Source organism: Scyliorhinus canicula, chromosome 23 (genome assembly GCF_902713615.1).
Source record: "Scyliorhinus canicula chromosome 23, sScyCan1.1, whole genome shotgun sequence".
In the NCBI taxonomy this organism is placed as follows: domain Eukaryota; kingdom Metazoa; phylum Chordata; class Chondrichthyes; order Carcharhiniformes; family Scyliorhinidae; genus Scyliorhinus; species Scyliorhinus canicula.
The window spans coordinates 17,887,815-17,959,462 of NC_052168.1; the positions used below are offsets into that span (position 1 = coordinate 17,887,815).

A 71,648-nucleotide genomic window follows, 5' to 3' on the forward strand; every position below is an offset into this window, starting at 1 on the left:
GGAACTCATGGGCTTCCATATCACTAAGATTGAGACCATCTGTTTAGCTGCTTCTGCCATGTTTCTCTCTACAGTACTAGCCCACCTTCATTTAAAGATAGCCCCTGACCGAGCTCTTAACTCGCATGTTTCTTTCCTATCTCCCCTCATGCCATCTCCAAGCTCATCTTATCCATGGGACCTGCCGCCTGTTCCTACTAAACTACTGACCACCCAACATCTCTTCATGGTTCCCACGCTAGTTGACATTGTTAGTCCTTCTCTCTCTTCAAATACAGTTCCTTTCTCCTTTAAAACCACCGTCAACGCCCCTCATCTCAAATAAAAACAAACTTTCTTCATCCTTAAAAATTACCATCCGATCTACATGCCTCCCTAGATCTGTGAAAGTGCTGTTGCCTCCCAAATCTGTTCCCATCTTTCCCAGAACTCCGGGCGCGATTCTCCGCCCCCCACGATGGGTCGGACATTTTTCCCGCCCTCCCGCTATTCTCCCCCCCACCCCCCCCGCCCAACTCCCGACACGAATCGCTGCCGCCGTTTTTTTACGGCCGGCAGCGATTCACAGCTGATAGATGGGCCGAAGTCCCAGCTCTTTACGCTGTTTTTACGAACGGCAAACACACCTGGTCTGGCCATTCGTAAAAACGGCGGGAACAACTCGCTTTTTATAACCATGGCACCGATTGGCACGGCAGTACCACGGCCGTGCCAAGGGTGCCATGGGCCCGCGATCGGTGGGCACCGATCGCGGGCAGCGGGCCTGATGCCCGTGCACTATTTCTCCTTCCGCCGCCCCGCAGTATCCATTCGCGGGGCGGCTGAGGGGCATCCCGGCCCGCGCATGCACGGGTTTGGCGCAAATACGCGATGACGTCATCCGCGCATGCGTGGGTTGGAGTCTTCCAATCCGCGCATGCGCGGCTGACGTCATATGACGCGTTAGCCGGCGCTAACTCCGGCAAGCGGGCTTAACGAAATTCGTTAAGCCCGTGATGCCGGAGCTTACGGCGTCGGGCTGCTAGCCCTGACCGGGGACCAGAATCGGTTCCCGGTCGGGAAGGGGCGCGCTGGCGTCAAACCCGGGCGTCAAACCCAAACTCTGCCTTACGATTTCTCCCGTTTTGGGAGAATCGCGCCCTCTATGTTTGAATCGTATGTTGGCCCCTGCCACAGTATCAAAAAAATCACTTCTTATAAAAGTCACAAATGACACCCTAAGTGAGTGTGACAAAGATAAACCTTCCCCCTTCGTCCTTCTCTACCTGCCTGCAGCCTTTGACACGGTTGACCTCATCATTCTCCTCCAACACCTCTCTGCTGTCATCCAGATGCTTGGGACTGCTTTCACTGCTTTGATTCTTATCTGATCGTAGCCAGAGAATAATTTGCAATGACTCCTCTTCCTGTTCCTCCACCAATTTCTCTGGCACCACCTCCCCCGCACAAAGATGCCCTTTGACCACTCCTATTTAAGATCAGAAGACATAAGAGCAGAATTAGGCCACTCGGCCTATCGAGTCTGCTCCGCCATTCAATCATGGCTGATCTTTTTCTCATCCCCATTCTCCTGCCTGCTCCCCACAACCCCTGATCCCCTTATTATTTCTCATCTCATTTCAAAGCACAGCATTAGTTTTCACATGTACACTGACAACACCCAGCTCTGCCTCACCACTACCTCTCTCCACTCCATCACCGTTGCTCAATCCTTGTCAGACAAGGAGTTCTGGATACGTAGAAATTTCCTTTGAATTAAACATCGGGAAGGCCAAACCAATTGTCTTCAGGCCCTGCTACAAACTCCACTTCCTGGCTACCGAATCCATCCCCCTTCATGGGAACTGGAAAATTAACCAGATTGTTTTCAACTTGTGGTAGTCACCACTAGCAGTATTATATGTATTACAGTAAGACACGTATAGTAGAGGTACATGGGTAAATCCCTGCCTGCTGGCTGCGCCCAGTAGGCGGCGTATAAATGTGCGTGCTCGCCGGTTGCTGCAGCCATCATGGTGGCAGCTACAGGAGGCACAACATCTTTGCTCAATAAAGCCTCGATTATTCCACTACTCTCATCTTTGTGGTAATTGATAGTACATCACAACCTTTGTATCATATTTGACCTCAAGGTGGGATGTAGGTTGAGAGCCAGTAGATTTAAAACCAAGATGTGTAGTGATCTCTGTAGGTGCATGCACACAAAGGGGTTAATGGGTAGATAGCAGCACCACATGATCACTAGAGGGCTGGACCAACAGGCGTATAAAGGGTAGCCACACGGGATCTCGGCCTCGGTCTTGGTCTCATGGGTGTGATGTGAACAGGGTAACATCAGAATCACATAGATAGTTAGTGGAGTTACGCTGAACTACAATTGTTAAATCTTGTTAACCAATTCCTAGTTCCCATGTTAAGGTAAAGAACTCATGCATTAATAGTTATAGTTAAGGGGTTGGCGGCATGCCAACCGGCACCGAAGGGCCTCCGCCGGCCGGCGCGAGTTGGCGCACGCGCGGGAGCACCAGCGTGTGCTGGCATCATCCCCGCGCATGCGCAGAGGGCTTCGTTTCCGCACCGGCAATGGCGGACCGCTACAGCCGCCGGTGTGGAAGAATAGAGTGCCCACACGGCACAGGCCGCCCACGGATCGGTGGGCCCCGATCGCGGGCCAGGCCACCGTGGGGGCACCTCCCAGGGCCAGATCCCCCCGCACCCCCCCCAAGAACCCCGGAGGCCGCCCGCGCCGCCAGGTCCCGCCACTCCAATTTACGCCAGCGGGACTGGCAAAGAACGGGCAGGACTTCGGCCCATCGGGGGCCGGAGAATTCGGGCGGCCCCGGGGCCCATTGAGTCGCGCCGGTCCCCGCCATTCTCCGAGGCAGGCGGCGCGATTCACACCGGGCCGATTTTTGGGGGGCCGGAGAATTCGGAGGAGTAGCGGGGGCGGGATTCACGCCCACCCCCAGCGATTCTCCGACCCAGCGGGTGGGGGTTGGAGGATCCTGCCCGAAGACTCTGAACAGTGTGTAAATGGCCTCCACAGTCTGCAAATTGTGTAAATACCTATGTCTCCCTTACCACCTTAAGAAATAGGAGCAGGAATAGGCTATTCGGCCCATCAGGTCTGCTCTATCATGCAATACGACCAGGATTGATCTGATTGTGGCCTTAACTTCTTGCCTTCCTCCCACGGCCCTCCATTATTCTTGATCCCTTGTAGATCAAAAACCCTTCTAGCTCAGATTTGGAAATATTCAGTATCCCAACCTCCACTGTTCTCTGGAGAACAGAATTCCAAAGATTAATGACACCATGAGAGAATAAATTCCTCCTCATCCCCATTTTAAATGGGAGACACCTTCGGCGGAATTCTCCGTTCCTGAGACTAAGTGTTGACGCCGAGGCAGGATTTGTGGACTTCGGTGCCAGAGGGGCCCGGCCAACCACACCCACATGTTCTAGGCTTCACCCTCGCCCCCACAACCTTGGACATTGCCTCGCCGAAGGTAGTCCAGAACCCAGCAAGTTTGGGACAAGTTTGGGTATCGGAGCAGCCAGAGTAACACAGGGGGAACGCCCTTGCTTTCGCTTCCCTAATCGCACGCCGGAGAATCATGCTCCACTGGCGAGCAGCAGCACCACCCACAGTTGCAGACTGGCTTGTTGACCTCTCTGAATTTCTCCACCTGGATAAGGTTAAGTATGCCATCCGAGGGTCCGAGGAAGACTTCCTAGATACTTGGGGGAAGTTTGTCGGCCTGTTCCAAAATCTGTTTGAGGCCAGCAACGAGGAGTAAGTTAAGAATAAAAAAACAAAGATAGATGAGGAACCAAAGGACTGCGCAACCTTGGGGGGTGGAGGGCGGGCCAGAACGGAGGGGGGGAGAGGGAGGGCTGGGGGGAAGACGGAAGGAAGGTGGGGAAACCACAAGAGAAGAGGAAGGAGAGGGGGGAGGGTATTCCCTGAAAATAAAAGCAAAACACAGCTGAAGCCAAATGGGAGGGTAGGGGGATGACGGGTGAGAGGGGGGAGGAGGGAGGGCAGGGGGAATGATGGAAGGGGGGAGGGAGGGCAGGGGGAATTACGGAAGGGGGGGAGGGAGGGCATGGGGGATGACAGAAGAGAGGGGGGAGGGAGGGCAGGGGGAATGACGGAAGGGGGGAGGGAGGGCAGGGGGAATTACGGAAGGGGGAGGGAGGGCATGGGGGATGACAGAAGAGAGGGCGGAAGGAGGGCAGGAGGAATGACGGAAGAGAGGGGGGAGGGCAGGGTGGATGACAGAAGAGAGGGGGGGGAGGGCAGGGGGGAATGATGGAAGAGAGGGGGGTAGGGAGTGCAGGGGGGTGATATAAGGGGGGGATGATGTAAGAGAGGGGCATGATGTAAGAGAGGGGGGAGGGAGGGCGGGGGAATGACTGAAGAGAGGGGGGAGGGAGGGCAGGGGGAATGACGGAAGAGAGGGGGAGGGCAGGGGGGAATGACGGAAGAGAGGGGGGAGGGAGGGCAGGGGGGTGATGTAAGGGGGGGAGGGAGGGTTGGGTGGTGATGTAAGAGAGGGGGAGGGAGGGCAGGGGGGATGACGGAAGGGAGGGTGGAGGAGGGAGGGCGGGGGGATGATGTAAGGGGGGGAGGGAGGGTAGGGGGTGATGTAAGAGAGGGGGAGGGAGGGCAGGGGGGATGACGGAAGGGAGGGTGGAGGAGGGAGGGCGGGGGGTGATGTAAGAGAGGGGGAGGGAGGGCAGGGGGGATGACGGAAGGGAGGGTGGAGGAGGGAGGGCGGGAGGATGATGTAAGAGGGGGGGAGGAGGGAGAGCAGGGGGGATGATGGAAGAGTGGGGGGGAGGAGGGAGGGCAGGGGAGATGTGGAAGAGAGGGGGGGGGAGGGAGGGCTGGCGGGATAACGGAAGGAATGTGGGGAAACCACAAAAGAAGAGGGAGGGGGAGGTTCCCTGAAAATAAAAGCATAACACAGCTGAAACCAGAATGGCTGGGGGGGGGGGGGGGGGGGGGGGGGGGGAGGGACCAGATCCAGAGGGTGGCAAATATCTATCGGGTCAATTAAATGAAAGACAAATTAAACCTTTGTACAATCAAGTAAACTAACGCGGGTAAGAAAAATGTGATGTGTGTATACAATTGTTTATAAATATGATAAATGCCAATAAAAAGATTTTTTTTAAAAAGGATTTGAGGACTTGATTTGCTGGATTCACAATTAACACTCAGGAGGCCGACAAGCTGCAACTGCATATACATACTTCACTCCCCATGCACACCATCCCAGCCATGAAGGTGGCACTGATTTTTCTGGAGAGCGCCCAGCCCATTCATGAGTTGGCTGGGGCCAGAGGGCACCTAGGCGGTGGGTTGGGGAACACCTATACGACCCATGGCACTAAGCTCATAGTGAGCAACCAGTGACATGCGCAGCCTTATGGCTACCTTGCAAACTGCAGCAATGGTGTTCCGTGTCCATCCACCCCGACCCCACAGCCCACCTCCTGGCCACCCCCGTTACTCCCCCCAGCCCTAGCAGAGGCCCCCCACCCAGTGGCACAATGGTCAGCACACTATGGCGATGTTGGACACTTTCCATACCCCCTCTCTCACCCTCAGTAATCACAGTGCCTGTTACACAATTTGGTAAAAGCACAAGTGAACATCGCTGTCGGGAATTCACCCCAGTAGAGGCGGAGAATCGAGGAAGCCCCGGAGAATACCAGGTCAGGCCCGCTAATGATATGCCAAAGGCGTTTACTGTGCGTGCGGAGTGGAACACATTGACGCCGCTGTCGAGGCAATGGAGAATTACGATTTGGTGTGAAAATACGGCCCACCACGATTTTGGCGTCAAAACCGATTCTCCGCCCAATCGTGTTTTACGATTCCGGTGTTGGCCGACGTAGAATCCCGCCCCTTATATTTAACCTTGTGTTCCTTAGTTCTAGATTCCCCCACCAGGGAAATCATCCTCACAGCATCTACCCTGTCAAGTCCCCTTAGAATTTTAAGTTTCACAAAGATTACCTCACATTCTTCAACCTTTCCCCATAAGACGACCCCTTCAACTAGAGTTTAGCACAACTCCCACAGCTCCAAGGTGCAAGAAGTGTCTAAACGCAACAGATCGTTTGGCGTGAACAATGTGTAGAGGCCCCAGAGCTTCACCGTCTAAGCCGTATGTAAATAGCAAGACCCACCTCTGGCCCAAGGAAGCCTCTAATACTGCCCACACTTGGCATAGGGAATTCCAAGGAAAGTACATCAAGGTAAGTTGAAATTGACGAATGGTATATGGGGCTGAGGAGGCTAGCACACGAGGAGAAGTGAGAACAGCAGAAGGTAAGTGTAAATGCAAGATTACTTGACTTGCTTTTTTGGTTTAGCACTGTATCTCAAAACGTTAACTTATTTTCCACATAAGTTTTAATACTCTTCATGGAAAGTCACGTCACTCCAATATTTCTTTCTTGGGCATCACTGGCTGAGCCTGCACTTGCACTTTCTAGGCCATTTTGGAGGGCATTTAAGAGTCAACCACATTGTTGTGGGTCTGGAGTCATATAATAGGTGAAACCAGGGAAGGAAAGTATTTACTGAATATCTAATCCGCAGCCCCATCTGGATACAAGGTTAATTTGTTATACGTTGCCATGGGGAAGAGGCAGAGGATGCCATTTTTAAAATCAGGCTACAGGCTTCCCTACAATAAATGAATATCACAGTTTAGAGATTTTCTGTGGTCAGCAGAGAGAAAAGGTTGCTTGACTTTGCAAGCTACTACAGCAGAAGGGAAACAATCTCTAGTGGAAGGGACAGATCCGGCAGCCACCCATTGGTTTCTGGAGAGTTTGCCTGACATAGCCTGGGGGAAGAAGAATCATCAGAACATGCTTTACTACTGGTGCTGGATTTAAGAAACTCTATGAAAATTGAGATAAGTGAGACAGTCACTCAAAGTTACTTCTGAGCAAAATGAGGATACAAAAACCTATTGAAAGCTGGGAGCAACTGTGGATTGTGTTGTAAAGACTGTAATTCCACGGAGGGTGTGGTATGCGATAAGTATAAAAGGGTATCATTCCTTCCTGTAGTTTAATGTCTAAATTGTCTACAAGAAGAAAATAGCGTTTAGTCAACAGTGTTTTTGTGTCATTTGTTGCAGTTAATGTTTTTAAATGTGAAATCTTGACATGTCTTTCAGTTAGTAACTGGAAATTTGAACCTCTTTGAAAGTCATTGCTCTCTATGGTGATCCTAACACAGGACATGGTGACTAAGATGATGACCGTGGCATAAAGACCAAGACACAGTGAAAAAGGTACAATTACTAGAATATGACGATCATATCACAAGATCATTGGACAGACTGTGATATACAGACTGACGCTGACATACAAACTGATGAGAGATAAGCAAACACAGACTGAGACAGTCAGATTAATAATAGAGGGACACAGTCTGATCTAGAGATATACAAATACAAAAACACACATAGAGGGAAACAATTAAGTCAGAAAGAGGGGAGGGGAACCAGTGGGGGTATGGAGGGTAGGGCATACAAAGGGCAGGGCCACATAAATATCCATAGGTCAATCAAACTGAGAGTAAGTCCGTGAACATGAGCATGGGCTGAATCAGCATGCAGAATTCTTGCGTCATAAACTGGGGGCCCAGAACAGACAGAAATATCGTCTGTGCCACTCTCAGTTTTTCACTCAATAACCCATTGTCTCAGTCAACAAGAAACAGCACCATTATTCGAAGCCCGGACTTTCATCTCTGACCTTTTCTGCAGAACCAGCTGTTGAGATTCTAGTAGTAATTGCTCCTTGCTTCCTCTGTGTTTCTGCCACCCCCTGCCCACGGTCTGGGCCCATCATCAATGAGCCGCTATTCTCCAAAGTTTCCATAAAGTACGCAGCAGCAGCACATTCAATCCTTAACCCTCCAAATATCCAACAGTATCCAACAGTAACGGTACCGAATCAAGGAATGCTCTGACACTTCCACAATTAACTATCGGAACATCAATGATGGGATGGTCACCAGTTAGATCAATGATCACTGATTAAATAGGTACTGGCTGAATCAATGGATCCAGGCTGGATTAACAGTCACTGGTTCGATCAATGGAACCTCATTAAATAGACAATAGTTACTGGTTGGATGGATGGTCACTGGTTGACCACTGGCTGTTTTATTGTTTCTTGGGTGGTTCAGTGATCCTTTGGTAGGATGCATGGTCCCTGGTTAGATCAATGGTTACAGGTTTGATGGAATAATACTTGTTGATGTACAGTCACTGGTTTGACAGATGGTCACTGGTTAGGTCACTGACACTGATTTGACGGGAAAGTCACTGATCGGATGAAACAGAGTAGGGTTGTGGGTGAAATCCTATTTGGTTATTAATATTTTGTGTTGCCTTCTGACATGGAACACAAGCAGCTAGCACCCTCAAGATTGGGAAAGGTCTTCTTTCTGAAGTGTGACGATAAAACGAGTAGAATAATTTTTCAAATAGTCGTTTGGCAGTACGGGACTTGAGCATGGCTGAAGAAAGACATTTTGTCGAAGCTTTTTTTCTTGCACTCATCAGGACAATTAAAAGAATACAAGTGTCAGGGGAAACAACAAATTTGTACTGGATGAGAAGAGAGTGCCGATTGGTTGGCAAGTGGACTCTGATTGGCAGAGACGTTGCCAAGGAGAAATTTATATTTCTTTTAAGAATAATTTTATTTGAATCTCATAACTGTGTAGGATTTTTCCAGACACCGTGCTGCTTTAAGCTCTGTTGAAGTCAATTTGTCCCTGAGTTTGACAGATGAGGTAATGGTGGAGCTGGGGATTGAGGCAGGCTTGCTTTTCACACTATTGCTAAATATCTCAAATACCTGATAGGCCAGGTGGACCATAAAGCTGCCCATAGTTCTCAGGGAAAGAAGCCTCTAACCACCAATTGCTCTGCACTTTGTTATACTCCCAATTTAAATTACTCGAATAAATAAGTTTCATGCCCTGGGAACAGTCTGTAGGTCACCCTCGCAACAAAATCTGGGAGAGGCTGAAAATTGGCACCCTTTATTTTATCTGTCTGAATTAGATGTCAAGTTCATTTGAAAGGGCGATATGTTAATGAGCTGTCCCCGTGCCAGACCAGACTACATGTTTAGCTGATTATGTCATTGGCACCAAGGCAAGATAAGTAATAAAGTCTGAGCAGTCCTGATTAAATATGCAGCCCTGTGCCTACAGATTAGGAACAGCGCCTATTTCACCAGTGAATGCCACCGTCTGAGTCTAAGCCTCAAACTTACACTTGAACAAAGTGGGCAGCACATCGCTGTGGATATCGTATCTCTCCGGCTACTGCATCAGTGTCCTAGAGTCATTACAAAACAAAACTCTTACAGCAGTCACCTCTCCAGTTACTGCATCAGTGTCCTCGAGTCATTACAGCACAGAAGGAAATTATTTGGCCCATTGAGTGCATTTCAGATCTCAGTAAAGCTATCCAATCTGTCTCAATGTCCCTCTATCCCCTTAGCCCTGTAAGTTTATTTTCCTCAAGTGCCCAATCCTTTTGAAAATATTCATCTTCTTTACTTCCAACACTCTCTTGGCAACGGGTTCTGGGCCAGGACCACTCGCTGCGTTAAAACAATTCTTCCTCACAGCCACCCTACACTATCCAAAGCAATCATAATCTAGTACATCTCTGTTAGTTGTTTGATCGTTATCTTAGCCTTTCTATGTCCTGTTGCAGGCTACTGGTATTATCCGCACAGTCTACCTCATCTTGGTTTCGCATCATTGCCAAATTTTTAATTTTTACTCTGTATCCCAATATCCAAGTCATTTATATATAGAATCACAGAATTTACAGTGCAGAAAGAGGCCATTCGGCCCATCGAGTCTGCACCGGCCCTTGGAAAGGGCACCCTACTTAAGCCCACGCCTCCACCCTATACCCGTAACCTAGTAACCCCACCCAACCTTTTTGTACACTAAGGGCAATTTAGCGCAGCCAATCCACCTAACCTGCACATCTTTGGACTGTGGGATGAAACCGGAGCACCCGGAGGAAACCCACTCAGACACGAGGAGAGCGTGCAAACTCCGCACAGTCACCCGAGGCCGGAATTGAACGCGGGACCCTGGATGGATTTATACTTCCGGAGAAGGTCTTACACAAGGTAGCTCCTGTCAGAGTCCTTGGGCAGGATTTTCCGTCCAGCAATGCCAGAATCGCGAAGAATCGGCTACATGTCAGCTGAAAATGGAGGCTGTGTCGGGCGCCATACAAAATGCCATGATCTGGTGCCTCTACAGCGGCATGAAGAGGTTCTCCGCCGCATGCCAGCGTGGTCATGCAAATTGTACAGTAAACGGCGTTAGCATATCATTGACATGCCCGACCTGGCAAATCCGGGCCCCCCCCACGATGCTCATTCTCCGACAGGAGGAATTACCATCAGCGAGGTTTACTTGCGTATTTAAAATCGTGAAACAGGCGGCGTGGCGGCTGAGGGAGAGAAGTGGGGTAAAGGTCAGAGACTCAGGTGGTAGAAATGGGAGGAAGAATTAGGGACGGAAGTAGGGTGGGGACTCTAGAGCGAAGCACTGAGCAGGGCCAACTCCATGTGCAAGGCTAAGCCTCATGTAGTTTAAAGTGGTGCAGAGAGGACACCTGACAAGAACCCGAATGAGCAGGTTCTTCCCGGAAGAGGAGGACAAGTGTGAAAGGTGCCAGAGAGGCCCGGCCAACCACGCCCACATGTTCTGGGCATGCCCTAGACTTGTCGGGTTATGGATAGCCTTCTTCAAGGCAATATCCAAGGTTATGGGGGTGATGGTGGAGCCCATGCCTGAGAGTGGCAGTCTTTGGGGTATCGGACCAGTCAGACCGTCATATGGGGAAGAGGGCCGCGCTCTTGCATTTGCTTCCCTAATCACCCGCTGGAGAATCCTGCTCGTCTGGCGATCAGCAACACCACCCACAGCTGCAGACCGGCTGGCAGACCTGTCGGAATTTCTCCATCTGGAGAAGATCAAATATATAATTCGAAGGTCGGACGATGGCTTTCACAAAGCGTGGAGGCCATACATCAGCCTGTTCCAGGATCTGTTTAAAGCAAACCTTTCCGGGCAGCACGGTAGCACAAGTGGATAGCACTGTGGCTTCACAGCGCCAGGGTCCCAGGTTCGATTCCCCGCTGGGTCACTGTCTGTGCGGCGTCTGCACGTTCTCCCCGTGTCTGCGCGGGTTTCATCCGGGTGCTCCAGTTTCCTCCCACAGCCCAAAGATGTGCAGGTTAGGTGAATTGGCCATGATAAACTGCCCTTAATGTCCAAAAAGAAGGGGTTATTGGGTTGCCGGGATAGGATGGAGGTGAGAGTTTTGGGTGGGTTGGTGTGGACTCGATGGGCCGGATGGCCTCCTGTTCTATGTTCAAACAACGGATAGAATGGGGGGAGGGGAGGGGAGGGGAGGGGGGGGTGTGCGTGGGGATGCATGGGAACCACCAGGGCCACAGAAAGCAGAGTGGAACAGGGGGGTGGTTAACGGGGGTGGGGAGAGACCCAAGTAAATGTCAGGAGGGAATCAGGGAGGAACCGACGAGGGGGCCAGAGGCCCCCCCACAATGCTATCAGAGCAAAACAGACAACAAACACACCATCTACGGAGAAGGAAAGGGCCTAAGATAGGACACTGGGTGTGGTGAATGTATAATGCTTAATTCACACTATATAGAATTGTGCCCTTGTGGGCTCTGTCTGTGAGCCGTTGCGCGGCTCTGCCCACAGGGGGAGATGAGGAGCTTGTGCAGGGTTCCAACCTTGGCTCCGCCCATGGCCCCTCCCACTGCTGGAAGTATGAAGTGCTGCGGTCTTGTGAGTCTGCCGTCAGTTCTTCTGGTCGCAGGCAGGCTCAGTTGTAAGTCTATTAAAGCCACAGTTTACTTCCTCTCGTGTCTCTAGTGAATTGATGGTCACATCACTGGGACAGTAGGAAAGGGGAGGGGGGGACAAAGCAGAGGGGAGGGGGGAGGTAGGAGGGGAGGAAGTGGAGAGGGGGTGCCGAAATGGAACAGCGTGTAAATTGTTTCATTCATCTCTTGTACAGTGTAAAACAATTTTATTTTAATCTTCGCTCTGACTCTCAGCTCAGATCAGACAGGTTTTGTTAAAGGCTGGCAATTGTCATTTAACGTGCGGCAATTGCTAAATGTGGTGCTTTCCCCGTCTGAGGGGGCGGATTCTGAGGTAATCGTCGCTATAGATGTCGAGAAGGCATTCGATAGGGTAGGATGGGGGTATATTTTTGCAGTCTTGGAGAAGTATGAGTGGAAGCCCAAGTTTATGTCTTGGATACAACTGTTGTCCAAGGCACCAACAGCTAGTGTCAATAATATGAGTTCAGGGCATTTTCAATTAAATAAGGGAATGAGAGAGGAGTGCCAAGTCCCCCGTCTTGTTTGCTTCGGTGATAGAGCCTTTGGCCATCACCTTGAGGGCTTCAGATAAGTGGAGTATAGCAAGGGGAAAAGTGGAGTGTAGAATGTCCCTGTGAAAAAATGAAAAATGAAAACCGCTTATTGTGAAAATGAAAATGAAAATCGCTTATTGTCACGAGTAGGCTTCAATGAAGTTACTGTGAAAAGCCCCTAGTCGCCACAGTCCGGCGCCTGTCCGGGGAGGCTGGTACGGGAATCGAACCGTGCTGCTGGCCTGCTTGGTCTGCTTTAAAAGCCAGCGATTTAGCCTTGTGAGCTAAACCAGCCCCAGCCCCAATTGTCACGAGTAGGCTTCAATTAAGTTACTGTAAAAAGCCCCTAGTCGCCACATTCCGGCGCCTGTCCGGGGAGGCTGGTCCCTGTACGCTGGTGATCTCTTTATGTGGCAGACCCGATCCCCACCATGGGCGATATAATGGAGCTGCTGATGCGCTTTGGCTCTTTTTCTGGGTACAAGCTAAACTTGGAAAAAAGTGAGCGCTTTTGTGCTGATTCTCCAGGGAGGGGAGTTAATTTAGGGGTGTTACCTCTTCATATAGCTGGTTCCAGATCTCTGGGGCTTCAAGCAACCGGGGATTGGGTCCGTCTCTGTAAACTGAACTATACGAGCTTAGTAGGCAGGGTCAGGACTGATCTGCAAAGGTGGGATAATCTACCCCTGTCCTTGTGGGGTAGGACTCAGTCAGTCAAGATGAACATTTTGCCAAGATCTTTGTTTTTGTTCCAGTGTTTGCCCGTCTTTCTCCCAAAATACTTTTTTGGGGAGACGAAAAGTGATGATGTCCCTTATATGGGCTGGCAAGACTGCGAGGATTTGGAAGACAAAGGAAGACACTTGGAAGACAGTTGGGGGACGTGGTGTTGCAGAACATGGGGCGGGTTTCTCTCAGCCCAGAGCCAGTCCGGAGAATCCCCGCGTCCGGCGCGAATCGCATCACGCCGGCACGTGATTCTCCGCAGAGCGGAGAATTTGCACCGGCGTGGTTGGCGCAGTGCCGGTCGGGGGCTCCTCAACGTGCCCCCGCCGATTCTCAGCCCATGATGGCCCGAGCAGCAGTCGTTGAAAAAGCCGATACCCGTCAGCACCGTCCACACCTGCTCTCAGCCGGCGGGAACTCAGCGTGGAAGGGTCAGGGGGGGTGGCCTGTGGGGGGGATGGGGGGTCCGACCCCGGGGGGGCCTCCGATGTGGCCTGGCCTGTGATCAGAGCCCACCCATCGGCAGGCCGGCCTCTCTGGCTGGGGGCCTCCTTTCTTCCGCACCGGCCTGTAATCCTGGGCCATGTTGCGTAGGGGTCGGCGCGTTGAAGGAAGCCACTGCTCATGCGCGCGTTGGCGCCGGTGCCACTGCTCATGCGCGCGTTGGCGCCGGTGCCACTGCACATGCGCGGATCCTGCCGCACCCAGTTGACGCCGGGATCAGTAGCTGGAGCGGCGTGAACCACTCCAGTACCGTGCTGGCCCCCTGTAGGGGGCAGAGTTGCTGATCCTGAGGCCGTGTTGGCGCCGTCGTGAAAAGCGACGACGTTTCCGACGGCGTCAACACTTAGCCTCAGGATCACAGAAGCCCACCCATGATATTTTATTACTGGGCAGTAATTGCAGAGAACATGTTGGGTTGATGTGGTGATCCGGGAGCTCCGTGGGTGCAGATAGAATCAAAGTCATGTAGAGGGTTTGGTCTGAGGGCATTACCGACGGCCTCGCTGCCATTCTCACTGGCAAAGTGTGCGGCATATCCAGTGGTTGTAGAACATAGAATTTACAGTGCAGAAGGAGGCCATTTGGCCCATCGAGTCTGCACCAGCCCTTGGAAAGAGCACCCCACTTAAGCCCCACACCTCCACCCTAGCCCCGTAACCACACCTAACCTTTTTGGACACTAAGAGCAATTTAGCATGGCCAATCCACCTAACCTGCACATCTTTGGACTCTGGGGGGGAACCGGAGCACCCGGAGGAAACCCACGCACACACAGGGAGAACGTGCAGACTTTGCACAGACAGTGACCCAAGCCGGGAATCGAACCTGGAACCCTGGCACTGTGAAGCAACCGTGCTAACCACTGTGCTACCCTTTGAAGATATGGAGACAACTTCGCTAACATTTCCAAGGGCCAGTACAGACTCGATGGGCCGAATGGCCTCCTTATGTACTGTAAATTCTATGAAAATCTATGAAACCATTTTAAATTGGGGTCAGTATTGAAGCTTGCCCCGATTTGTGCAAATCATCTGTTCACACCGACGAGATCGGATACCACGTTTGGGAGGTGGGAGGCGAAGGTGTTGGAGAGAATGGGTGGTCTGTACCTGGAGGGGCGGTTTGCCAGTTTAGAGGAACTGTCGGAGAAGCTTGTGCTCTCGCAACCTGACTTATACAGATATTTACAAGTTCCCAACTTTGCAAAACAGATTGTCCTGACACTCCCCATGGCGCCAAAGATGCTCCTGGGTGACCGGGTCACGCTCAGTGCCTCGGCGATGTCCATCTACATCTGGGACACGTCCCTCAGCAACTGGGACACGCTCAGTGCCTCGGCGATCTCCATCTACATCTGGGACACGTCCCTCAGCAACTGGGACATGCTCAGTGCCTCGGCGATCTCCATCTACATCTGGGACACGTCCCTCAGCGACTGGGACATGCTCAGTGCCTCGGCGATGTCCATCTACATCTGGGACATGTCCCTCAGCAACTGGGACATGCTCAGTGCCTCGGCGATGTCCATCTACATCTGGGACATGTCCCTCAGCGACTGGAACATGCTCAGTGATTTGGACATGCTCAGTGCTTCCTTGATGCAGCTGAAGGCCTGGCGAGCCTCAGCTGACAGGGGAAATCGTGTGGCCTTAAAGAGTGGGCGGGCTTTCTCCGCATAGTGAGTGACACACTGGGCGTAGTATGAGAAGAACCCCAAGCACCGTTTGAGGGCCTTGGGGCAATGAGGGAGGGGGAGTTCTAAGAGGGGGCGCATACGGTCCGGGTCTGGGCCCAGGACTCCGTTCTCCACGACGTAGCCGAGGATGGCCAGTCTGTTTGTGCGGAAAACGCATTTCTCCTTGTTGTACGTGAGGTTTAATTTCTGTGCCGTTTGGAGAAAACGGTGGAGGTTGGCGTCGTGGTCCTGCTGGTCATAGCCGCAGATGGTAACATTGTCCAGATACGGAAACGTGGCCCGCAGCCCGTACTGGTCTACCATTTGGTCCATTGCTCGTTGGAACACCGAAACCCCATTAGTAATGCCGAAGGGAACCCGGAGGAAATGGAAGAGGTGGCCATCGGCCTCGAACGCCGTGTAGTGGCGGTCCTCCGGGCGGATTGGGAGCTGGTGGCATGCAGACTTCAGATCCACTGTGGAAAATAGCCGATATTGGGCGATCTGGGTAACCATGTCTGCAATTCTGGGGAGGGGATAAGCGTCTAGGAGCGTAAAGCGATTGATGGTCTGACTATAGTCGACGACCTTGCGAAATGTTTCCCCGGTCTTGACGACCACCACATGAGCTCTCCAGGGACTATTACTGGCCTCTATGATCCCCTCACTGAGCAGCCTTCGGACCTCCGATCGGATAAAGACCCTATCCTGTAGGCTGTATTGCCTGCTGTGAGTAGCTACTGGTTTGCAATCTGGAGTGAGATTGGAGAAGAGAGGAGGGGGGGAGATGCGCAGCATGGCTAGGCTGCAGATAGTGAGTGGGGGCAGGGGCCTGCCGAAGCTGAGGGTGAGGCTCTTGTGGTTGCACTGGAAATCCAGGCCTAATAAGAGTGGCGTGCAGAGGTCGGGCAGGACATAAAGTTTAAATTTCGAATAACTAGCGCCTCGAATTATGAGCGTAGCGATGGTGCGTCCTTGGATTTGGACTGAGAGGGAGCCCGAAGCGAGGGCGATAGTTTGGCTCACAAGAAAAATAGGAAGCGAACAGCGTCTTACCAGCTCTGGGTGTATGAAGCTCTCGGTGCTCCCAGAGTCAAAGAGGCATGGCGTGCTGTACCTGTTGATCTGGACCTCCGCCATCGAACTTCGTAGGTGCTTGGGGCGGGATTGATCTAAGGTGACCGCGTTGAGTTGCGGGCCGCGTGATGGGTGCCCGGGGAAGTCGTAGTCTTCCGAGTGGGCGTCCGGTCGAGTAGATGCCGGTACGTTCTGGCGAGCTTGATGCAGGATCGCTGCGCTGAGTTGCGGGCCGCGTGATGAGTGCCCGGGGAAGTCGTAGTCTTCTGATGAGCTATCTGAGCATGGAGATGCAGATGGGGCCCGTGGATCGCACGTGGTGAGCAGCGAGGATGATGGCGTCCAAGATGGCGGCCCCCATGAGTCGCACGTGGCCGGCCGCATGGTGGGGGTTTGTCAAGATGGCAACCTCCATGGATCGCACGTGGCGGGAGGGGGCGGAGTCTGGGCGTAGGCCGCAGCGATTCAGGCCCCGCGGGCCCACTGGTGTTGGGAGCGATTTGTTCTCTCTACTGGGAAGTTAGAAACTGGGGCCCTTTTCGCGAGGCACACTCTGGCATAGTGGCCTTTCTTCCCACAGCAGCTGCAGGTCGCAGATCGGGCTGGGCAGTGCTGCCACGGGTGCTGGCTTTGTCCACAGAAATGGCAGGCTGGGGCAGCTGAGTAGCTGGCTGGGGCAGCAGAGTGACTGGCTGGGGCTGCAGAGTAACTGGCTTTGGCAACGCGGTAGCTGGGGGGCCGTGCAGCACAGGCCTGGGGGAGTTGTTGGTCGTGGGCCCACGATGGGGTCGCGGGGTCCGCGGGAAACAAGGTGAGGCTGCGGAAGGAGACTTCCATAGTGGTAGCAGCCTCCACAGTAGTGTCTAAGTCTTGGGCCCCCTTTTCCAGCAGCCTTTGGCGCACATAGTTTGATCTAAGGCCCGCTACAAAAACATCCCGCACAGCAAGCTCCCTATGTTCGGCCGCGGTAACGGCCTGGTAGTTACAGTCATTGGAAAGATTGTTAAGTTCCCGTGCAAATTCAGCTAGTGTTTCTGTCGGCCGCTGACGGCGAGTCGTAAATACGTGGTGTGCATAAACCTCGTTGATGGGCCTAACGTACATTTTGTCCAATATCGCCAGCGCTGCGATAAGAACCGGCCGGGTTTAGCTGCGTGGAGATTCTGTGGCTTACCTTCGCATGCAGTAGGCTGAGCTTTTGTTTCTCCGTTGTTCAAGCGGTGCTGGCTTCTGCCAGGTAGGCCTTAAAACATCTCAGCCAGTGGGAGAAAATTTCTTTAGCGTCTGCATCCTGCGGGTCGAGTTCTAGGCATCCGGGCTTGAGGGCTGCTTCCATGATTTACTTCGACTGTTTCGTAAGTATATTAAATTGATGGAACCATCAATTCTACGGACACGTGCTTGTAGGATTAGAATAGCGGTTTTAATATACTTACAACAGAGCCAGCCTGTTCGCCGTTGAACTTTCAATGAACTGCTGGCTGGCTCTGTGGCACGGATCTTTATACAGCAGCTCCAGGGGGAAGGAGTTCTGGGCGGAGCCAAGGGAGGAGCCCAGTACAAACTCTCGAGTACTCCCAGAGCTACTCCCCCTGTTGGTCAGGTAGTGAAACTGCACTTACAATATTGGTACATATATACAATGGGAACAGAGTGACATTGGTAACTTATAATACCGCGTGAATCTCATTCACCACATCCCTCTTGCTATCGGCGAGACGCTAAGGGGCAAGTCAGGCGAATCAGACGGTTCGACAGCCAGTAATGGCGAGATGTATATAGGGCTCACTTTCAGCATTAAGTGCCGTTAAATACGGACCGTGATCGCGCCAACGCTGCCTTCGAGAAACACACAGCCAAACGTGCCCAAAATGCCACTCAGCAATGTTCCCGCTGAATTGCGCCCTCTGACCCAACTTACTATTCCTAATTCTCCTGCTATTTCTCTCAGTATTCTGTGCACCTTGGAATTCCTCTCTGATATTTCCTCCTTGTTGCCATACCACTGGCAAGTTGGTTTAAACCGTCCGCAATAGCATGAGCAAATCACCCGTAAGAAACTCAGTCCCGACTCTATTTAGGTGCAACCCTTCGAGCTGTACAGATCCCATCTCCTCCAGGCCAGATCCCAATGTCCCAAGAAACTAAACTTCTCCCTCCTGCACCATCTTTCCAGCTAAGCGACATGGGTGCCATCTATTGTCCTCTGGAACTGAGGCACCCCAGCGATGGCAGAGAATTCTGCAGCCCAGGCATCCTGGTGGGCATGGTCCAGGTTGACGGTGATAAAGTTTGATGCCCGGCCATACAGGGCATCTGTGACCTCCCAGATGCACCAGTGGGCTGTAGCTTGAGAAATGTCGCACAGATATCTGCTCGAGCCCTGGAGTGAGCAGGTTGCATAAAAGTTGAGGGTTGCGGAGATCTTCAAGGCCACCGGGAACAGGTGCCCTCCTCCTCCTCCATGGGATGCTAAGTCCGCGAGGATGTGGCACAGGTGCTGCACTGGCTCTTTGCTGAGACGGAGTCGCCTGTGGCAAATGCTGTCCGTCATCTCATCGAAAGACTGACGCCTGTACACCTCGGCCTGATGGACGGCCAGGTCTTCAGGCTGTCCTATTGCCCCCTGAACATAGGGTGCCGGCTCCAGCCAGTGTCATTGCTGTTTCTGCCTTCTCTGGTATCTGCCTGCCTCGGCTGCCACCAACAACGCAAAGGCAGCTGCTGCAGGACCGACACCACCATCCAGTTTGAGCTGTAAGTAATTGGAGAAGGAGAGAGAGACCAACAATCAGTTAGGGCTCCATCCCGGGAACCTTAAATCGCACAAGTTCCCTCCCCCCCACTCTTACAGTGACTGTCCCACCTTCTCTCAGACTACTATCCAGCGAGCCAGATGTGTTGGCAAAACTTGCTCTGCACACTCACTTCCTGCCACATCAGGAGCCCCGAGTCCCCAGACCACTGCCGGGAACATTAGGGAGACATTGCTCAGGTGCCCTCCATGATCCACGCACTTTCTCTTCGGTCACGAGAGGATTCCCAGTGCTGAAGCCCAGCTCTTTAGAGCTTGGTTGTTGGCAGCTGCCCCTATGGTGCTGGCGTTCCTGGTTTCAGGCAATGTTTCCTTGAGATGCTATGCGCGAATCATCCTCTGAGGCATGGCATGTGTACCCTGGGATAGGCACTTGAGAGTTGAGAATAATTTGTTTATTAAACTGTTCAACAGTAACAAACATTTGAAAATCAACTATGTAACATTCCGCACATCAGATTAGCCATTAAACAACAAGGAAACATCTCTGGTCCACATTGGTACCAATACAAAGCTATATCAGCTTATTTTCACAAAGAAACAAACACACGGCATTGCCCCTTGCAGGTTCCTCAAAAGAAACGGAGGATAAGCCTGAGAATATGTTATCATGTCCAGAACTGTGTCGTAGAAATGATCTGTCCATCAATGTGTTACTTGTTCCACATATCAGTGCCATTCTCTGTCCAGAAGTCATAGCTGTGCAGGCCCTCCCACATGGCCCAATTTCCCCGGTACCAAATCCACATATTCCACGGGCGCTCAAGGTGCAGTTGAACATCCTTGACTTCCCGTGTGTTTAGCCCGCAGTGACATGCCAGTTACATGCAGCACTCACCACACCAGCAACAAAAGCATCAGCAATCTGCGAAAGCATTTCTTCAACGGCGTCATCAGGTGGCCCATTTGGATCAATGTCGCGCGCCAGGTCCTGCAGCGTCTTCTTGCTTCAATTTGCCCTTGAGCCTTCTGGGCTCCTTTGTCCCCCTGAGACAGGTTTCCAGGACCCAGGTAGCTTAGAAAAAATTGTCCTTCTTTCCAGCTCCAGAAAAGGAAGGAAACAGAAACAGCAGCCTCCAGGTGTTTGCAGCCACAAGTAGGAGCAAGCAGCAAACACAATCTGCAGCTGTGACGTGCTCTCACAACTAACAAGGCTAATTCGCATTTACAATAGCTTTCAGCTATGAAGCTAGAGACTGCCCACAGGAAAGGAGAGTTAATTGACTTTCAGCATTGAAGCCACAGCAGGCTCTGTCCTGGAAATGTTTGATGGGACAGACAGGCTGCAGCTTGTCCCTGTTGTGGGTCTCCACAATATTTAAAGATGGCTTGCAGACCTCACAGAAGCAAAGCCCCTTACCCCGGTGCCCTTGAGCTGCATGCTGGAAATGGAAATGGCTACTCACCACCTCACTTCCCCTCAGCAGCCATTGCGCCAGCTTCATGTTTTTAAACAGGAATACTAAACAACGCCATGTGATTTCTCGCTGGGGAGTTGGGTAATTCCCGGAGGCCACAACATTCGACTTCAATCTCGCTAATGAGATTGAAATGAATGCGAATGAGGGTTAATGAATGATATTCTTGCCATCTTTGGGCAATACCCAGGAATCGGCATCGGGAGCAGGCCAGGAGAATTGCAAACTAGTTCATCGACAGCGCAAATCGCAATTTTTGTCTTTCCCGCTATTTACCCGGTGCACCCAGATCCGCCGTGAGGGCGGTGGTTGAATCGCACCCAGAGAAAAGGAGAAAGTAATTGATGGAACCATCAATTCACCAGACACGTGTTTCCGATATGAATATAGGCTTTAATCGACTTACTACAGAGCCAGCCTGTTACCCGTTGATGAACTCTCAGTGAACTGCAGGCTGACTCTAGACAAGGGTATTTATACAGCAGCACTAGGGGGAGGAGTCGTGGACAGAGCCAAGGGTGGAGCCCTGTACAAGCTCCTGAGCATTCCCAGAGCTACTCCCCCTAGTGGTCGAATAATGCTACTGCGCTTACAAAGACATAGTGTGAATTATCATATTACATTCACCACATTCACCCCCTGCATAAAAATCAAGTCCGGCGGGGGTGGTGGTCTACAATATCAGTCTGTCCAGTGGTCGAATTGTCCGCTGTGATCTGCGGAGCACCGGGGTTGCAGCCTCTTGCGGTGGCTGGATGGGTGTTGTGTGCTGGGGTACGATGGCGGAATCCAGGGAGGGTTGTATCCAAGCTTCATACTCTCCTGGTTCGACCGGGGACTGGGGTCGCTGGGGGCTGGCCGGCGCGGGTGCGCTGAACTGGTGGAGCGGGCTCGCGGGCTCGGGAGCGCAAGGGGGCGGCAGCATGGGGTGTAGGGTGAGAGGTCCTTCTGTGGGGGTAGAGGGTGCGAGACCCCGGAGGGATACCGTGTCCTGACGGCCGTCAGGGAACTCGACGAATGCGTACTGGGGGTTGGAGTGGAGCAGGCGCACCTTTTCAACAAGGGGGTCGGTTTTGTGCGCCCTGAAGTGTTTCCTCAGAAGTACGGGGCCCGGTGTCCTCAGCCATGCCGGACGTGAGACCCCCGTGGTAGTGCCCCTGGAAAAAATGAAGTGCCTCTCGTGAGGGGTCTGATTGGTCACTGTGCACAAAAGGGACCTAATAGCGTGAAGCACATCTGAAATGAAATGAAAATCGCTTATTGTCACGAGTAGGCTTCAATGAAGTTACTGTGAAAAGCCCCTAGTCGCCACATTCCGGCACCTGTCCGGGAGGCTGGTACGGGAATCGAACCGTGCTGCTGGCCTGCTTGGTCTGCTTTAAAAGCCAGCGATTTAGCTGAGTGAGCTAAACCAACCCCGTCTGGGAGGACTTCCAGCCACTGGGAGATTTGGAGCTTTCTAGACCGGAGGGTCAGTAGGACAGTCTTTCAGACCGTCGCGTTCTCCCTCGCCACCTGCCTGTTCCCCCTGGGGTTGTAGCTGGTAGTCCTGCTCGAGGCGATGCCCTTGTCAAGCAGGTACTGACGCAGCTCGTCGCTTATGAAGGACGAACCCCGGTCGCTGTGTACGTAGCTGGGGAATCCAAACAGGGTGAAGATGCTATGCAGGGCCCTAATGACTGTGTGGGAGGTCATGTCGGGGCACGGGATAGCGAATGGGAAACGGGAGAACTCTTCTACGATGTTTAAAAAGTAAACGTTCTTGTTAGTTGAGGGGAGTGGTCCTTTGAAATCAATCGCGAGGCGTTCAAAGGGCCTAGAAGCCTTGACCAGGTGGGCCCTGTCTGGTCTATAGAAGTGCGGTTTGCACTCTGCACAGATCGGGCAGTCCCTGGTGACCGCTTTTACCTCCTCGTTGGAGAAAGGCAGGTTTCGGGCCCTGATGTAGTGGGCGAGCCGGGTGACCCCCGGGTGGCAGAGGTCATTGTGGATGACTTTCAATCGGTCAATCTGCGCGCTGGCGCATGTCCCGCGGGATAGGGCATCCGGAGGCTCGTTGAGCTTCCCGGGTCGATACTTAATGTCGTAATTGTAGGTGGAGAGTTCGATCCTCCACCTTAGAATTTTGTCCTTTTTAATTTTGCCCTTTTGCGAGTTGTCGAACATGAAGGCAACCGATCTTTGGTCGGTGATGAGGGTGAACCTCCTACCTGCGAGGTAGTGCCTCCAGTGACGAACAGCCTCCACAATGGCTTGTGCTTCTTTCTCGACTGAGGAGTGTCGGAGTTCTGAAGCGGAGAGGGTACGGGAGAAAAATGTGACTGGTCTCCCTGCCTGATTTAAGGTGGCTGCAAGAGGTACCTCTGAGGCGTCGCTCTCTACCTGAAATGAAGTGGATTCACCCACCGCCCGCATGACCGCTTTGGCGATGTCCTCCTTGATGCCGTCGAAGGCCTGGCGTGCCTCGGCTGACAGGGGAAATTGTGTGGCCCTAAAGAGTGGGCGGGCTTTGTCCGCATATTGAGGGACCCACTGGGCGTAGTAGGAAAGAAACCCAAGCACCGTTTGAGGGCCTTGGGGCAATGGGGGAGGGGGAGTTCTAAGAGGGGGTCCGCATACGGTCCGGGTTTGGGCCCAGGACTCCGTTTTCCACGACATAGCCGAGGATGGCTAGTCTGGTTGTGCGGAAAACGCATTTCTCCTTGTTATACGTGAGATTCCGTTTCTGTGCCGTCTGGAGAAAACGGTGGAGGTTGGCGTCGTGGTCCTGCTGGTCATAGCCGCAGATGATGACATTGTCCAAGTACGGAAACGTGGCCCGCAGCCCATACTGGTCCACCATTCGGTCCATTGCTCGTTGGAACACCGAGACCCCATTCGTGACGCCGAAAGGGACCCGGAGGAAATGGAAGAGGCGGCCATCAGCCTCGAATGCCGTGTAGTGGTGGTCCTCCGGGTGGATTGGGAGCTGGTGGTATGCAGACTTAAGATCCACCGTGGAAAAGTGCCGGTACTGTGCGATCTGGTTTACCATGTCTGCAATCCTGGGGAGGGGATACGCGTCGAGGATCGTAAATCTATTTATGGTCTGACTATAGTCGACAACCATGCGGAATTTTTCCCCGGTCTTAACGACCACCACCTGAGCTCTCCAGGGACTATTGCTGGCCTCTATAACCCCCTCACTGAGTAGCCTTCGGACCTCTGCTCTGATAAATACCCTATCCTGCAGGCTATACCGCCTGCTACGAGTGGCTACGGGTTTACAGTCCTTTGTGAGATTGGCGAAGAGAGGAGGGGGGGGGGATTTGCAGCGTAGCGAGGCTGCAGGTAGTGAGTGGGGGCAGGGGCCCGCCGAAGCTGAGGGTGAGGCTCTTGAGGTTACATTGAAAGTCTATGCCTAATAATAGTGGCGCGCAGAGGTCAGGCAAAACGTAGAGTTTGAATTTTGAGTAGCTAGTGCCTCGGATTGTGTGTCGCGGCGGTGCGCCCCTGGATCTGGACCGAGTGGGAGTCTGAAGCGAGCGAGATAGTTTGCTGCATGGGGAAAATGGGGAGCAAACAGCGTCTTACCAGGTCTGGATGTATGAAGCTCTCAGTGCTCCCGAAGTCGAAGAGGCATGGCGTTTTGTACCCGTTGATTTGGACCTCTGCCATCGAATTTCGCAGATGCTTCGGGTGTGATTGGTCCAGAGTGACTGCGCTGAGTTGCGGGTAGTCGGCGGCTCGATCAGCTGTGCTGGAGTGGCCCCATGATGACTGTCCTCTGAGTTCTGCGCTGAGTTGCAGGTAGTCGGCGGCTCGATCAGCTGTGCTGGAGTGGCCCTGTGATGACTGCCCTCTGAGTTCATAGTCGTATTCTTCTGATGAGTTGTCCGAGTGTGGAGATGCAGGTCGGGCCCGTGGATCGCACGTGGCAGGCGGCGAGGAAAATGGCATCCAAGATGGCGGCCCCCATGAGTCGCATGTGGCCGGCCGCGTGGTGGAGGTTTGCCAAGATGGCAGCCCCCATGGATCGCACGTGGCTAGAGGGGGCTGAGTCGGGGCATAGGCCGCAGCACTTCAGGCCCCGCGGGCCTGCGGGTGAGGGGAGCGATTACTTCGTGCCGCTGGGGAGTTGGAAGCTGGGGCCCTTTTAGCGATGCACACTCTTGTGTAATGGAACCATCAATTCACCAGACACGTGTTTCCAATATGAATATAGGCTTTAATCGACTTACTACAGAGCCAGCCTGTTACCCGTTGATGAACTCTCAGTGAACTGCAGGTTGACTTTGGACAAGGGTATTTATACAGCAGCACTAGGGGGAGGAGTCATGGGCGGAGCCAAGGGTGGAGCCCTGTACAAGCTCCTGAGCATTCCCAGAGCTACTCCCCCTAGTGGTCAGATAACGCTACTGCGCTTACAAAGACATAGTGTGAATTATCATATTACATTCCCCACAGTAATAACATATAAATCAGGGTTACTGTGGATTTATGTGAATGCATGGAGTTTGGTAAATGGTGGGCCAATTAGGACTGAGATGCGGAGAAATTTCTTCACTCAGAGTGAACTGGGAATTCTCGAATCCAGAGAGCTTTAACTACACAATCATAGAATCATAGAATTTACACTGCAGAAGGAGGCCATTTGGCCCATCGAGTCTGCACCGGTCCTTGGAAAGAGCACCCCACTGAAGCCCATGCCTCCACCCTATTCCCGTAACCCCATAACCCAGTAACCCCACCCAACCTTTGAATTTAGTTTTATGTAAATTTAGAGTACCCACTTCATTTTTTCCAATTAAGGGGCAATTTAGCGTGGCCAATCCACCCACGCTGCACATCTTTGGGTTGTGGGGGCGAAACCCAGGCAAACACAGGGAAAATGTGCAAACTCCACATGGACAACGACACAGTGCTGGGATCGAACCTGGCACCTCGCGCCGTGAGGCAGCAATGCTAACCACTGCGCCACCGCCCCCTCAACCTTTTTATATATATATATATATTATATATAGATAGATTTTGGGAACTAAGTTTAGCAAGGGATATGTGGTTAAGGAGAGAAATTTAAGGTAGAAGTTCAGCCATGGCAGTATTGAATGGCAGAGCAGGCTTGAGATGAACTACTGCTAATCCTGTATCTTACCTTCTTATGTATCAAACAGCCCTGTAACACAGTTAGTAACTATAATCTGTACCAACATCCCGACAACACAGTGTGTTGTAAACTGTACTAAATGCACCCATAACACTGTCTATAGTTGGAACCTGCCGTGTTGCTTGCAGCTGCAAATAGGAGAGCAAATATCTCACAAGTTGCAGTGGAACAGCATATCTGCCCCTCCAGAGTCCAGCACTGACACCATCTCTGAACAGCCCTGGGGTCTGATGTTACTTGTTACATGATCCAATAAGTGAGGTAATTGGAGTGAGATGAATGGAGTCTGTGAATTTGTTTATACTGTTCTTTATAGAACCCACTCTTTACAAACAAACAAGATTTGGGAACGCTCTAAATGTGACGTCATCAAAGCCAGCTGGAAATTCACAGAAGATGGAGGAACAGGAAGGGAATGGGTAAACAGGTGTCTGAATCTCCAACGTGTCTCTTTTACTTCCAAGCTTCCTCTGGAAGTTCTGAAGTTTCTTATCATCGGGGAACAGGACAAACAGCTTCCTGAACACCCGCCTCCGCTTTCAAAGTCTGCACAGGTGTTTGCCTGTGGAACATCTGCAGAACTAGTCTGTTCAGCTCAAAGACATGGAGAAGGCTGCAAATATCAAGAATGTTACTTCAAAATGAACTAAGGCTGTGAGACCAGGGAGCACAACAATTCCGTTAGGGAGAGGGTCATTTCAAACAGTTGTATTGAAAGAAATTATTTAACGGTTGAGAATATTTTGGAATAACTCATCAAGCGAGGGAAAGCGGATGAAAATCTCAGGGAACGTCAAAGTACAGCTGGTATGTTCACATGTGGACATCACTGGCAACGCCAATGTTTATTGCCCAGCCCTAGTTTCGCCTTGAGAACTTGGCAATGAGCCAGCTTTGTCATGAACCTTTACAGCATGTATGGTGAAGATACTTCCACGGTGCCTTCAGCTGGACGTTCCAAGATTCTGATCCAGTAACAGTGAGGGAACAGTAATATATGTTCGGGTCAGGATGGTGCGTGCCTTTGAGAGGAACTTGGAGGCCACGCACCCTGTTGCCTTTATCTTCCAACATGGTGAAGGTCATGGATTAGGGAGGTGCTGTTGAGAACACTTGCTGAGTTGCTGCAGTTCATCTTGTGTCTGGGACACACTGCAGCCACTGGGCACTTGGTGGTAGAGGGAGTGGGTGTTTTAGATGGTGAACTCTGGTGCTTTTTTTCTTCATTGTGTTGAGTGTCTAGAGTGTTGGTATGGCTGCACTCTTCCGGGTAAGTGAGGAGTATTTTATCACACTCCTGCCTTGTGACTTGTAGCTGGTGAACAGGCTTTGCCAAATCAGGAAGTGAGTTACTCTCCACAGAATTCCCAGTCTCTGACCAGCTCTTGTAACTACATATATAGCTTGTCCAGTTCAGTTCCTATTCAATAATGACCCACCCATAATGTTGATGGCGAGTGATTCTATAAAGGTAATAAATACCATTGAATAACAAAGGAGGTGGAGGAAGAGAGGGGCTGGGTGCATTCTCTCTTGTTAGAGCAAATGTTATGTATCAGCCCAAGCTTGAATGTTGTCCTGAACTTGCTGCATGCGGACGTGGACTCCTTCATCAGTGAAAATTCCCACTTATGATAGCAAAAAGTCATTGGTGAAATAGCTGAAGATAGTTGGGCCCTGAGGAGTTCGTACAATGTTGCCCTGGAGCTGAGGTCACTGACTTTGAATGATAACAATCAGCTTCCTTCGCGCAAGGTATGACTCCAGCAATTGAAGAGCTTCCCCCCTGATTCCCATTGATTGAAATTATACAGGAGCTCCTTGGTATCATAATTGGTCAAATGGTGCCTTGACAGGGCAGCACGGCGGCACAGTGGTTAGCACTGCTGCCTCACGGCGCCGAGGTCCCAGGTTCGATCCCGGCTCTGGGTCACTGTCCGTGTGGTGTTTGAACATTCTCCCCGTGTCTGCGTGGATTTCGCCCTCACAACCCAAAGATGTGCAGGGTAGGTGGATTGGCCATGCTAAATTATCCCTTAATTGGAAAAAATGAATTGGGTACTCTGAATTTATAAAAAAAGGAAGAAAAAAATGGTGCCTTGATGACAAAGGGTAGTTACCCTCACAGGGTATGACACCATAGTCAGGGTGTTACTGGATGAATAATCCATGGAAATCTTCCACCCTTACCTGGTCTGGCCTCCATTCAATTCCAGACCCACAGCAATGCAGAGGGATAAATGTCCTCTGAAATGGCCTAGCAAGCCATCATTGTATTAAGCCCCTACAGAAAAGTCCAATAAGAATAAAACCGGACAGACCACTTGGCACAGGGGCTGGTTTAGTTCACTCAGCTCAATTGCTGGCTTTTAAAGCAGGCCAAGCAGGCCAGCAGCACGGTTCAATTCCCGTACCAGCCTCCCCGGACAGGCGCCGGAATGTGGCGACTAGGGGCTTTTCACAGTAACTTAATTGAAGCCTACTCGTGACAATAAGCGATTTTCATTTCATTTCATCAACCTGAGCACAGGAAAGGACAAAGGCGCACCCTGCAAATTCCCCTTACTAACATCTGGGGATATGTGCCAAAATTGGGAGAGCTGTCCCACAGACTAGTCAAGCCTGACTTAGTTATACTCACTGAGTCATACCTTACAGCCAATGTTCTAGATACCTCATAACCATCCCTGGGTATGCCCTGTCCCTGCAGAGGTGATGGCACTGCGGCATACAGTGAGGAGGAGTGGTCCTGGGAGTCCTCAATCTTGACTCCATGAAATCTCCTGGCATCAAGTCGAACATGTAAAAGGAAACTTAGCCGCAACACCCACCAAGCCCTCCACCTCCTCAGCTGAAGTATCAGCTCCCCAATGTTGAACACCGCTTGAAAGAAGCATTGAGGGTGCATAATGTACTCTGGGTGGGGGACTTTAATGTCCATCACCAAGAGTGGCTCAGTAGAATCACTATTGCCTGAGCTGACCAAGCGCTGAAGGGCATTTCTAGACTGGGTTAATGTGGTAGGTGGTCAGAGAACCAACAAGCGGGAGAAAGAGGAAACCTACTTAACCTCATCCTCAACAAATTTCCTGCCGCAGATGCATCTGTTCAATAAGTTTTGAATTGCTAGATCTGTTCTGAATATATCTCATTTAGCAGGGTACCACAAAACCATCGAGCACATGCTCAGATGGGCCTTTGTTTCCACAAGGACTGTATGATGGTCACTTCCATGAATTCTGTATTGGATAGATGTATCTGTGACCACGTCCCGTACTGACCCAGTCTGGCAGATATACCCTGCAGCACTCGGCCACCTTGGGCAACAGTGACGCTACCCAGACACTCATGGTGATGGACAAATAAAATCCGGCCAATTACTGCCCAGAGAAAGAAAGATCTGTCTTTCTTTAAGAAGTCTTACAACACCAGGTTAAAGTCCAACAGGTTTGTTTCAACAGTGTTTGAAACAAACCTGTTGGACTTTAACCTGGTGTTGTAAGACTTCTTACTGTGCTCACCCCAGTCCAACGCCGGCATCTCCACATCATGTCTTTCTTTAAGACAGAGATAGACAGGTTCTTGATTAATAAGGGGATCAGAGGTTATGGGGAGAAGGCAGGAGAATGGGGATGAGAAAATAGCAGCCATGATTGAACGGCGGAGCAGACTCAATGGGCCGAATGGCCTAATTCTGCTCCTATATATCTTATGGTTTTATGGCCCCATCAATCTACTCTCAATCTCAGCAAAGTCATGGAAGGTGTTGTTGACATTGCTTTGTGATGAATGTGCGAATTTCAGGTGTATTCTGTTATAGGTATTTGGACCGTAAGGAGTTCATATAGTGTTGCCCTGGGCTGACTTTGAATGAAAACAACCATCTTCCTTCGCGCAAGGTATGACTTGGGTTAAAAGGGTTAAAAGCCTGGGTTAGTGTATGTGTGACTGCTGTAATCATGTTTTAAAGGAAATCCTCGTTTGATAGGCAAGTATATGTTGGGAGCCAGGGGTGCAATTAAACCACCATAAAAGGCTTGGGCTAATGCAATTTTATTTGGATTAAGAGGATTCCCCTGTGGAGTTCATTAGATTTCAGCTTTTTTTTAAATTTAGAGTAGCCAATTATATTTTTTTCCAATTAAGGGGCAATTTAGCGTGGCCAATCCACCTACCTGCACATCTTTGGGTTGTGAGGGTGAAACCCATGCAGAATGTGCAAACTCCACAGGGCCGGAATCGAACCCGGGTCCTCAGCACCGTAGACAGCATTGTTAACCACTGCGCCACCATTCCACCCAATTGAATTTCAGCTTGGGAAGATGATGTCATTGCTGGTTGGTGTTAATGCATCGGGCATTTTACAGAAATCAGTTCAGTTGTGAGCTGAATGAAGCTGTGACCAGAATTGAAGCCATTTGCTCTTACTGTAGTTCAGTTAAAAGAGATTAACAGTCTTTAAAGCTGTGCAGACGTGTCAGAGAACAAGGGGAGGTAAAACAAGCTGAAATAGCTTCTGAAGACACACGGCCAGAGTTTCTGCATGGTTCAGACAGGAGTCAGGGACAGGATTCTCCGATACCCCGCCGGATCGGAGAATCGCCAGGGGTCAGCGTGAATCCTGCCCCGCCGGCCCCCGAATTCTCCGGCCCCCCCAAAAATAATCCCGACGTGAATTGTGCCGCCAGCCTCGGAGAATGGTGAGGACCAGCGTGACGCAATGGGCCCTGGGGCCGCCCAAATTCTCTGGCCCGCGATGGTCGCCCGTTTTAGGCCCCTCCCGCCAGCGTAAATTAAGGTAGATACTTACCGGCGGGACCCGGCTCTGCGGGCGACCTCCGGGGTTCTCGGGGGGGGGGGGGGGAGAGGCGCAGGGGGATCTGGACCCGGGGGGTACCCCAATGGTGGCCTGTCCACCGATCTGCGGGCGGGCCTGTGCCATGGGGGCACTCTATTCGTCCATGTCGGCCGCCGTAATAGTCCGCGCTGGCCGACGCGGAGATGAACACCCCTGCGCATGCGCTGGGATGCCGCCAGCACATGCTGGCGCTCCCGCGCATGTGCCAACTCGAGCCTGCCGGCAGAGGCCTTTCGGCGCCGGTTGGCGTGGCACCAAGCCCCTTCCGCGCCGACTGGCACGGCGCAAACCGCTCCGGCTCTGGCCTAGTCTCTGAAGGTGCGGAGGCGGCCGGACGCCGGAGTGATTCACGCCACTCCTTCGCGCCGGAGCTGCCCACCCCACCAGATTTCGAAGAACCCGGCCCCAGATCTATTCCTTAAAGCAGTATTAAAAGATCTTTCTTTGATTGAGAGCTGAGATGGATTTTTTTCTTGTTGTTTGAGTGGGAATAAAGATAGCAGTTAAGTATTCACTGCATTGAGTAGTATTGTTTAGGGGGTAATTGTAAGCTATATTCTCATGTGATGTTAAAAATATTTTAATACTGTGTGAGTAATAAGGTTTGTTTTAACCTGCCATATCCCTATTTCTTTGTGAAATCACTCTGGAGCGAGGTCCTCACAGTCATAAAAAATTAAAGTAAAATATTGAGGTTTCTGTCCAGTATTCTAGCCACTGTTGAGGTCTGGTCTGGGATTGCATATTATTAAGTGGCACTTCACTCAGCAATAACCTGCTCATCGATACTCAGCTTGGGTTCTGCCAGGGCCACACGGCTCATGACCTCGTTACTGCTTTGGTCCAAATTTAGACAAAAGGGTTGAAGTCCAGAGCTGAGTGACATCACGGCCGTATCTGACCCAGTGTGGCAGGTAGGAGCCCTTGTGTAATTGAAGTTAATGAGAATATGAGGGAAATCTCTCCACTGGTTGGAGCCATACCTCGCACACCTGAATATGGTTGTGTTTGTTGGAGGCCCATTCACACAGGCCCAGGATTCTTCACTGTAGTGGCCTTGGCCCAATTACTGACAGCCGCTTCATCACCTTCCTTGCATCATAAGGGCAAAGAGAGGGCTCGCTGATGACTGCATTGTGTGCGGTTCTATTTGTATCTCCTCAGGTAATGTAGCAACACAACACTTACCTTCGTGAGCAAAACCTGGACAACATTCAAGCTTGGGTAGATAAGTGACAAGTAACATACATGCCATGCAAGTGCCGGGCAATAACCATCTTCAACAAGAGAGAATTGAATCATCTTCTCTTGCATCACCATCATTGAATTGCCCACCATAAATATTCTTTGTGAGGGGGTGGTTACCATTGGCACAAAACTTACTTAACTGGATTAGCCACATAAATACTGTGGCTACAAGAACTGGTCAAAAGCTAGGACTTCTGGGTGAGTAACTCACCCTGTAATTCCCCAAAGCCTGTCCAATGTTACACTGCACAAGTCAGGAGTGTGAAGGAATACTCTCCACTTGCCAACACTACTCAGGGCAAAACAGCCTGGTTGACCAGCGCCCCAATAACCACCTCAAATATTCACTCCCTCCACCACCTGTGCACCATGTTTACAGTGTGCACCATTCAAAAGATGCACCACACCAACTCACCAGGGGTCTGTCAGTAGCACCTGCCAAACCCGTGACTTCTACCACCAAGGACAAGGGCAGCAGACGCATAGGAACGGCATCACCTGCAAATGCCCCTCCAAGTCACACACCACCCAAACCTGGAACCATGTTGTCATTTTGTCACTGTCGCTGGGTAGAAATTCTGGAACTTCACTCCTCCCCCGCAGGCCCCACAACACCACTGTGGGTGTACCTACACCACATGGTCTGCAGCAATTCACTACCACCTTCGCAAGTGTCGGGGTCCATTGGGAGAGTTAAGGCTTAAGAGCGATAGGATACTTTTTTTTAAATTTAGAGTATCCAATTATTTTTTTTTCCAATTAAGGGGCAATTTAGCGCGGCGAATCCACCTACCCTGCACATCTTCGGGTTGTGGGGGTGAGACCCACGCAAACACAGGGAGAATATGCAAACTCCACATGGACAGTGACCCGGGGCCGGGATCAAACCCAGGTCCTCAGCACCGTGAGGCAGTAGCGCTAACCACTGTGCCAACGTGCCACCCCAAGAGATAGGATACTAAAGGGATAGACAAGGTACAGTGTACCAGAGTGAGGGCCGTTATTGGAGTCGCTGTACCCAACCGTTGTAGTCCCGTCTCTCTCCCACCCTGCCCCTCCATGCCCAGTGTCCATTGCTCACCAGGCCCCATGTAACTGAGAAACTCCCTATAACTGTACCAGGCGAGTGAAGTGAGTGGTCTGCAGACTCAGCATGCATATGTCCTATTTTTAGATGTTGATGTGTGCTGTCTGCTTGTTTCTGGGGGTCGGGGGCACTCCGATGACATTGATAAACAGGGTGTTATATCAAATCTTCCAGAGTGGAATCTCTGCTCCCTGGGGCTGACTGTTGTGCAGATTTACTCATTGAATGGAAAAATGATGCCTCCTCCCTCAAAACAGGAATGAGATTTTCAGTCTGTTGGAATTTAGAACCTAATCAGGAGCTGCACCCGGCTCCCCACCCACCCACACACACACCCCCTGCTTAAAGGGACAGGCCTCAGCCCAGATCCAGGACACCAAACACCACACAGTTACCTTTGATACCCTCCACATATTTCACTTCCCTTAAATACTTAAATACAAATCCATCTGCTCAACTCATGTACAATACTTCCGATTTTGACTTCCTCACAAATCCAGTGAGCACATTACACAGCAGTGCTGGCTTAAAATCTCTACATACCCCCGGTCCAAATACTACAACAGAAGCTAATCACGGGCAGTCAAAGCATTTACCGTCTCAACATCCTCACCCCCTGCCTCTCCTCCATTGTTCTCCTTCCATTCCCCTTCCCCCGCGCCGATCCACCCCCACTGCTCTTTGCTGTCTGCGCCCCCCCCCCCTCCACTTACTGCATCTGACTGTCTCTCCCCTTTTCCCCTCATCCTTTGCCCCTCAACCACTGTTCAACCGCCACACCCCTTGTCCATAACCACACCCTTAGTCCCTCCCACACTAACCCACCATCAATTCTCCCTTTCCCACTAGGGGAACAGATCAGACCAAGGGAGATGAGGAGTCTAGTAGCTGTGGGGAAGAAGCTGTTCTTATGTCAGGATGCGTGGGTCTTCAGACTTCAGTATCTTCTGCCTGATGGAAGTAACCCAGGACAATTGGGATCCCAGAAGGAGGGATCCCAGACGGAGAGGAACACCAAACCAATGGGATCCCAGAAGGAGAGGAACACCAAACCAATGGGATCCCAGGAAGAGAGGAACACCAAACCAATGGGATCCCAGGAAGAGAAGAACACCAAACCAATGGGATCCCAGGAAGAGAAGAACACCAAACCAATGGGATCCCATGAAGAGAGGAACACCAAACCAATGGGATCCCAGGAAGAGAGGAACACCAAACCAATGGGATCTCAGGAAGAGAGGAACACCAAACCAATGGGATCCCAGGAAGAGAGGAACACCAAACCAATGGGATCCCAGGAAGAGAGGAACACCAAACCAATGGGATCCCAGGAAGAGAGGAATACCAAACCAATGGGATCCCAGGAAGAGAAGAACACCAAACCAATGTAATCCCAGGAAGATGAATCCCAAACCCGTGGGATATCAACAGGAAAATTCCAAACTCTATTCAGGAAGGACTCTACCTGAAGGGACCCCAGGCAGGCATTTGATGGGAGATGTACTTGTTGTTTCTTGCTTGACTTTTTAATCTTTTGAAATGGTACAAGAAGCTCTCTGTAACAGACCCACTCAATAGTTAACAGGTTGCAGCAGGTGCCAGTTTCAAAGAGTCACTGACAACTAATGGAATCGTGTGATACTCCAATGACCAGAAATTAGTTTGAAGATGGAAATGCAAATGAATGAAAAGGCAGCACCTTTCAAGTATTGAACAGGTGGTGCTATAAACTACAAGCAACATTCAGCTTCAAAGTGGAAAGAAACTGGGAAAAACAGAACAGGGCAGAGAAGAATAAAAGAGATGAAGGAAGGCGGACAGAAAGCAGTACACAGCATCAGATAAAGAGATAGATAGACAGACATGGCAAGAGATTGGAGAAGGTGAGACATGGGGGGGAGGGGGGTAGACAGTGAGTGATAAACAGCTTAGGGTTGGAAACAGAACAAAAATGATAGGGAAATAGAGGCACAGCACCAGAAAAAGAGAAAGATGGAGACAGACGGAAAAGGCGACAGAATGAGACAAAGACTGAGAGAGAGAGAGAGAGAGAGAGATGGAGTGTGTGCGTCACTGTGGCACAATTGAATCACAAGGTTCTGGGTTCAAAACCCCTCCAGGGCTTGAGCACAAAACTCTCTGCAGACACTTCAATGCCGTACATAGAGAGCACTGCAATGTTGGAGGTGCCATTTTTCAGATGAGACATTAAACTGAGGGCCCATCTGCCTGTTTGGGTCAAAGAAAAGCAAGGGAATTATCCCTGGTGTCCTGGTTAATATTTATCCCTTAATCAACACCAGAAAGAAAAAAGTGATCTAGTAATTTATCACATTCCTGTTTGTAGGTGTTCACTGAGATTCAGACTTTAGATTGGTTCCTCCAATCCCATGTGGGACAATGAGCAATAAAACTCTGCCACCAGCCCTGGTCCATCTCAATCTTCTGCACTCTAGCCCAGGTGATGTCCTGCTCTTGAATGTCCTCCTCAAATGCACCTCACCAGGTTTTCTTTGGCTACCTATGTTTGTGGGCAGCACAGTGGTTAGCACAGTTGCTTCACAGCTTCAGGGTTCCAGTTTCGATTCCCACCTTGGGTCACTGTCTCTGCGGAGTCTGTATGTTCTCCCTGTCTCTGTGTGGGTTTCCTCCGGGTGCTCTGGTTTCCTCCAAAAAGTCCAAAGATGTGCAGGTTAGGTGGATTGGCCATGCTAAATTGCGCCTTAGTGTCTAAAAAGGTTAGGTGGAGTTACTTGGTTACAGGGATAGGTTGGAAGTGTGAGCTTAAATAGGGTGGTCTTTCCAAGGGCCTCGATGGGCCAAATTCAGACTCGATGGGCCAAATGGCCTCCTTCTGCACTAAATTTTACGATGTCTTCTTCTTCTGCCTGGTGGTATCCATTCTACTGCCACACTGGTGAGATGTAGGTTCAGGAGAAGAAGAACGTGTCCTACCAGCCTCAGTCATCATTCCATCATAATATGTCCGACAGGCACCTCTGATCAGTCCTCTGCAGTACTTTTGTCATTGGTGATGCTGTGTCTCATATGATACCCAGGGTCTTTTGTAGGCAGCGCTGGGGAAAGGCATCCACCTTGTGTGACACCTTTGCTGTTCTCTTCCATACCTCACTGGCATAGATTGGGGTTAGTACCATTTTGGACATGTAGAGTTGTAGCTTCGTTGCTGTGTTAATGGTGTTGGATACTCATACTGTGTGGGGCCTCTGGAAGACCAGCACTATTTTAGTTCTCATATGGACATCAATTTCTACATCACCCTCCCTAGATATTGCTCCCTAGGTAGAGGAAGTGCTTGGCGTCCTTGATGTTCTATTGCCCCATGTTGACGAGAGGGCCTTGTTGCTGTCGAGTTGTCATTGTCTTGGTCTTCTCACGGTTGACATGTACATAAACCTTGGTGTTGCTAATCTCAAGACTGATGATCGTGTCTTGGAGCACTTGATTCTTCGGCCAATGTGGCGACCCCTGACTCTTTACTTGGGCCTTAGTTCCTGGGACCTAGTCTCGGGTTGGTTTGTGCAGTGACTCCTCCCTGCTGGAGGGACTGGAGAACTGTCGGCAAATCTGAGGGGTCTTATGCCAATCAATGCTCGTTAGACACTGGAGTTGTGCTATCAGGCTTTGAAGATGTGGATATACCACTCCGGGATGCCATATTGTCTTACGATATACCAGTGTGATATTGATCTATGCTGTTGGAAGCCTTCTTGAAATCAATCAAGTTGAACAAGTGGCTTCTCGTACCACAGGCTCCGCTCTATGATGTTCTGTGTGGATTTTGCACTTTCTCCCATGTCTGCGTGGGTTTCCTCTGGGTGCTCCGGTTTCCTCCCTCAGTTCAAAGATCTGCAGGTTAGGTGGATTGGCCATGATAAATTTATCTTTGTGTCCAAAAAAAAGATTAGGCAGGGATACTGGGTTACGGGGATAAGTAGGGTACTCTTTCCAAGGATAGATGCAGACTCAATGGGCCGAATGGCCTCCTTCTGCACTGTAGAGATTCTATCAAAAGGTTCCTGAGCTGCCAACCCAGGAAGCCTGCCTGTTCTTCACGAAGGATGCTGCCGACTTCTGCTTTCAATCTGCTGAGGAGTGCCATGATGAAGAGCTTGCCAGGTACTGACGGCAGCGTTCTGGCCCTTCAGTTGTGGGAGCTTGCTGTGCGCAAATTAGCTGCTGTGTTTCCTAGATTACGACAGTAACGACGCTGCAAAAACACTCCATTGGCTATAAAGAGATTTAAGACATCCAGTGGTCACGATGAGTGCTATGTAATACAGGTCTTTCTTTTTGGGGACAAAAATCAATGTATGGAGTAAGAATATTTTCTTTCCTTCTATCTTATTTTCTTTATTCTCTTTAAAATGTTGTCATTTTTCACTTAGTGCTGCTGACTTTCTTTTTTTGTACAGGATGTGGGCGGCGCTGGCAAGGCCATCATTTGTTGCACATCCGTTATTTGAGACGGTGATGATGAGCCACCTTCTTGAACCGCTGCCGTCCAACTAGTGTAGGTACATCCACTGTGCTAATAGGAAGAGAGTTCCAAGACTTTGACACAGTGCAGAGAAATACGCCAAGATATTGAAGGGCAGCACGGTGGCACTGCAATGTTGTCCATTTCCGCCTGGAAAGATAAACGAAGAGTGAGAGATGGAATGGAAGAATACTCACAGAAAATGAGCAAGACAGAGAGAGAAAGATAGAGAGAGAGAAAGAGAGACAGAAAAAGAGACAAGCACCCAAGGAGAGATAGAAAGGAAGTCAGAGAGAGACAGAAATGGAAAGAGAAACGGATAGAGAGAGAGGGACAGACGGACACAAATAGAAATGGAACATGGAACATTACAGCGCAGTACAGGCCCTTCGGCCCTCGATGTTGCGCCGACCTGTGAAACCCCTCTAAAGCCCATCTACACTATTCCCTCATCGTCCATATGCCTATCCAATGGCCATTTGCGTTGAATGGAGCTAGACCGGGGGATGGATAGAAAGGGAGAGAGGGGAGAAAGAAAGACTGAAAGCAAGACAGAGTGAGAGAGAGAGAGAGAGAGAGAGAGAGAGAAATGAAGAGAAAGAGACAGAGAAAATGAGAGTAATACAGAGAAAAAGAGGTGGACAGAGCAACAGCAGGAGATAAACACAGCCAGAAACAAAGTAAATGAGACAGAGAGAGTGAGAGAGACATGGAGAGGGAAAGTTGTTAAGAAAGACAGAAGGAGAAGTACAGAGACAAGAGTGAGAAAGAGATAATTAGAAGGAGACAGAATGAGAGGGGAGTTATGCAGGTGGAGTCAAAACAAGAGAAGTGAGATACAGAGAACAAGAGAAAGGGAGAGAGAAACAAGTTAAGATATTGAGTAAGGCATTGGCAGGGAGCTGACAGAAAAGAGGTGGCAGGAATTGATCGTGCCACAGCAAAACAGATAGAGAGATGAAAGAGAGAGTGGGGAAAGATAAAAGGAAGATGCACTGAAACAGGGAAAGAAAGAGGGGGAGAAATAGGGAGAAAAGAAAGAGAAATAGCTGAAAAAGAGGAGAAAGTTTGAGGAAGGGAGGCCAAAGTGAGAAAGGTTGAGAGAGAAAGTGGCACGGAGAGAAAAGCAGAGCTGGACTAACAAAGAAACATAGATAGAGAGAGACCAAGAAAATGAGGGATAGAGAGAGAGGACAGAGAGAAATAGGGAGATTGGAAAAGAGAGAAAGCAAAAGGCAAGAAAAGCAAATGAGGCAGCTGGAGCAATAGAGAAAATAGAGAACAGCACAACAGGAGCGTAAAGAAAATGACTGGAAAATATGGGATCTGGAGAAAAGAAGATGAAAGAAATAAAATAAGTTGAAGGGACAGAAAGCGTTGGAGCTGACAATAAGTGAAGTGAGTAGGGTGGCAGCTTGCTATCCTTGACTTTGGTAATGAGTGTTCTCACCTCCAGCGATCCACTGCCCCTTAGGGTGGACTTTCTGTCGGCTGGACGCCAGGCTGCACCTCCCCTTTAAGAAAGCTCGGAGACAGGGGAATCCCCGGGACACATGCGCAATCCTTCTCCACACCTTCACTCGTCCCCTGGTTATAAAAGCGCAGGAGGAGGGGACAGAGTTATTTATTCACTGTGACAAGGACGGGGCAACAACTGCGAGAGCGAGAGAGACACACACAGACAGACAGAGATATAGGTGAGAGACACACACACACACAGGGGAGAGAGACACACACAGGAGACAGACACACACAGGGGAGACAGACACAGGGGAGACAGACACAGGGGAGACAGACACAGGGGAGACAGACACAGGGGAGACAGACACAGGGGAGACAGACACAGGGGAGACAGACACAGGGGAGACAGACACAGGGGAGACAGACACAGGGGAGACAGACACACACAGGGGAGAGACTGACACACAGAGAGAGACAGATTCACATTCACACAGTGAGACTAGGCACAGGAAGATCAAACTCAGAGGGTCAGATTGAGCGAGAGAGAGAGAGAGAGCGAGGCTGGCTGGAGATTGTGCCCCTGCTGCTGCTGCCCCTGCTGCTGCTGACACTGAGCTGGGGATTGACGGTGGACACAGTCCACCTGTTACTGAGGATCAGGCTTCCAGCCACTGGCCGGGACGAATTACCAAAGGAGGAACCAGGAGAGGCTGGGTGCAAAGTGAGCTCCGTGCGGCTGCTTTTTCGGTCAGGAGGGAGTCCCCCGCGTGTGCGGCTGCCCCGGGACCGGCGAGAGTGGAGATGAGCTGCTCACGTTCTGCCCTTTGAGTTGAGTAACCGAGAGGGGAGCCGAGCCGAGCCATGCATCTGGAGATCGCACTGTTCACACTCTGCTACCTGTGGCCGGTCACTGAGGTGAGCTGGGGTGGGGGGCGGGGGCGGGGGGGGTTTGGGGGCAAGCGGATCACCCAGGGGGCGAGAGAGAGGTAAAACATTGTAAAAATGTAGGGTAACGGGATACATCAGAGATGATACAGGACAGTGAGAGAGAGAGTGTGGCATTATTGCAATTAATAATTCAGAGTCAAACAGTGGGCTGTCTCCAGACTTGTGTGGGGGAGGTTACAGTAAGATGTTTGGGCTCTTTGTAGCCCGATTTTTATTGACAGGAGGGGGATTGGGAGTGTTGACCTTCCCCCCCCCCCCCCACCCCATCTCTGTCCCTTCCCTAGTTCTGGGCAGGTTGCTGAAGGTTAGGATTGTGTCCTCCGGGTGAATTCAATGCTGCTCACTAATCTCTGCTCTCTCTTTTCTCTATCCACCCCCCCTTCCAAAAACAACAGGGTGACCGGATCTCTTCTGAGTACAGCAGCTTCCAGAGCCTCCCCCAGCATCGATCCCGAGGTAAATTAAATCATAGATAGATTGTGGGTAATGCGCAGGTAGGGGGCAATACGCAGAGGAAGGGGCAATGTGAAATTGCTTGGGGGTACAACAGAAGTGAGGTTGGGAGGGCATGGGGAGATACTGATCGTGGGTAAAAGGTGATCGGAGGGGTGTTCCCTGGTGCCCCCGTGGGTGGTTGAAGATATGTTGTGCCCACCAATTATGAGCAGTGGCCATTCAGCCACCTGCTCTGGAGATTGGTGTCTTGGAGCGTACAGTGTCACCTGCAGAGCTGAACAGCACAAGGTGAAGATCAGCAACTCAACATGAATTGAAATAAATGAACACTGGGAAGGGCCAAGGGGTCTGGAGTTCATGGGACCTTCAAAAGGAGAAAGAGAGGGGGAGGGGATGGGTTTAGGAAGAGAGTCCCATTGCGCAAGGGTGTGTCGACCGTGCTGAGAATGGAGGGGGACCGGGTGCGTAGTGAAGGGTGTATGCTAAGACAATGGAGCTGGGAGACAAAAGAGTGTGCAACCTTGGGGAACCCATGGACTTTGTTATGGATTGGTATTTGCCAGATAATTAGGTGTGTAGGCCCGGCCGTGAGCGAATAAGCCACGAGCAGAGTGCGCAGGGTATATAGAAGAGTGAGTAAGCCCTGCCCTTCAGTATTCTCTCCTGGACTGAGGGTGCTCCCAGATGGGGCCACATTCCTTTCAGAGTTCTGGAATGACATTTCAATTCTCGCCTGTTTTGTCTGCTGGCCATTCGAACCCCAGCTCAGCTGCTATCTAAGAAAGCCCAGTGTTTCCTGCAATTGTCTAACAGTCCAATGGACCTTGGCAAGGGTCCACTGTCTCCTCACCAGTATAACAGAGTGAAGCATCGCGTGAGGGTGCTGGCCAGCTCACTGTGCTGGGTTTTGTCCCAGCATTGTTAAATGCCAGTCTCTTTCTTGTATTTTTCAAACACAATGAATATGCTTCTAAATATAGGCACCCTGTGTTAGCATTCCACATATCATAACCAGGATGGAATTTGTGGAATAGTTTCCTGATAGTTTGTGTTTGCAATTGTCTGAAGAATTCAAATGAACAAAGTTTCTTTCTTTTGCCTGTGCTACTGACCTTCACATTAACATTTCTGCTTCTTAAATATGACACAGTTAGCATTTCAGTATTTTTAATCTCGCAGCCAGAATTTATGTTAACCCCTAGACTGCTGGAAGTTCTCTCCCATTTCCAATGTAACTAATTGGACACAATTCTTGATTAGCAATATTGAGCAATTTTGGAGACGGAAGGACCATCAGGCCCAATAAGGGCATCTTCTCTAGATTGGTCTTGACCACTTCCTCACCTCACCACCCCACATTGCCGGGCAGCAGTTTTCCGTCTCTTAAGGTGATGGTTTTGACCGTGCTGGTCAACTCTGCATTAAGCATCGGCTGGTGTAGATCAGGAGCCCCACTCTAGCATGGCAGTCTCTACTGCATTTTCTGCAGAGGAGGACTGGGAAGGTGCACAATTCGCTGGTCTCTGTTTTCTTTGGTCCTCTTGGAGGCCTGCTGAACTTTTTTTTGTTTCTGCTCACCTCTTCCAATGCCCTACCAGATAGTCAGCCTCCAGAGGTCATGGCTGTCAGACTGTTTCTCAGTCGACAGTGCCAATATCCGCCATCTTCATATCTCAGTTGCACGTGTCCCTGTAGGGGAGGTAAGGCTGCCCAGGAGGTCGTGCATGGCCCAATGGTCAATTCAATGTGGCTGTCATCCATCTAATGAATGTGGCCAAGCCAGCACAGACATCGTTGGCTTAGGAATGAACGTATGCTGAAGGAATTAGCATGTTCCAGAATGAGTTGGTGACCTGGTCCTGCTAAGAGATGCCAGTGAAGGTGGAAATTGTTCAACCTTTTCTCCTACCTAGTGTATGTTGTCCAGGCCTCACCAGCATTGAGAGTGTGCTGGAGTGACAGGCTTGATAGACTTGTAATTTGCTGTTCTCAGTCAGGTTGCTGTTGTCACACACTCTCTTACTCAGCTTGGACATAGCAACTGCAGCTTTTGTGATGCATGCGTTGGTTTCAGCATCAAGTGACAGATTGTTAGTGAATGTGGTGCCCAGATGTGTGAAGCTATTAACAACCTCCAGCATCACATTGCCAATGCTGATAGATGGCACTATGTCATGGCAACATCCTGGACTTTGATATTTGTTTTCTCGATGCTGAGGTCAAACCAAACTCTTTACAGGTGGCAGTGAGTCTGTCCATTTGCCTTTGAATGTGTTCCTCTGTATGGAGTGCTAGTCAATGTAGATGAGGATTTGCCGCATCTTTGTCTTGGATCTCAGGGGGCAAGGCTGAACGGCTTTTTGTCAGTTCCCGTATGAAAGTGGACACCCTCTATAGATGATCTGAAGGTATGTGACAGCAGCAAATAGAGGAATATGCCAAAGAGTATCGGTGGCAGGACACAATTCTGTTTGACCCCACTGCAGATCTCAAAGGGTTCCGATGTTGCCCTCTCACAGCTGATCTTACCCATCATGCTGTCATGTAAAGAGGAGATCACAGCTTTGGCAGACAGCCAATTTGCTCCAGCAGCTTAAATAGGCCACCTCTGATCACATGGTCGAATGCCTTGGTGGGATTGATGAAGGCGGTAAATAGTGGACTCCTTTGTTCACGGTATTTCTCTTGCAGCTGCCAAGAAGATCATGTCAATTGTGGATCTCCAATTCTGAAATCATACTTGGGAGTTGGGGTAGATGCATTCAGGCAAGATCCACAGTCTGCCAAGGGCAACACAGGCCAATACATTTTCCATGTTCCTCAGCAGTTGTTGTAATCGCTGCAGTCACCCTTGTTTCTTTACAGGCCCACAATCTCTGCATCATGCACATTGTGGGGCTCTGCCCCTCCCTCCAGCAGAGTGAGAGAAGTTTGTGAAAATGCTGTAGGAATGCCCGTTTCCCATGCTCGATCTGTTCAGGTGGTACAGCACCAGCACCTGGAGCTGTGCCCATAGCAAACGAGTCAATAGCTTTTCCAAGCTCCTTCTGGTTTCGATATCCAGCTTTGCCAGGTCAGGAAGGTTTTCCATGGTGTTTAGAGCTTCTTCAGTGACCGTGATCTCCTGAGAGTAATTTCCAACAATTATTGCAGTTAATGATGAACCCCCCTCTGAGCTATTTCCTTTGCTGATGGGCCTGTTGCCTTTTTGATCCTTTCATTCATGCACCTGAATTCCATGTGTCAAATCACATCTAAATATTTTGGCAGAATTGTAACCAGCAGTCATAGATGGACTGCCACACAGTTTTGAGGACATTGTTTTAGTGCATTCAGAGTTTTCTCGCTCGAATCTCTGTTGTAATTAATGAGCGAGGACTGCCTGGCTTCAGTAACAGGTTCCAGCATAGTGATATCAGCCTCAAAGTGTGTGTGTGCACTCATTTATTTTTCTGAGGCCATGGCCCATGGTCCGCACTCACTCTGGCATTGAAACTCCCCTGAGGATTCTGCTATTAATGTCAACTCCTTTTAGAATTGGTCTTTCACTTCTATAGTGGATCACAGCACTGGAGCATAGATACTCATGAGGTTGACTGGCCCTGTTGAGTTGGGAGGTGACTGGAGAGAAGACGTTGTGATCCATTTGTGGAATGTCCTATCATCAAGCGTGTCGAGTTCCTTACATTCTGTTCCTGTCGTTCCAGTTTGATAATTGAAGAGTTTTTCTTTTTGTTTGGTGCAGTGGATTCTGTCCACTCGTTGAGCAGAAAACCCAAGCTCCATTGGACCATGTCAGTGGCTGACTTGAGGTGGGTGTCACAGACCAGTGCAACAAGATGGTCACTCACACTATTGGTGATAGCCTGCAGCACCCCGTTCTCTGCGCCAGTCGTGTTGGGCCTATCACTCATAGCTGCCGTCTCGCTTGTTGTGTTAACGCCCTGCGGCAAAACAAGTTGGCCACAAGTTGGGCATGTCCACATGCCAGAGTGAGGGCATACTGCATGCCTGGACGATAAACCTCCTCTGCATTTCTCTGTAGCTTTCACCACAAAGGACCCAGAATATATCACCAAGAGGAGGCACTGCTGAGGACTTGCTGCTGGAGAGGCTGTGTACGGACAGGGAGAGACTTATACATTTTGGCTTTCTTTTTTTCTCATCGCTGCCAGCCAGTGGTGCAGGCTAAAGATGAGAAGCAAACTAGCACCTAAAAGTGGAAAGCATGCTGATTCTCTGCACCCACACACCAGACCCATCACATCGATCTGTTTAGACACACCCAATTACCTGATACCTTACAACACTGCCCCTTGCACATATAATTTTACCACGGCGGCACGGTAGCACAGTGAGTAGCATAGTTGCTTCCATAGCTCCAAGGTCTCGGGTTCGATTCCCACTTATGGAGTCTGCATGTTCTCCCCGTGTCTGCGTGGGTTTCCTCCGGGTGCTCCGGTTTCCTCCCACAAGTCCCAAAAGGTTGTGCTATTAGGTAATTTGGACATTCTGAATTTTTCCTCAGTGTACCTGAACAGGCGCCGGAGTGTGGCGACTCGGGGATTTTTACAATAACTTCATTGGATTGGATTGGATTGGATTTGTTTATTGTCACGTGTACCAAGGTACAGTGAAAAGTATTTTTCTGCAAGCAGCTCAACAGATCATTCAGTACATGGAAGATAAGGGAATTAAACAAAATTCAAGAAAATACATGAGAATACATAACAGGGCAACACAAGATATACCTGTGACAATAAGGATTATTGATATTATTATTATTATTATTTTAATCACACCATCATTGGATCCATGCTGTCAGTTGCCTAGACTCTAAGCTTTGGAATTCCCACCCTAAACATCTCCATCTTCTTGTTTAGGAAACTCCTTTAAACCTACCACTTTGACCAAGCTTTCAGTCTCCTCCATGAATATCTCCTTGTATGGTTTGCTGTTCAGCTTTGCCTGGTTATGCCCCAATGAATCACTTGGGCTGTTTTACCACTTTAAAGGAGCTACATAAATATGAACTGTGATTGCTGCTGGTGCCTTCCCTGTCCAGGGGCATGTCTAGTTGTTCCCCTATCCCATTCATGTTGCCTGCTTCACTTCCAGGTAACTTATTTCACAACCCGATCCCAGCTTGGGTGAAAAATAATCTCCCAATGTTTCCTGGATTCCCCATTTGCAGCCCTGGGATTTGAACCTTTCTTTGCAGGGGACAATTTGCTTTAATCAATTTGGTCAAGCTCCTTCATAATTTGAAGGCTGTGAGGAAAGGTTTGAAAAATTGAGGTATCTTTCTGTTGAAACGACACCGATTGCAGACAACAGGAGTGACGTTTTTAGAATGGGCTTAGGGGATAGAAACCCGCATTTCCGGTAGTACATAGGTTATGAACAAGGGGCCATAAGTTACAAAAATTAAAGGTAGGAGATTTAAATCTTGTTCACACAGAGAGATGTGAGGCTTCCCCGTTCCCTTCCAATGTTAGTGATTGAAGCAAAAACCTGTGTCAATATTGAAGATTGGTAGATTTCATAGGTGGATGAAGGAAAGGGGGAGAACGGGATAATAGGAATAGAGCAGGTCAGGGCAATTTATTCAAGTGTGGAGTAAATACTGAGAAGGACTGATTACACTGAACGCTCTCCTTCCATGTATTTCCAAGTAGGTCACCTCCTCAACATTATCCCAAAGGAAACAACATTGACCTCCTTCTCATTTCCTCATTTGTAACCAGAACCTCTGGAACTTATTCCTCCCAAAAAGCTGCTGAAGCCAGGGGTCAATTGAAAATTTCAAAACTGACAGGGCGGCACGGCGGAGTGGTTAGCAACGCTGCCTCACGGCACTGAGGACCCGGGTTCGATCCCGGCTCAGGATCACTGTCCGTGTGGAGACATTCTCGCCATGTGTATGTGGGTCTCACCCCCACAACCCAAAGATGTGCAGGGTAGGTGGATTGGTCACACTAAATTGCCCCTTAATTGGAAAAAACATTATTGGGTACCATAAATAATAATAACCGTTTATTGTCATAAGTATTAAGTTACTGAAAAAACTCCTAGTCGCCACATTCTGGCGCCTGTTCGGGTAAGCTGGTACAGGAATTGAACCCGCGCTGCTGGCCTTGTTCTGCATCACAAACCAGCTGTCTAGCCCACTGCACTAAACCAGCTCGAAAAAAACATTTCAAAACTGAGATTAATAGATTTTTTTTTTGTTCAGTTAAGGTGGGGAGACAGAGTCCAAGGTCCAATCGACCACAATCCAACTGAATGACAAAAGAGCCTGAATGGCCTCTCCCAGTTCCCATGGAGCAGGCTTGAGGGGCTGAATGGCCTCACCCTGTTCCCATGGAGCAGGCTCGAGGGGCTGAATGGCCTCTCCCAGTTCCCATGGAGCAGGCTCGAGGGGCTGAATGGCTTCACCCTGTTCCCATGCAGCAGGCTCGAGGGGCTGAATGGCTTCACTCTGTTCCCATGGAGTAGGCTCGAGGGGCTGAATGGCCTCACCCTGTTCCCATGGAGCAGGCTCGAGGGGCTGAATGGCCTCACCCTGTTCCCATGGAGCAGGCTGGAGGGGCTGAATGGCTTCACCCTGTTCCCAAGGAGCAGGCTCGATGGGCTAAATGGCCTCTCCCCGTTCCTGTGGTTCTATTGCAGAGGTGCATGGTCCATCACTGGGGCAGCTGGAATCATGTTCTGTCGCACAAAGGTGCGGATTTTGCAGCAAGTGTGCCCAGGGTTTGGGGAACATCCTGTTCTCAGTGTAACGAAGATATGAAAACAGCAATGAGTTAAGACTTTCTTTGCCCTTGAGTCCTGGTACTGCTTCGCTGTTTCCAGCTAAAGGCTGGTTTTTAAGCAGCAGGTAATTCACAATCTGATCTCAGTATTTTACTTATTTCATTCAAAATACTTGTCGGAAATAGGCGATGTTAGATTTCGTCTTTGCCCTCTAGTCTATTTCAATCAGCCCATTTTTAAGCATAGAATCTGGATTGATGGAAATAATAATCAGTCGTGCGTTTCCTTTCAGATGGTGAAAATTCTGAGAATCTTTATTCCGTGTCAGTAACTGGAGAGGGTCACTGGCGATCTCTCCGTGTGACCCGCAGCCCAGGTGAGAACCATTCCTGTACAAACTATCCAACTCCTCGAAGTTCAGGCCGCTGTACTAGGCTCTGTGGTCAGTGGGGACAGGGAGAGGGGCTTGGCTCGCACATCTGCAAGCATTTCACATCTGGTGCTTCCCAGTTGCTGATGCCAGTGACACAATGGGAATTCGTCGGGTTCCTTTGGGGGGGCGGTGGCTTGGGGATGGGGTATTGTTTGGCACTTTTGGGCAATATGAGCGGAATCCCTAAGGGTGGGGCTGGGGTAGGCTTAGTTGGAATACCCCAGGGGGAAATACGGGTGGAGGGTCACAGAGGTGTTAGTCGGGGTGCCCTGGGGGATAGGGTGGGGGCGCGGGGGCATGAGACCAGGGAAACATCCCTGGGAGAGGGTGAAGTCAGACAGGAGACAACAGGAGGACTGGGGGTCGATGGAGGGGAAACTGTTGGTCAGTTCCCTCTGGGGGTTGAGGATAGCTGGGTCACCAGTTGGCAAAGTCTAACACAGCCAGCCACGTGAAGAAATGCTGGGTCAGGTGACCAAAGAAAGAGGGAGGTTTTAAGCAACCTCTTAAAGGAAAGAGAGGTGGGAAGGTTTAGGAAGGGAATTCCAATCTTCTGAAGGCACGACCACCACTGGTGCAATGCTTAAAATTGGGAATGCTAACGAGGCCAGAATTGAAGGAGTGCAGAGATCTCAGATGGTTGGGGGAGCTGGTGGAGATTAAAGAGAGGGAGAGCTGAGGCCATTGAGGGAGTTGAAAAGCAGGATGAAACTTTTAAAATGGAAGCGTTGCTGGATAAGGAAACAAGTCAGGTGGAGGTGACTGACTGAATCCTATCCCACACTGAGCCACCTGTTACCACCTGTGCTCCCCATTAACCTTGCATTCACTCACTCACATTGTCTGCCATTTCCCGGAATCCACTAATTTAAAATTCTCATTCTTGTGTTTAAATTCTTTCATGGCCTCTACCTTTCTTCTGTCCGTACTTCCAAGAATCCCTTTCCTGCTTTCTTGAACTGTCAGCTCCTCTGACCTTGGCCAATTGTTCATCACTGTCCTGTCGCTCAACCATTGGTACCTTCAAGGTTTGGGTGGTACAGTGGTTAGCACTGCTGCCTCACAGCGCCGGTGACCGGGGTTCAATTCCAGCCTTGGGTGACTGGCTATGTGGAGTTTGTACGTTCTCCCCGTGTCTGCATGGGTTTCCTCCAGTTTCCTCCCACAGTCCAAAGATGCGCAGGATAGGTGGAATGGCCGCGCTAAATTGCCCCTTAGTGTCCAAAGGTTAGGTGGGGTTATGGGGTAGAGTGGGGGCATGGGCTTAGGTAGGGTGCTCTATCAGAGGGTCACTGCAGAGTCGATGGGCTGAATGGCCACCTTCTGCACTGTAGGGATTGTGATCCCACATCTCTCCAGCTTCCTGTCCTCCATTCGGATGCTTTTTGGGAAGCAGTGTGGACTACTCAGAATTCTGAGTGATGTATCTGAGGAGTTTGGGGGTAGTGAGGGGTAGGGGTTGGCACTGTGCGCGCCCAGATCATTCTGTTGAGCCTGTGTGCCTGTCTCTTACAGTGGTGGAAGATGCTAAGCCTGCCGAGTGTACGGTGAGGCCAGCAGTAATGGAAATTACACGCAGTATGGTGGATCCTACCGCCACCAACTTCATTGTGTGGCCGTCCTGTGTGGAGGTACAGCGATGTTCAGGTTGCTGCAACACCAGAAACTATAAGTGTCAGGCAACCAAGGTACACGAACGACACGTACAGGTGAGGAGTGTTGCTGCAAGGTAGTACTGTGGGGGCGGGTGATGGTGATATCAGGGTGGGGGTTCAAGATCGGTGGGGGAGGGAGGACAGGGTGTCGGAGAAGGTTTTTGGGGTGAGGGGGGGTTGGAGATTTCAATGTGTGGGGTTGGGGAAGGGGGAAACAGAGTTTCGGGAAGGGCTATTGCGGTGTCAGGGGGTGAGGGGCAATGGGAGATGCCATGGGTGTGGGACAGAATAGGTTGGAGTTTTCCTGGAGCAGGGTTGGGATTTCCGGGAGGAGGCAGGGAGAAGGATGGGAAGGGGGTTGGTGTAGGATGTCTGAGAATGGGGGTAGGGGTGTCCGGGTGTGGGTGTGTTGTGCGTGGGGAAGGGGGATGGGTTTGTTGGGTGTGAGCAATGGGGAAGGGAGTGGGTGCGTTGGGTGGGGTAGGGAAAGGGAGATGGGGGGGATTGGGGGTTGTGGAATGGGGGGTGGAGTTGTGGGGGAGGGTGTGAGTTGACCAACAGTTGTGGGAATGGGGAATTGGGGTGTTAGCACCGTGAGGGAGGGGGCAATGAATATGGATGTCAGGGCAACATGAAGGGAGAGCCGTAATAGGGGCATTGACAGAGAGGGGGTTGTTGATTTTGTGGTAGCAGCGTGTGTTCTGTTTGGTCAGACTGCCCTATCCTGCAGGATTGATGAGGAGTGTCTCAGTTGGCTGTGTGTGTGCCGCCTCATCCTTTGTGATGGACGGACCACAGTGTCCAGTGACCCTGTCAGGCCGCCACTGTTATTTCCTCAGCTCTTTGACCCTGTCTGATCAGAAATAAAACTCCATCCCTTATCAGATAGGAAAAGAATAACCTGGGCTAGTATTCCAGGAAATTCCCTTCATTCTTTTGCATTGACCCAACAGGGAAATTTTAGAAATTAAATTTTTTTCAGGTGTCAGTAGAAGCTTCTAGAATCCTCAGAGCTGAGCAGAGATGTGTCTGAGATTTAGGCCTTTCTCCTGGCCTGACTTGTCCAATGCGGCTACGTCTACCTTCAATGACTTGTGTCTGTATCTTTGACAGAATAATGGAAAATGCTGGAAAAATGCAGCAGGAATGGGCCTCTTAATGGAGTGTGCATTCCCTTCATTAAAAACCTGCTGACACAGTCTCTGTGACAAACATTGACAGCAAACTGTGACTGAGGAACTGTATTTCTATTCTATTTGTGGTTTGCAGTGGCTGAGTGCTCTGTGTCCTGTCTACCCATCCTCAGGTCATAAAAAGGGTGTATCGCCGCAGACGCCTTGTAACCAGGAAAGCCGTGCTGGTCTTGATGGACCACGTGGAATGCAAGTGCATGACTGCAGCTCAATACGCAGACTCCCGGGAGAGAGAGGGTGAGTATCCCGCAACTGAGGCTCGCAGCAGGGGAAAGGCCCTGGGAAGGTGGGGCAGGTGGTTATCTGGGTGGGCTGGGGTTTCTGATGGGTGTCTAGCTGCGTCGGGTATGATGGGTGTCTGGGTGGGTCGGGTTTCTGATGGGTGTCTGGATGGGTCTGGGTTGTGTGATCTGTGTCTGGGTGGGTCGGGTTTTTGATGGATGTCTGGGTGGGTCTGGGGTGTATGATGTGTGTGCTTGTCCTCTCTTGTCTTGGGTGGAGCAGAGTCCTGTTTACACTCCAGTACGTGTTTACGTTGCTCATGCATAGCACTTGTACCCAGTCCTGTTTACTCACCCTAACCAACATGCTCATCCCATGTGTATGTGAGATGGGATTGTGAATGTTTGCAAAATATTCAACTGTGGAGAGGATTACAGCTAAACCCATCCCTAACAGACATTAACCAGGTGCAGGGTATTCAGCTCTTACCTTACCTTACTTGTTCAAAGACTTACCCCAAGCTGAGGTTAACTGGCTGAAGCCAGGCTGGATCCAGGATGCTGCAGGGTCAGAATTTGACGGTTTATTTTTCCCACCAGGGTCCTTGGTGACTGCAGCTCCCACCGTGTTCCGGGCTCGCAAGCAGAACAGCGGCAAACGGAAATATCAGAAGTTCAAGCACATCAGTGGAGGGAAGGGCGTCTCCCAAACATAGGACCAGGTGGCAAGATTCAGGTAAGGAGTTCTGAGATGCAACTAGCCCCTCACACAGTGGAGCACGGGGCAGCACGGTGGTGCAATGGTTAGCACTGCTGCCTCACGACGCCGAGGTCCCAGGTTCAATCACGGCTCTGGGTCACTGTCCATGTGGAGTTTGCTCATTCTCCCTGTGTTTGCGTGGGTTTCGCCCCCACAACCCAAAGATGTGCAGGGTAGATGGATTGGCCACACTAAATTGCCCCTTAATTGGAAAAAATGAATTGGGCACTCTAAAATTAAAAAAGAAAAGAAAGAAACACAGTGGGGCACAAGAAACAGGGGGCGAGATACCCCCCCCCCCCGTCATCGCGGTACCCCCTGCACACCATTGGGATGCCCTCAGGATGTTCCCCCGATGCTCCATCCCTGATGGGCCGAGTTCACGACGGCAGCCGTGTGGTTGCAGCCATGCGGGAACCCGGTGTGGCGGCTGCGGACTGTGTCCAGCGCTGCCACGGTCGGGCAGAAACGGTGCTGCTGGCCGGGGGTCTTCGGCGAGGGCTGGGGGGACTGGTGGGGGGTGACCAGGGGATATCCAGGGGGGCACTATCTGGCAGGTTGGGTCCGCGCACCATGTTGTACGACGTGACTGCTGCAGGTCGTTGCCATGCACGGCCACGGTCCAGCAATTAGATTAGCCCCTCACTGGTCGCAGCATTGGTGAGGGGACAGCGCCGATTTTTTCCACCTAAAACGCCATGGGTCCTCTACACTTAGTCTCTGAATCGGAAAATCTGACCCATTGGATCTGAGTGGAGGTTGTTGAGGTGAGGGGAGGTGTATGGGGGAAGTGTTGCTGTAGAGGGGGCCGGAGGTGGTCAGCCAGTTCTGGATGTGTGGTGTCTGTTTGCTGACCAACATTACATCAGTGGCTGACTCCTGTGGGTTGGTGTTAGTCGCGCTTTGCCCTGCCTGCCGCTCTCCGTCACACTCACATCGCCCTGTTTGGATTTTCAGGTCTTAAACTCAAGAAGTCCCACAGATTACCTAATCGATGTCGGAGTCAATCAGCGCAGAAGTGTTGGCCCAGCTGTTCTCGAGTGGAACCTTCCGGAACTAAAACTGTTAATGGCCAAATGCACGAACTTCATGAACTGCGGATTCAAGTAACAGGAAAACCAGAGACAAATGTGCACTAAAGACTAAAATTGATTTTTTTTTATGCAAACATTTATAAGTGATGACCACTGGATTTGTAGAGCAATGACCGAAGCCAATCAGTTCCATGCCTGTGTGAATAGACAGGGTGTGGTTGATGCTACATCGAAGCCTGCACTGTATATTTTGCTTTTTTTATATATTTTCTATATTTAATGTTTGTTTCGGTGTATTGATTGTAGTGAACAGCGTGAGACAAAGACAAGCTGCAGTTAGCCGGCTCTGCCAGTTTCTGAGTAGCATTTTAAAGGGGTACATTGATTGTCCGAGTCTGTCCACCAGGTGCTGATGTTGGGACCCCCAGCCCCACCTCACCCCATCCCTTATCCGCCTCCAGTCCCAGATCCCAATGTATTGGTAACTGCACAGTGACTGGTTCCAAACTTCACTCAGGGTTAGTGTGCACAGCTCCCGGAGAGGGAGGCTCTGGACCCTCTCCAGCCCTCCCATGGATCGAAACCCAGGTTTCTACTTCCACTGGGGAATAAACGGGTTCAGTACAGTTCAGTGAATGCTGTAGCCTCGTAGCCCCACCTCTGAGCAGACCCTACCTCTGCTTTGCCTCCTGGTGTCAAACTTGCAGAGATGTAAGGGTTAATTGGGCCAAAGGGGCCACCACTCTCCAGCTGCCCCTGGGCTGGCCTTTGGCAGCATTTGCACGGTCCATAGCCAGAATATGACAGTGAAGCCACTTCGTGGGGCAAGCAACGAGATCCAGCCCCGCCTGCTCTCTCTAGACCTGGTGCATACTTGAGGAGCTGACAGCAGCCTAGCTCCTGCTGCTTGTTTACACCGCCCGAGGCTAGGGATGGGTCCGCACTGAATCAGAGCCAGAGCTTGTGATCAAACTCCAACCTTGGATCTAACTGGAGCAACTCTGACTGTCATATGGTGCTCAACCAAATAGCGCAGAGGCCGGGGGGCAAGGGAGCAGGAAACATGGGCAAGAGTTAGGGGACAGAGGGCTGATCAGTGCCACTGATCAATGATGGAGCTTGTGTGGTGAGGCTGCTTGCTGTTGAGACTATTCGTGAGGGGCTGCTACCCGTCAGTCCTTGCAGTAAATATTGGAATGGAATTATTTTTCAGGATAAATATTGTGACTAATTATTTATATATTTAAAGTTGTAAAAAAAATTTCTACGAAGCATAATAAATGGCTGTTTTTGATCCCTGTGCAGACCAGGTGCAAAGGAACATCTAAAATCTGTGTCAGTATGAGTCACACATTCCAATAAGAACAGGGACTGGGGAATGTGGAATGAATAATTGGACTCCAATCCATTCAGTTAATTATCTTCATTTGCAGTTTATTGCCTGAGGTTATGTCTGAAGGTTGGGAGGACCTACCCTCCAAGGTGAATGTTGGTGCAGTGCCTCTTCTAACAGTCTTCCCCAGCTAACAGCAACCTGATCACCGACACGTAACCAGCAGACACTGGAAGAATATTAATATTGATTCAGTCTTGGAGCACAAGGGCAGAAAGCTCTCAGATTTGCACCAAAGTTACAAGCACACGAAGGTTTCCTCGGGCTGCAGGGAGCCTTCAGGAAGATGAGCTTGTGCAGGGTTACTCCAGGTCCCAGGATGTATCAGCCCACCACAGAAAAATACTCCTAATTTGGCAATTTAGTTGTCAAATCTCAGTTGGAGCCTGGAACAGATCTGATAAAACTGTCACGTTAGTTAGTCAGGTTGTAATTGCAGCACAAAGGAATTTTTACTCTGTTCCTAACCCCGTGCTGTACCTGTCCTGGGAGTGTTTGATGCAGACAGTGTAGAGGGAGCTTTACTCTGTATCTAACCCCGTGCTGTACCTGTCCTGGGAGTGTTTGATGGGGACAGTGTAGAGGGAGCTTTACTCTGTACCTAACCCCGCGCTGTACCTGTCCGGGGAGTGTTTGATGGGGACAGTGTAGAGGGCGGTTTACTCTGTATCTAACCCCGTGCTGTCTCTGTCCTGGGAGTGTTTCATGGGGACAGTGTAGAGGGAGCTTTACTCTGTATCTAACCCCGTGCTGTACCTGTCCTGGGCGTGTTTGATGAGGACAGTGCAGAGGAAGTTTGGGGTAAGGTACAAGAGGCTGCACAGTTTTGTCTTGGAAGGTTCAGAGGAAGTTCACCAGATTGTCCTTGGGGTAAGAGGGTTGCCATTTGAGGAGAGATGAGGGCGCGTTTTAAAAGGGACAAAGTCCCACAGTGAGCGCGTTTAGTTGCGTGTTTCCTGGCACTTGCGGCAACAAGGAACACAAGGCTAATAATGCGACTTGCATTTTGATAAGGGGCTTCAATGGGGAACGTGGGGCTGAGGCCGCACATAGCCCTGTTTTGTACACTGAGGAGCTCTGTTCGTCGGAACTCCTCAGTGTAGGGAGAGATCAGGACGCCGTTTTTTAAATTGCATCCCAAACTCTGAGGCCCTCGAAGTGACCCCCCCCCCCCCCCCCCACGCCAACGCATTATGGCGGGTTCTCCCCCCCCCCCCCCCCCCCCCCCCCCCCCCCCCCCCCCCGCCCCCCACAACACCCGCACAGGGCACACCCGGCCCGATAACACCAGCACAAAAAATGCAAACTTGGCACTTTGACAATGCCAAACCCTAACCCTTGCCCTCTAGCAATGGTACCCGGGTATCTTGGCAGTGCCAGGCTAGCACCCAGGTGGCACTGCCAGGGTGCCACCCTGTCGAAAAGGCAGGCACCTGGGGCCCTCCGATCCCCGGGCGTCTCCCACAAGTGCCGTTCTGTCTGATCCCTGTTCGTGGAGACCAGCACTGAATGGCGTGGTGACTGGCTCCCGGGACTGGCTCCTGTCGGCGGCACTGCGCCATGGAGAGCTGCTTTTCGGGCGCACCATGGCCATTAAATCTCGCCCTGAATAAATTGGGCCTATATTGTCTGAAGTTTAGAAGAAGGAGAGGTGATCTAATTGAAAAATACAAGATTTTGAAGGGCGTGCCAGGGTAGATACTGAGGGATTGTTTCCCCTTGGCTGGGGAATCTAGAACACTGGAGCAGAGGCTCAGGATAAGGGACTGATCATTTAGGACTGAGGTGAGGAGAAATGTCTTCGATGAAAGGAATCTTTGAAATTCTTTATCCCAGATAGATGATCCATCATTGCATATATTTAAAACTGGGACAGACAGATTTGGTCTCCCAGGGAATCAAGGAATATTGGGGAGTGGGTGGGAGCGACGAAAATAATCAATCACGAATGGTGGAGCAGGCTTGGAGCTATGTGGCCTATTCCTCCTATTTCTTACATTACTTTATAATTGGAACCTAGTTCCGCTCCACCTCCCACCCTCTGTCCCAAACCAAAGCATCCCATCTCCTCTCCGAGGCACTGACCTAGAAGGAGCCAGTGCTTCAGTCGAAGTGGACAGAGGAAATATTGCTGAGTTAGGAGTCTCACTCTTATTTGCAAATGTCTGCTCACATCCACTTGTACAAATTTACCTTGCTCTCGTGTGAAGGAGCCCCTCTCATGAGGAGGATTCTTGGAATCGGTGTCATACCAAAGGTGTTACACTAATGTCGGACCATCTCTACCCTGGAAGCCTCATCTGCTGCAGCCCTGGAATGTCAATAGAGGAGAATATTTGCAATACGGCTGTTTTGGGATGACAGGCTGTAATTTCCCCTTCTTCAACCATTTGAGTGCCAGGGACAGCTTTTGTTGTGACATCTGCTGCAGTTTGCTGCTGTAGACCGAGAGTAAGGGTTAACGTTGGGCCAGAACTGGAAGCAGCGAGAAAAGGCTAACGGAGGCATCACACTTGAAGGTATTTAGTTATTGCGATCAGTTTCTTTGCCAGTTTTAACAGCTCAGTGCTAAAATTCAGGAAAGGGAAAATTGGTCTTTTAGCTGGTCACTGCACTAAAGCAAAGGAGGCTGAGGCACTGCAAGAAAGGCAAAGTAGAACTGTTAGCCGTAATAAAACGTCGGAGAGGTGAAGAGGGGGGAGGAATCCGGGATTGGCTACTGTGGGTAGAAGGCTCAAGGAGGAGGTTATCCTAATTACATATGATTACAAAGCATATGCTGCACAGAAGCCGGCCATTTGGCACATTCAGTCTGTGCTGGTGTAAATGCTCCACTTGAGGCTCTTCCTCATCTAAATTTTAAAATAATAACCTGATTTTTTTTTTGATTCACTGGATGTGCACAGCACATTTATTACCCATCCTTAATTGCCATTGAGAAGGTGGTGCTGAGCCGTCTTCTTGAGCCGCAGCAGTCCATGCGCTGTAGGTACACCCACTGAGCTGTTAGGAAGGCAGTTGGAGGGGGACTTGCGGATGGTGGTGTTCCTGTGCATCGCTGTCCTTCCCCTTCTATGTGGAAGAGGTCTTAAGCTTGGAAGGTGCTGTTGAGGGAGTCTTGGCAAATGGCTGCAGTGCATCTTTTAGATGGTACCCACTAATGTTGCTGTGGTGAAGGAAGTAAATGTTTAAGGTGGTGGATAGTATGCTGATCAAGCAGACTACTTTGTCCTGGATGGTGTTGGAGCTGCACTCGTCCAAGCAATAAGAAAGTATTCCATCACACTCCTGACTTGTGCCTTGTAGATGGTGGACAAGATTTGGGAAGTCAGGAGGTGAGTTACTTGGATTGGATTGGATTTGTTTATTGTCACTTGTACCGAGGTACTGTGAAAAGTATTTTTCTGCAAGCAGCTCAACAGATCATTCAGTACATGGAAGAAAAGGGAATTAAACAAAATTCAAGAAAATACAAGAAAATACATAATAGGGCAACACAAGATATACAATGTAACTACATAAGTATTGGCATCGGATGAAGCATACAGGGTTGTAGTGTTAATGAGGTCAGTCAATAAGAGGGTCATTTAGGAGTCTGGTGACAGTGGGGAAGAAGCTGTTTTTGAGTCTGTTCGTCCGTGTTCTCAGACTTCTGTATCTCCTGCCCGATGGAAGAAGTTGGAAAGTGAGTAAGCTGGGTGGGAGGAATCCTTGATTATGCTGCCCGCTTTCCCCCGGCAGCGGGAGGTGTAGATGGAGTCCATGGATGGGAGGCAGGTTTGTGTGATGGACTGGGCGGTATTCACGACTCTCTGAAGTTCCTTGCGGTCCTGGGCCGAGCAGTTGCCATACTAGGCTGTGATGCAGCCAGATAGGATGCTTTCTATAGTGCATCTGTAAAAGTTGGTAAAGGTTAATGTGGACATGCCGAATTTCCTTAGTTTCCTGAGGAAGTATAGGCGCTGTTGTGCTTTCTTGGTGATAGCGTCGACGTGAGTGGACCAGGACAGATTTTTGGTGATGTGCACCCCTAGGAATTTGAAACTGCTAACCATCTCCACCTCGGCTCCGTTGATGCTGACAGGGGTGTGTACAGTACTTTGCTTCCTGAAGTCGATGACCAGCTCTTTAGTTTTGCTGGCATTGAGGGAGAGACTTGCTGCAGAAACTGCAGCCTCTGGCCTGCTCTTGAAACCACAATATTTATATGGCTGGCTCAGTTCAGTTTCTGGTCAATGGTGATTCCCAGGATGTTGATAGTTGGGAGGTTCAGTGCTGGTAATGCCACTGAATGTTAAGAGCAAATGGTTCTCTCACTGGAGATGATCATTGCCTGGTAACTCCTGACAGGAATGTTACTTGTCACTTATCAGGCCATGCCTGAATGTTTTCTAGATGGACATGGACTGCACTGGTATCTGAGAAATTGCAAATGGTACTTAATGCTATGCAATCAACAGCAAACATCCCCACCAGTGACCTTACAATGGACGGAAGGTCATTGGTGAAACAGCTGAAGATGGTTGAGCCTAGGACCCGACACTGAGGAATTCGAGCAACAATGTCCTGAGACAGAAATGATTGACCTGAACTACAACCATTGTCCTTGGGTATGACTCCAACCAGTGGAGGTTCCCATTGACTCTAGTTTTGCTAGGGTTCCTTGATGCCACACCGGTCAAATGCTGCTTTGATGTCGAGGGCAGTCACTCCCACCTCCTGGCTAGAGTTCAGTGCTTTTCTCCTTGTTTGGACCTAATGAAGTTTGGAACTTAATGGTCCTGGCAGAACTCAAAATAAGCATCGATGAGAAATTTATTGCTGCGCAAGTGCCACTTGACAAAGCTGCTGGTGATATGTTCTATCTCTTTGCTGATGTTTGAGGGAAGATTGATTGGCCAGATTACATTTGTGTTGCATTTTTTGTTTGTTTTGGTTGTGATACAAACTCTAGAACAACAGGACCTGTGAACAGGCTGAGAAGCGAGCAGTAACACATTGTACCATAGAATCTTACAGCAGGCCGATAAACCCCCAGGGCCTGACAATATACATCCCAGAGAACTTAAGGAAGTGGCCCTCGAAGTAGTCGATGCATTGGTGGTCATCTTCCAAGATTTTACAGACTCTGGAACACTTCCTACAGATTGGAGGGTTGCTAATGTAACCCCACTATTTAAACAGGGAGGTAAAGAGAAAACAGGGAATTATAGACCAGTCAGCCTGAGGTCGTCAGTGGGTAAAATTCTAGCGACCATTATCAAAGATTTTATAACAGAGCACTTGGAAAATAGTGGTCGAATCGGACAGAGTCAGCATGGATTTACAAAAGGGAAATCATGTTTTTTTTTTAAATTTAGAGTATCCAATTCATTTTCCCAATTAAGGGGCAATTTATCGTGGCCAATCCACCTAGCCTGCACATCTTTGGGTTGTGGGGGCGAAACCCATGCAAACACGGGGACAATGTGCAAACTCCACACGGACAGTGACCCAGAGCCGGGATCGAACCTGGGACCTCGGCGCCGTGAGGCAACAGGGCTAACCCACTGCGCCACCGTGCTGCCCAGGGAAATCATGTTTGACAAATCTACTGGAATTCTTCGAGGGTGTAACTAGTAGAGTTGATGAAGGGGAGCAGTGGATCTGGTTTATTTGGACTTTCAGAAGGCTTTCGACAAAGTCCCACTTCAAAAATTAGTGTGTAAAATTAATGCGCATGGGATTGTGGGTAATGTATTGAGATGGGTAGAAAACTGGTTGGCAGAGCGGCAACAAAGAGTAGAAATAAACAGATCTTTTTTCCAAATGGCATGCAGTGACTAGTGGGGTACCACAGGGATTGGTGCTGGGACCCCAGCTATTCACAATATGTATTCATGATTTTAAAAAAAATTTAGAGTACCCAATTCACTAGCCTGCATATCTTTGGGTTGTGGGGGCGAAGCCCACGCAAACACGGGGAGAATGTGCAAACTCCACACGGACAGTGACCCAGAGCCGGGATCGAACCTGGGACCTCAGCACCATGAGGATGTATTCTTGATATAGACAAAGGAACTAAATGTAATATCTCCAACTTTGTAGGTGACACAAAGCTTGGTGGGAGGGAGGGCTTTGAGGGGGATGCAGAGATCTTTTAGTGTGGTTTGGACAAGTTGATGAGTGGAGAAATAAATGGCAGATGCAGTATAAGGTGGATAAACGTGAAGTTATTAGCTTTGGTGGCAAAAACAGGAAGCAGATTATTATCTGACTGACTATAAATTAAGAGAGAGGAATGAGCAATGAGACCTTGGTGTCCTCGTACACCAGTCGCTGAAGGTAAGCATGTAGGTGCAGCAGGCGGTAAAGAAGGCAAATGGGTTTGTTGGCCTTCAACACAAGAGGATTTGAGTGCAGGAGCAGGGATGTCTTGCTGTAGTTATACAGGGTTTTGGTGAGGCCATACCTGGAATTTGTGTGCAGTTTTGGCCTCTTTATCTGATGAGGGATGTTTTTGTTATAGAGGAAGTGCAGAGAAGGTTTACCATGCCGATTCCTGGGATGGTGGGACTGACATGAGGAGAGTTGAGTCGGTTAGGATTACATTTACTGGAGTTCAGAAGAATGAGGGGGGGGCTGTCATAGAAACCTGTAAAATTGTAATAGGACTAGACTGGTTAGATGCAAGAAGGACGCTCCTGATGGTGGGGGTGTCCAGAACCAGGGGTCATAGTCTCAGGATACGGGACTGATTTTAGGACTGAGATAAGGAGAAATTTCTTCGCCCAGAGAGCGGTGAATCCATGAAATCCGCTACCATGGGAAGCAGTTGTTACCAAAACATTGTGAGCGGGATTTTCTGTCACGCCAGCTGGCCAATGGGGTTTTCTATTGTGGGCCACCCCATGCCGTCAGGAAACGTGACAGTGGGTGCACTGTCGGCAGATCAGAGGATCCCCCCGACGGAGAATCCCACAGTGTATGGTTTTCAAGAAGGAGTTCGCTATAGCTCTTGGGGCTAAAGGGGTCGAAGAATGTGGGGAGGAAAAAAGGTTTATGAGTTTGATAATCAACCATAATCATATTGAATGGCGGAGCTGACTCATAGGGCCGAATGGCCTACTCCTGTTCCTATTTTCTATGAAGGAGGCCATTTGGCCCATCATGCATGTGTCAGCTCTTTGAAAGAGCTTTGCAATAAGTCCCACTCCCCAGCTCTTGCCCCATTGCCTCGCAAAGTTCTCCCTTTCATGTGTCCATTCAATTCCCTTTCGTGTGGAATCTGCATCAACTACTCTTTCAAATCACAACCATTCTCCTCATCTTCCCTCTGATTCTTTTGCCAATTTTCTTTAATCTGTCTCCTCTGGTTACTGATCCTCCTACCAGTGCAAACAATTTCTCCCAACAGGAATTCTGCTAGTCAATCACTTCTATATCCTCTCAAAGGCCTTGACATCATGCTCCAGGTGGGGCCAACTTGTTCTGTTACTTCCACTGAATTGTTTACATAAACCCCCAGGTCTCTCTGTTTCTACATCCACTTTCAAATGATACCATTTAGTTTATATTTTCTTTCCTCATTCTTCTAAAATGCATCAGTTCACACTTGTCTGTGTTAAAATTCACCCCATTGAACTAGAGTTTTTAAAAATTCATTCGTGGGATGTGGGCATTGCTGGGTGGGCCAGCGTTTATTGCCCATCCCTAGTTTCCCTTGATATGAGTGGCTTGTCATAGAAGCATAAGAGTTTAACAGCACAGAAAGAGGACCTTCAGCCCATCGAGTCCGTGCCAGCCATCAGACACCTATTTATTCTAACCCCATTTTCCAGCACTTGGTTTGTAGCCTTGTAAGCCACGGCGTTTCAAATGGTCATCTGGGGCGAGGGCTCCTTGATGCCACACTCAACAACTGCTTGATGTCCAAGGAGAATCATCCTCACCTTGCCTCTAGTGTTCAGTGCTTTTGTCTTTGGTTGGACCAAGGCTATTATTGGACCAATATTACCTGGAATTTGAGTGGCCCTGGCAGAACTCAAAAGCACACATTGCTGTGGGTCTGGAGTCACATGCAAGCCAGGCCAGGTAAGGACAGTAGATTTCCTTCCCTCAAGGGCACGAGTGAACCAGATGGGCTTTGATGGCAATCGACAATGGTCAGCCGTTAGACGTTTAATTCCACTGAATTGAAATTTCACCTTCTGCCGTGGTGGGATTTGAACCCGGGTGCCCAGAGCATTACCTGGGGTCTTTCGATTACTTCCAGTGATGATACCACTGCCTCATAGAAACAGATCGTTCAATCCATCAAAGCTGTACTGGCTCTTTCGAAGGTCAGTCCAGTTAGTTCCACTCCCCGGCAATTTCTTCATGTGTCTGTAAATTATTTTCCTTTTAAGTCTATGGTTGAAACTGTGTCAGTCACTTTAACTCAGTGTATTTCATCACGACCGGTTCTTTTGCCATCCCCCTCAATCTGTACTCTCTAGTTATCAACTTTTCATCCAACAGAAATTGATTTTCTTTATTTGCTCGAATATGAATCCTTCGTGATTTTAAACACCATCATATTTAGAACATAGAACATTACAGCGCAGTACAGGCTCTTCGGCTCTCGATGTTGCGCCGACCTGTGAAACCACTCTAAAGTCCATCTACACTATTCCCTTATCGTCCATATGTTTATCCAATGACCATTTAAATGCTCTTAATGCGAGTCCACTACTGTTGCAGGCAGGGCATTCCACACTCTTACTACTCTCTGAGTAAAGAACCTACCTCTGACATCTGTCCTATATCTATTTCCCCTCCATTTAAAGCTATGTCCCCTCGTGCTGGACATCACCATCCGAGGAAAAAGGCTCTCACTGTCCACCCTATCTAATCCTCTGATCAACTTGTATGCCTCAATTTTCAATGAAAATGTTAAAAAGTTGAGTAATTATTTTGTATAACCCCAGCTTGTCCAATTTCTCCACGTCACCATAATCCCTCATCCCGGGGTCCGTGCTAATAAGTCTCTTCCACGCTGTCTGGAAAGTCTTCATGTTCTTCCTGAAGTGCGGTGCACAAAATTGGGCACCGTACTCCAGCTGGGGCTGAATTAGCATTTTGTGTATGTTTAACACATTTCCTGTCGTCCGTAATTTGAGCCTCAGGCCGGGATCCCGTATTCATTATGAACTGAAATAAAAACAGAGAACGCTCAGCAGGTCTGCCAGGCACTTGCGGAGAGTGGAACAGGGTTAATGGGCAGACTTTTTCTGGCCCTTCCCGCCTGCGGGATCTTCCGGTCCCACTTGGGACCCACCCAGCAGTTTCCCCTGAGTGCTGAGGGTTTTGGCCAAGGTTGGTATCATGACCGGTACAGGCTTGGAGGGCCGAAGGGCCTGTTCTTGTGCTGTATTGTACTTTGTTCTTTGACATCAGTGGACTGGAAGATTCCACTACCGTTTAATGGTGAGCCACCTCCGCTACGGGGGTGGGGGGGGGGGGGGGGAGGGGAGTGGAGAGAGGGAGTCCCACCCAATGTTTCAGAGGCTGCCTAACCTGCTGAGTGTTTTCAGTTTTTATTTCAAATTTCCAGAATTCGCAGCATTTCGGTATTTTCCTCTTGTTTTATTAACAGCTTTGAAGGGTCTGGTTTAGCACAGTGGGCTAAATAGCTGGCTTGTAATGCAGAACAAGGCCAGCAGCGCAGGTTCAATTCCCATACCGGCCTCCCCGAACAGGCGCCGGAATGTGCCGACTAGGGGCAGTAACTTCACTGAAGCCGACTTGTGACAATAGGCATTATTATTATGAAGGCAGCAGGATCGGTCAACCAGGATTTGTGCACTAAAAGCCCAGTTATCTCCATTCTTGTTATAAGGTCTGGAGAGGAGTCACATCAAACCGAACAGGTTCAGTCAAAAGGAAAACTTTTTAATGCAACAGAACAATATTACAGAAGCCAACTCACAGTTCATGTGTGCAGTGTTATTTCATGACCGCCGATTGTCCCGTAGCACTTTAAAAGCCAATCAACTATTTTTGAATTGTAGGACACACAGCAGCCAATTTGCATACAACCAGCAGGAACATCAAGGTAATAATGGCCATGTGATCTGTTGATTGGCAGATAGGTATTGACCAGGGTGCTGAGGATAACTCCTGCCCTTTCTTTTTTTTGGAATAAATTTAGAGTACCCAATTATTTTCTTTTTCCAATTATGGGGCAATTTAGCCCCATATGGCCAATCCACCCATCCTGCACATCTTTGGGTTGTGGGGGTGAAACCCACGCAAACACGGGGAGAATGTGCAAACTCCACACGGACAGTGGCTTCTGCCTTTTCTGCAAAGTCCTGGTATGGGACCTTCTGAATGAGCAAGAGTGACCCAACTGACTCACAGCTGATACAACTTAATTGCTACCTTCCTCACTGGGCACTGCACCTCTACGTTTTTATACTTTCTTTTATTTTTATTTATTCATTCACAAGGTGCTGGGAAGGTCAGCATTTATTGCCCATTCTTAATTGCCCTTACAAAGGTGGTGGTGAGCCCATCTGCGGTGTAGATGCACCCACAGTGATGTTGGCGGGGCGGGGGGGGGGGGGCTGACTCAGCGACAACGAAGGAACATTGATGTGTTCCCAAGTCAGGCTGGTGTGTAGCTTCAAGGGAACACCACCACCTGCAAGTTTCCCATATATCTGCCGCCCTTGTCTTCCTAGGTTGTCGAGGTTGTGGGTTTGGAAGGTGCTGTCCAAAGGAGCCTTGGTGAGTTGCTGCAGTGCATCTTGTAGATGGTGCACACGGCTGGCACTATGCGACGGTGGTGGAGGGAGTGAATGTTGAAGGTAGCGAATTGGATGCCGATCAAGCGGGCAGCTTTGTCCCTCGATGATGTTGAGCTTCTAAATTCAAAACAAAGATATAATTTGAAATTATACTCGCATCCATAAGCCTAGGTCGTTAATATTGACCTGCATTACACAGGAAACAAGTGAGCGACTGTCTGAGGACCAAATAGGGCAGCGAGTGTCGGGAAAACTGCAGTAAGATGCGATGGTTCTTTGGGGGAGTGAGTGATTGTGGTTTTTATTGTGGACTGTCCAGCTGGAGCCTCCGACTGTATTTTTTGGATGAGAGGAAGGTGTCGTGTTGGCTAGTGTAGACTTGAGAGCTGAACAGACACTTCCAACACTGATGAAGGTTCAACTCAATTTTATTAACTACTTCTAACTAACTAACACACGATGACTGTGGGTCTTAATGATGCTAACTTAAACTAGAGACCTAAGCCTTGTCCGAACCAGTTGATTCTCTCAGCACGTGGTGTGAGTCTGTACTGGGCTGGATGAGTTCCTGTTACACTCAGAGGCAGCACCCAGAATCAGCTGGAACCGTGGTGTCCTCTGCCTTTATAGTGTGTATTCTAACTGGTGATTGGCTGCAGTGTTTGTGCATGTTGATTGGTCCCTGCGTATGTCCATCAGCGCGTGTCTGCACCATGATATACTGGTGTATATCATGACAGAAGGGTCAGACAGCAGGGGGTGAGAATGTTGGCGGGGTGGGGTGGGGAGGCGGGGTGGGGGGTAGTAAGACCAACTAAAATGGGTGTGGAGTACATTTATGGAAATACTCTGGGTAAGGTTTAAAAAAAAAAGGTTGATGAACTCGGGTACAGTAGAATTGATATAACGACAATAATAGCTGGAATAATGGTGAACAGAGAGCAAGAGCAAATTAATGTTCAGAAAAGATAGGAAAGGACAGAACGAGATGGGGTGGAGGTTTTGGTCAAATGTTCAGGCAACCTACAACAAGGTGCAAGAGTGGTGATAATGAGGGACTTTCCTTACCCAAGTATATTTTATTCTTTCATGGGATGTGTGCATCACTGGCAAGGCCAGCATTTGTTGCCCATCCCTAACTGCCCTTAAATAGAGGGCAGTTATCGTGGATCTGGAGTCACATAGAGGCCAGCATGGCAGATTTCCTTCTCTAAAGGCCGCTAGTGAGCTCGCTGGGTTTTTACAACAATCAATGGTAGTTCCATGATCACCATTACTGAGATGAGCTTTCAATTCCAGATTTTCACTTATTGAATTTAAATTCCACCAGCTGCCGTGGTGGGATTTGAATTTGCGTCCCACCAGAGCATTAGCCTGGGCCTCTGGATTACTCATTACCACAATGCCACTGACTCCCTCTATACTGGGGAAGATATGTAAAGGGCAAAAGAGGTGCAGGTCGGGTGGATTGGCCATGCCAAGTTGCCCCTCGTGTCCAAAAGATGTGCAGGTTAGCTGGGGTTATGGGGAGAGGGCAGGGGCGTGGGCCAAGGCAGGGTGCTCCTTCAGAGGGTCGGTGCAGACTTGATGGGCCAAATGGCCTCCTTCTGCACTGTAGCAATTCTATGATTCTAACTTGAAAGGGATGGCACAGTGGTTAGCACTACTGCCTCACAGCTCCAGGGAACCGGGTTCAATCCCGGCCTCGGGTGACTGCCTGTGTGGCGTTTGCCGATGCAGACCCAATGTGCCGAATGGCCTCCTTCTGCACTGTAGGGATTCTAAGGATTTCTGGAATATATGCAACAGCGATTTCTTGATAAGTAGTGTGTTTCAAGCCCAGGAAGGAGCTGGACCTAGTTCTTGACAAGGAAGCGGGGCAAGTGGACACGTTTCAGTGAGTGACTGTTTGGTGAAATGGTGCTCACAAACAATGTCATTGGGCTAAGGGGTGTCTATTAAGGGTGGGAAAGGACAAGGAAACATCAAAGCTGAGAATACTCACCAGGAATTTCACTGAGTTGAGTGATCTAGCCCGGTCGGATTGCAGTCAAAGATTTGACATGGAAGGCCTTCAAAGAGGTTATTTGGATATGGAGGAGACATATTCCGATACAAAGGGGAGGGTGTCTCAAGTTAGAGCTCCCTGGATGACTGAAGATAATGATCTAGAGTTTCCAATAGCTTGCATTGATTCTTCGTGCAATTCACCTGGAATCAGCAGAACCCAGTGCCATAGATCAAGGAAGCCTGGATCTCTTGCACTAGTTTAGAAAACATTGTGCTGGAACTGGCCCTGCTCACAGCCTGGATCAAATGAATCCCCATTGTACGCTAAACAATGTTTGTGGGTCTTCATTCCGGTTCTTAAGGTTGAGCTAGATTTATTCAGGTGCAAGGACACTAATGGGCACCTTCTAAAAGCTTATAAATATAAAATATTATTTATTAAGAAACTGAGTTCTGTACAAAAATGAAGCCAGTAAATTGTCTGTCGAGTTTTTACGGTCACTTTCGTTGACTTAAAAGTAGCTTAATCAGACGGGGTGGGCTAGACACTCTGACAAGCCAAAGTCCCACCAAAGGTAACCCTCCCTTAGACGTCCACGGGATGGGAAGATCCCGTGCGGGGGGGGGGGGGCACGTTGCTTTCCTCCTGACAGGGAATCAGGTACCGGGTTCAACTACAAAATACAGTGCAACCGGGTCGCGCCGTCCAAGTGGAAGAGGTACGACACACGCACGGGAACTGTGTGCGACCCTTTAGTTATTCCTTTTGTTGCCAGAGAAAGTGTGTCCGTCACAGGAACGGGACACAGTGCTAGGAAAAGCCGACACTGAGGACTCGGAGCCTTTGAATGCTGAATACAGGGTTGAGGAGCAGAGGGATCTTGGGGTCCACGTACATAGATCCCTCAAAGTTACCACCCAGGTTGATAGGTGTGGTGAACACCACTAGTGGTATATGTATTACGGCACTGCCCATATATTAGAGGTACATGGGTAAATCCCTGTCTGTTGGCTCCGCCCAGCAGGCGGTGTATAAAAGTGTGTGCTCTCCGGCGCTGCAGCCATTCTGGTTCCAGCTACAGGAGGCACAACATCTTGTTCAATAAAGCCTCGATTGTTCCACCATTCTTGTCTCGTGGTAATTGATGGTGCATCAATAGGGTTGTTTTTTGTAAAATGTTTTTATTCTCCATTTTCACATTTTTCTTCAAAATTTACACCCCCCCCCCCCCCCAACAAGCAGTAAACGGCAACAGATACAAAGTCAATACCCTGAACATCAACAACGATCCCATCCTCCCACTACCCCAACCAACGGCCCACCTGTCAATATCTACATCAAATAAGACAAACCCTCCCACGGTGGAAAAAAAAACAAAGGGGAAAAAGAAAAAGGAGGAGTCCGGAATCGCCCATGGTCACCATTAACCTATAGAGTCCCCCCCACACGACGACATTCAATGCCATCCAACCTCCGAAAAAGTACCGTAAATGACACCCAAGAGTTGTAAACCCCCTCCCCCAACTCCTCCCCTCTACTTCCTCTTGTAAAAATCCTCCCCCCTTCCCCCCCCAACCTTGGTTCCTTCCTCCCAACTTTCCACCCCAGCTATACCCCTCGGACCCTGTTCTGCCAGGCTACGATGGCCACAGCCCCTCCCCCCACCTCACCCCCATTCACTGGCCGGCTTAAACCGGCCAGCGTGGAGGCCCCCGCCCGGGTCTCTTTCCCCCTTGCCCAGCCCCAGGAAAACCCAGAAGTCCCCATTAGCACACAAACCCTGCATGCAACCCACACCCCAAAGAACCCTCATTACGACTGAAAGTCCCATTTCTTCCCTTGTCCAAATATACACAACGTTGGCTCCTATAGCCCATACACCAGCACGCAGTGAAACAAAAAAAATACAGTCATGAGGCTACATGGGTACATGACCATTTCTCAATTCTGCCGCAGTCCTTCTGCCTTCGCAAACTCCTCCGCTGCTTCCGCCGTCCCAAAATAAAAGTCCTTGAACTTGTAGGTCACCCTCAGCTTCGCTGGATATACAATGCCGCACTGCATCTTGCTAATGTACAGTGCCCTCTTCACCCGGTTGAAGGCAGCCCGCCTCCTCGCCAGCTCCACCGTAAAGTCCTGGTATACACGTATACCAGCTCCAGCCCACTGCACCACCCGCTTCTGCTTAGCCCAGCACAGGACCTTCTCTTTCACACTGTCCCTACAGAAGCAGAGTCACTACTCTTGGCGGCTCACTCGCCTTTGGTACAGGCCTCCACAACCGATAAGCCTGATCCAGCTCATATCAGGAGGGATCCTCCCCCTCCCCCAATAGTTTCGCCAACATCGTGGCAAAATACTCAGTCGGCCTCGGTCCTTCCACTCCTTCGGGCAGCCCTACAATCCTCAAACTCTGTCGCCTGGATCTGTTTTCCAGGTCTTCCATTTTGCCTCGCAGGTCCTTGTTGATCTCTATCACCTTCCGCATCTCCGTCCCCATCGAGGTAGTTGATCATTGTGCTGCAGTAATGTCTCTTCCACTTCCTTCAGCACCTCGCCTTGCTCCCCCGCAACTCCGCCACTGCGCTCAATACCGCCGCCCTGACAAGGGCAATCACCTCCTCCACCAGCACTTTCAAAACCGCCCCCATCTCCTTCCTCATTGCCTCCAAGTGTTTTGTAAACTGCCTTTCGACTTCCACGGCCATCACCTGAGTTATTTCTTCAGCCGTAAGCAATGCGGCCTTGGTGCTCCAGCCTCCATTTTCTTTTCTCACGGCCGTTTTTTTGCTGATCTTCAACATTTCCCCTCCCTGTGCTGTCTCCCGACTTTTGCTGCCTCCGCTGCCCTTAGGACCGGGCGTTACCCCTCGACAATGCCGTTCCCGAACGGGAGCCCTCCAACGTGCGTCTGCCTCCCGCCCGCCGTCACCAGAAATCCCATCAATAGCGTTGTTAAGAAGGGTATGGTGTGTTGGCTTTCATTAACAGGGGATTGAGTTTAAGAGCCGCGAGATTTTGCTGCAGCTTTATAAAACCCAGGTTAGACCACACTTGGAATATTGTGTCCAGTTCTGGTCCCCTCATTATAGGAAGGATGTAGATGCTTTGGAGAGGTTGACCTTAGATTAGGATAAATGGTCAGCACAATGTCGTGGGCCGAAGGGCCTGTACTGTGCTGTACTGTTCTATGTTCTATCCCACAGGCGGCCAATGGCGAGCCGCCTTGGCCGGAAAACGTGCCCGGGCGAGTGATCCCACCCTTGCTATTTGTGATAATGGCATTTCCCCCTGTATCGATAAGCCTGCTACAAGGTTGCTGCTTTAAACACACGGCTTAACTTTGAACATTATGCAAAAAGGTTTGAATGGAAGCTGGAGCAAAAAATCACTTTTGAGGGCAATTTCAGCCTGGACTGTGCTCAAAGCAGAAATGGTAAAATGAAAATAAAACAGAAAAAGGAGGTTTAAGATGCATAATCAAACTCACAATGTAATTGAAAGCCAAGCCAAATACAGAAAGTACAGAGGAGAACTTAAAAAGGAAGAGGGACAGGACGAGAATACAAAAATAAATGATTGAGTTACATAAAAATAGAAATAGTAAGAGAACATGAAGAATTGGCGCAGGATTAGGCTGCCTGGCCTTTCGAGACCCTTCCACCTTCAGTAAGATCATGGCTGCTCTTCAAACTCAACTCCACTTTCTCATCCAATCGTCAAAAGCTCGATCCCCTCCGTGTCCCAAGTATCTATCAATCGCAGTCTGGAATATACTCAGTGACTGATCATCCACAGCCCTCTGGGGTAGAGAATTCCAAAGCTTCAGAAGGCTTTGAATGAATAAATCGCTCCCCATCTCAGTCTTTAATGGATTTGTATTTGGAGGAAGGGTTCGCCAGTCTGTAGGAGCTAAGGGAGAGGGTAGAGCTGCCAAGGGGTAGTGAGTTCAGGTATCTACAGGTTAGGGACTTTGCACAAAAGGTCTGGAAGGGGTTCCCTAGATTGCAGGAATACACCCTGCTGGAGCGACTGCTGCTTCCGGGTGTGGAAGGGGAGGGAAGAATTGGGGATATATATAAGTGGCTGAGGGAGCAGGGAGGCGTGCGGGTGGTGAAGATCAAGGAGAAATGGGAAGCGGAGGTGGGAATGGAGATCAATTGGGGGACGGAGTTGGGAATGGAGATCAATTGGGGGTATGAAGTGAGGCACTGCAAAGGGTAAACGGGACCTCCTCTTGTGCAAGGATGAGCCTGATACAGTTCAAGGTGGTGCATATGACTCGGGCGAGAATGAGTGGGTTCTTTCACGGGGTAGCAGATGAGTGTGAGAGGTTTGGACGGGGGGGGGGGGGGGGGGGGGGCAGCGAATCATGCGCACATGTTTTGGGGTTGTGAAAAATTGGGAAGATTCTGGGTGGAAGTGTTCGCGGTCTTAGCCAGGATAGTGGAGGAGGGAGTGGACCCGGACCCTTTGGTGGCGATATTTGGGGTTTCAGAGAAGCCGGAGCTCATGGAGAGGAGGAAGGCCGATGTCATGGCCTTTGCTTCTCTGATTGCACGGCAACGAATTTTGCTGGAGTGGCGGTCGGCATCGCTGCCGGGGGCAGCAGCACGGTTGGGTGACCTGTACGACTTCCTGCGGTTAGAGAAGATAAAGTATGAGGGGCTCAGCAGCGGAGTTTGAGATAAGGCGGGGGATGTTTGTGACCATGTTTGAGGAGCTGTTTGTCGGGGGGGGGGGGGGGGGGGGGGGGGGAGAGAGGTGGTGGGGGGGGGGGGGTGAAGAAGTTGGAAAATCTGTACAAATTGTATAGTTGATTGTTGGGAAGAATGGTTCCCGGGATGTTTATTTTCTGTAACCTACTTTGATACAAGTTTGAATCATAGAATCATAGAATTTACAGTGCAGAAGGAGGCCATTCAGCCCATCGAGTCTGCACTGGCTCTTGGAAAGAGCACCCTCCCCAAGGTCAACACCTCCACCCTATCCCCATAACC

General features: G+C 49.9%; 1 protein-coding gene across 1 annotated transcript; it reads left to right on the forward strand.

Moving 5' to 3' along the window:
* The first annotated feature begins 39,443 nt into the window (after positions 1 to 39,443).
* LOC119956584 (platelet-derived growth factor subunit A-like) lies at positions 39,444 to 53,802 on the forward strand. The gene is made up of 7 exons (XM_038783906.1): positions 39,444 to 39,931; positions 40,360 to 40,420; positions 47,469 to 47,552; positions 49,125 to 49,318; positions 50,571 to 50,694; positions 51,279 to 51,414; positions 52,396 to 53,802. Exons 1-6 carry the CDS (start codon positions 39,878 to 39,880, stop codon positions 51,392 to 51,394), a joined length of 633 nt encoding a protein of 210 aa, XP_038639834.1. The 5' UTR covers positions 39,444 to 39,877; the 3' UTR covers positions 51,395 to 51,414; positions 52,396 to 53,802.
* The last annotated feature ends 17,846 nt before the right edge of the window (positions 53,803 to 71,648 follow it).

Bases quoted from the DNA above. Each gene is read 5' to 3' on its own strand.
- LOC119956584 (XM_038783906.1), top strand. From the start codon at position 39,878: ATGCATCTGGAGATCGCACTGTTCACACTCTGCTACCTGTGGCCGGTC. The intron at 39,932-40,359 runs GTGAGCTGGGGT...CAAAAACAACAG, and splicing joins ACCTGTGGCCGGTCACTGAG to GGTGACCGGATCTCTTCTGA. The intron at 47,553-49,124 runs GTGAGAACCATT...TGTCTCTTACAG, and splicing joins CCGTGTGACCCGCAGCCCAG to TGGTGGAAGATGCTAAGCCT.